Source organism: Helicoverpa zea, chromosome 15 (genome assembly GCF_022581195.2).
Source record: "Helicoverpa zea isolate HzStark_Cry1AcR chromosome 15, ilHelZeax1.1, whole genome shotgun sequence".
Classification (NCBI taxonomy): domain Eukaryota; kingdom Metazoa; phylum Arthropoda; class Insecta; order Lepidoptera; family Noctuidae; genus Helicoverpa; species Helicoverpa zea.
The window spans coordinates 1,788,430-1,860,518 of NC_061466.1; the positions used below are offsets into that span (position 1 = coordinate 1,788,430).

Below are 72,089 nucleotides of genomic sequence, written 5' to 3' on the forward strand. Positions count from 1 at the left end.
ACCTCTGGGACCGACTTCAAAAATATTTGGATTTCGTGTTCAGAGTGCACTATGGAACCTATTTTAACAATTTCCACTTCTGGGCAAATGGCTTGGGCTTCATAAACTGACTGTTCAAGTTGGACATTAGAACCGGGTTTTCTCGGGACCTCTGGGACCGATTTCAAAAATATTTGGATTCCGTCTTAAGAGTGAAGTAAAGAACCTATTCTAACCATTCCCACTACTGGGCAAATGGCTTGGGCTTTATAAAGTGACTGTTCAAGTTTAACATTTGAACCGGTTTTTCTCGGGACCTCTGGGACCGATTTCAAAAATATTTGGATTCCGTCTTAAGAGTGAAGTAAAGAACCTATTCTAACCATTCCCACTACTGGGCAAATGGCTTGGACTTTATAAAGTGACTGATCAAGTTTAACATTTGAACCGGTTTTTCTCGGGACCTCTGGGACCGATTTCAAAAATATTTGGATTTCGTGTTAACAGTGCAGTAAAGAACGAATTTCCACCACTTTCACTACTGGGCAAATGGCTCAGGCTTTGTTAAGTGACTATCTATGGAGACCATTTGAACCGGTTTTTCTCGGGACCTCTGGGACCGATTTCAAAAATATTTGGATTTCGTGTTCAGAGTGCACTATGGAACCAGCTGAAACTACTCCCACTGCTGGGCAAACTTTGAGCCCACACCCTGGCATTGTCCTTTACCAAAATCTATTCCTAAGTCTGATAAATGCTATTTCCGTTGACGGCACCATAATAAACAAATAATAATGGATAAAAACACATATAAACTTGCAAGTTTTAATTGTAAAAATATAAAGCGTTCATTTCATGATGTACGTAAACTATGCTCTGAATCAGATATAATTGCGCTTCAAGAAACATGGCTATCACCAGAGGAGCTGGCATATTTGCACAGTATCAGCGACGACTTCGGGTGCACCGGGACGTCTTCAATGGATACTTCAGCGGGAATCCTGCGGGGCCGTCCGTATGGAGGTCTAGCCATACTATGGAGAAAAAGTGCATTTAACAACGTCTCGGTTATTCAGTGTAATAGTGAGCGCGTGTGTGCGATAAAGATCGTGCTAAATGAAAGGTCTGTCTTAGTGTTTAACGTGTATATGCCCACAGATGTGCCTAGTAATCTGGTGGAGTTCACGGATTGTCTTAGTCTGGTAAGTGCTATCATAGATGACTCTAATATAGAAAACTGTTACATTCTTGGTGACTTTAATGCTCATCCACATGAGCGATTCTTTACGGAACTAACCGGTTTTTGTGATGAATAAGAATGGACCTGTGTAGATACTGAATTGTTAGGAATAAACTCTGACACTTATACTTTTGTGAGTGATGCGCATGGCTCAAGAAGATGGCTAGATCATTGCTTAGTGACTAAAGCAGCCAGAAGTACGGTATTGTCTGCTTCTGTGCTGTATGATACGCTGTGGTCAGACCACTTTCCTCTTGTATTGGAGTGTTTATTTAACCATGTTTGTGTTAAGAAATGTATTTTCAACTTGGATGAAAATAATGTGATATGGGGAGACAGAAGTCCTGAGCAAAAGCAGGCCTACTTTGGATCATGCTATGATAGACTTAAACGTATTGACTTCCCAGTAGATTTCACAACCTGTGCTGATAAAATCTGTAAACATAGCTATCATCGAGCTGTTATTGATAAGTTATACAATGATATTCTGAGTGCTTTAACGGAATCTGCGATTTTGTTTCGTGACCGCAATATTCATAGGAAAAAGCGAGTAGTGCCAGGTTGGAATAGGCATGTCAGTGAAGCATACAGGGATGCTAGGCAGAAGTTTCGCCTGTGGGAAGACTTCGGAAAACCATTAAACGGTTCCATTTATTTTGATATGCGTGAGGCCAGAAGGATCTTTAAATCAAGGTTGAAATGGTGCCAAACCAATGAAGAACAGATTAAAATGGATATTCTGGCCTCGCACCACTCAAATAGTGATTTTCGTTCTTTTTGGAAGCACACGAATAAGTTAAGTTGTAAGCCTGGCTTCCCTGTATCCATCCAGGGTGAGAGTGACCCTGTGCGCATTGTTGACCTCTTTAAGGAACAATTTAGGATAACTTCACCGATGGGCCCCAGCTTGTCCATGCGAGATGCTGATAGCCATAGTGACCTGGGTACCACCTTTACAGTTAATGACATTAAATGTATAATTAGCTCAATGTCTCGAGGAAAGTCACCAGGGCACGATGGCCTCAGCATTGAGCATCTCAGATTTGCGGGTCCACATTTACCGAGAGTTTTAGCAATGCTTTTTAACTTTTGTATAAGTCATGGGTACATTCCTAGTCAAATGACTAAAACAATTGTAGTTCCCATACTTAAAAATAAAACAGGAGATATTGCTGATATTACTAACTACAGGCCTATTTCTCTGGCTACTATAATAGCTAAAGTGCTTGACAGCCTGCTCAATAAACAACTTAATAAGTATGTCCATTTGCACGACAATCAGTTCGGCTTTCGGCCTGGACTTTCAACAGAAAGTGCTATTTTGTGTTTGAAGTGGGCTGTCAGGTACTATGCGGACAGAAAAACTCCAACCTACGCTTGCTTCCTTGATCTATCCAAGGCATTTGATCTGGTCTCTTACAGCATTCTATGGAGAAAATTACAGGAAGCAGGAGTACCACCTGACTTAATTACCATTTTTAAATACTGGTATGGAGGCCAGATCAATCAGGTGCGCTGGGCAGGGGCTCTATCGGAGCCGTATGGGTTGGAGTGCGGTGTTAGGCAGGGGGGGATAAGCTCGACAACGCTCTTCAACTTTTACGTCAACGAGCTGATCGTGGCGCTCAGTAGAGAGCGTGAGGGTTGCTACATTAACGGAGTTAGTTACAATAATATTAGCTATGCCGATGACATGGCTCTACTGAGTGCCTCGGTTTGTGGTCTCAGAAGGTTGCTGGCTATCTGTGAAGGCTATGTTAAAAATCACGGATTAGTCTACAATGAGAAGAAAAGTGTAGTCATGGTCTTTGAAGCTGGTGGTCGATGTTTGAAAACAATACCTCCTGTGAGGTTGAATGGTACGGTTCTGCAGAGGACCTATAATTTTAAATATCTTGGCCATATATTGACCTCCAACTTAAAAGATGATCTAGATATTGAGAGGGAAAGAAGGGCGCTGTCGGTCCGAGCTAACATGATTGCTCGCAGGTTTGCTCGTTGCAACGTAGCTGTCAAGCAAACTTTATTCCGTGCTTATTGTACCTCTTTTTACACGTGCAGCCTGTGGACATCATTTACTCAGAAATCGTACAGCGCCATTCGAGTACAATATAATAACGCGTTCCGGGTCTTAATGGGGCTGCCTCGCTTCTGCAGCGCATCAGGGATGTTTGCTGAAGCTCGCATTGACTGCTTCTACGCAACAATGAGGAAAAGATGCGCGTCCCTGGTGCGCCGTGTGCGGGACAGCCCCAACACCTTACTGCGCTGTATAGCGAGTAGACTCGACTGCCTGTATATGAATCACTGCTGCAGACTTTCCACTTTGGTGATAGACCTGCAGTGGTGATTTGATACAGGCAGTTATCTTAGGTTAGGATGCTTTGTTTTGGAATTTACTAACATAGTAATTAAGTAAAATTGTTACTAACAAAATGAGTCATGGTCACTTGAATAAATGAATTTAATATAATAATATAATATACATACAACGCTGAAAACCGTGGTTCGTCCAAACGTGGGATAATCACTCACAAACGTACATACCTACAGAAACTCAAGTCAAACTGAGAACTTCTTTTTTTGAAGTCGGTTATCATTCGGTAACGACAACAATTAAGACATACATTTTTTCATATGTTTCAAAGATCAAACAAACATACAGAATCGTCATTCTCATTTCAAATCCAGCAACACATCCAATGAGGAAGTTTTACAAGTTACCCGCAGGGCTAAGACATCGATTCGATGTTAGTAGTCCAGTAGAAAAACGCGAATCTATTTTTGATAAGGCAAGCTGTAAGTTATTCATCTCTGCGCCGATTGAGGAATAATTTGTGGGCACTGTGTTACGCCAATGTATGGCGTGCATCCCCTTATTTTATATTCGTTCGCTTTTATGGGGTGTGACAAAAAGTGACGGAGTTTTTTATGGGTTTGTGAATATTGGATTTTGGTACTGCGTATTTTGTGGTACTGGAAATACTTTGTTTAAGTCGCTTGCAGTTACATTTTCATTACAAATTTTAATACAGTTAGTTTTTAGTACGCCTAATTATCAATATTGCACTAATAGTGTCAAGCATTGAGCAAGCGTGGTGATTAATGCTCAATCCTTCTCCATGTGAGAGGAGGCCTGTGCCCAGCAGTGGGACGATAAAAAAAGGCTGTAACAGTGTCAAGCACATGCTAATAATGTTAACCAAAATCATTACGCTTAGAGGCTTGACTATAATAATGTCACATGATGTCTTATGCACAAGTGAACCAGTTTCTTATCAGCAGAAGGATTTCTCGGATTACTAAACTCAGCCGAAGCAGAGTATTCAAAAAATATTATAGACTCATTTGAGTGTTCCCCTCCACGGAAATCTTTAGTAAAAGGCGAAAGATTTATGCGTTTTGAAGGGAAACCAGAGTTAGCAATGTTCGGGTCGCCCGAGCTTATATCTGTCGCGCGGTAACGAAACCATAGCGCGATTCAGAAATGAGCCCAGATTGTACAGCGCCATCTGGTGAGCAAATATCACACCAACATTGTCTTATGATGATACCATATTTAAGCATTAATTTAATGTTCTATCGTTGCAAGGGTTTTAAGATAATATTTGTTTATTTAATTTTAATTTTAAAAAGTAGGGTTAGGTACTGTAAAAATAATATTTTTATCTCTGTATTCAGATATGTTCTGGGTCATAAGATGAGATTTTATCTTATTTCAGTGTATATCAAAAAAAATATACCCTCTTTTATTCTTACACACGTCTGAAATATGTATAACCGACTTCTTATATAATTTCAGGAAATAGCCACAAATAGAGGATCGTAGCTACTTAAATTGAACTAAGTACAATAAGGTTTATCTAAGAACTAATTTAGATAAACCTTATTTGAACTACTCAAATAAGGTACGATCAATTAGGTACGTTGGCCTAAAAAAATTACACTTTAATAACTTTTAACAACTAACCCTGAAAACAATTGGATGTAAACTGAAATAACTTAATTACTGCACGCTTGCTTTTTCCCGGTAAAAGTGTGGAGTTTTAGATAAAGTCATGTATGCGTGCATAGTATTTTCCACCGTAGGTTAAATCTGAGGTAAATGATCTATTTAAACAATAAACCCGTGTATATACTCACTCATTATTTTACTAATAATCGAACAATGCAGATTTCTACGAAAAATAATAACTGTAATTTATTATTTTAATTAAATAAAAAATGTGTCAAATTTTTATTAACGTTATTTTAACATTATTTTTTTTGGGTAAGGTTTAATTTGAACTTTTTTTTTTTTAATTAAAAGATGTAATTCGATTTTCAAAAATATGTTTTATTTTTCAGTGATATTGGCAAATATTGCAACGGCACAATGGCACTGGGCAGATGTTTGGGAGGTAAAAACTTTTGATTCCGTTTTAATTAATGGTTTTTACTATGCAAAATATACGAATATTTTTAATATCTCCTATGCAGCTGGCTGATCTTTCTTATATGAAAAAAGCCGTGTTGAGCAAAATCGGTTTTGGACGCCATTATTATTTAATATTAAATGAACAGTGACAGAATAATATTGAGCCAGATATTTATGCTTATGTATTAAAACTTCATCTTTATGTTACAGCCACATAACGCCGCAATTACTACACATAGATTACCTTTCAACCTCAAGAATCCCCAAGTCTGTAGAAAACCATTGCATCGGAATGACCCGTGTTCGCCGCACGCTCCACCTACACGAAACTTCAGCGCTCCTGGTAGGAGAGTTAGTGAAGTCAGTGAGTACTCCCATCTTTCCTTAAGGGCCACTTGACTAAATTCAGTCGTCTTACGGCCAGTTTCTTCATCAAAAGTTAAAGTTAAAGTAATGTCTAAAGTAAAAGTAACGGTCAAATACGTTTTTTCAAGGCTAAAGTGACAGCAAAACTAATAGAAAAATTGAATTTGACCGTTACTTTTACTTTAGACATTACTTTGACTAATTTTACTTTGGATTTAACTTTTGATGAAGAAACTGGCTGTAAATGATTCAGTCACTAAATTCAGTCAAATGTAATCGCATTTAGGAAGGTAGTTTTCATTAAATCATTTAGAAACCTAATTAGACAAACCTATTTACGGCCAGTTTCTTCATCAAAAGTTAAAGTTAAAGTAATGTCTAAAGTAAAAGTTACGGTCAAATTCGTTTTTTCAAGGCTAAAGTGACAGCAAAACTAATAGAAAAATTGAATTTGACCGTTACTTTTACTTTAGACATTACTTTGACTTTTACTTTGGCTTTAACTTTTGATGAAGAAACTGGCTGTTAGACGACTGAATTTAGTCAAATGTAATAAGCCCTTTACCCCGTTACCCCGTGGTACCTCCTTAGTTTTATGTTGCCTTGGTTACTGGTATCACGTCTAACCGACCCCGAAAAAGGAAGTAAACTTTGTAACGACGCGCACGTCTACGCTACGCAAGCGGTGTGGCCGGTCTCATACATTTCTATACATTACAACTCATGGTACGTGCATGTCTACGCGCACGTCTACGCTTACGTCTACGCATACGCATCCGGTCTGCTCGAGCCATTAGCAGTTGGTAAGCAGATAAATTATAGAAGTTTTTTTTTGTTTTTCAGAATGTTACGAGTACATTTGGCAAATGAAAGTTCGTCATGACAGAGAGGAAAGGTCAACTACGTGTAAGTTAATGTTATTTACTTAGATTTGAAAAGTTTCTTGCATGAATTATTAATAAATTAGTTATTTTAAGAACAACTTATACGCAACTTCTTTACGAACTTTTTGACGTTTTTGTGAGTAACGTAGTGCAATTAAAATGGGACGTGTTTTTTTTATTAAAGTTTATCTATTTAATTTATAAGTCACCGATTTTCTTTTTATAACAGCGATGATTTGATTTTAGGTCGTCGAAAACGACACATTGTTGGTATAACGTACGGCGAACCTACAGAACGTGGAGAATATCCCAATATGGTAAATAGAATCTTTACTTTTTATTGAATCACCAAACTAATTATTTTTATTAAAAAAATGTTTTTTATTTTATTTTATATTTCAACTGTATTAAAACATATTTTATTTATCTACCAGGGCGCCATAGGCTGGAAGTTGTTAACTGGTGAATGGACATTTATGTGCGGCAGTACACTTATCAGTTCAAAATTCGTTCTTACGGCTGCTCACTGCTCTGCAGCATCGAAAAAAGATACTAGGTTTGCTGATGTTGTACCCAAGATTGTCAGATTCGGCACTAGGAATCTTATTAAGACAGTAAGTCTCATTAAGTTTGCTTTCGATGTTTCACAAACTACCCTATACAAAGTATAAGCATTGCCCTCTGCGGGCAATGTTGTCAAGCATTTTGGGCGACTGTTATGGGGAGAATTGTTATCTAAATAGGACTATTTAATTTTTCAGGATACTGTTAATGCATTAGACGTGAATATCAAGAAGATCATAGCCCATCCAAACTACAATGCACCGAGGCAGTACTTCGACATAGCGTTGATGCAACTGGCGAAAAACGTGTATTTCTCAGCAGATGTGCAACCCTCGTGTTTGTGGACCAACCGGGATATTACGTTTAGCAGCAAGCTTCAGATCGCGGGCTGGGGATTTACGCATGAAAGTAAGAAAATAATATTCTCTTACAGCCTTACTTATAAACGTGAATTAAATTATAAGTAATACTTAAGGGCTGTTTAAGAAAATTCTTACTTATAAACGTTGCTTAAGCATGACTTAACTAACAATTAATCATTACTTAAGACTTTAAGTAGTGATTAGTTAAAACGATGCTTAGAAGGTGATTAGAGATTTTTATAAGTAAGGCTGTTAATCTTTTAATGCCATTAGTGGTTGCAGTAATTTTAATACGAATAATTGAATTAGTAAATAAAAAGTCAAGCACTTTTAAAAAAAGGGTTTGTTTGCTTAGTTACTTAGATAGAAATACTTATGGCCAGTTTCACCGGTTACTGACAAAGACTAGCATGAATTATGTACCTGACAAATAGCATTAACTATCAGATAACTAACTGATACTTTTTCCAACCAGTGTAACCAGGCCTTAAATTTATTTCATTTTAAACTATCGTTCCGTTAAAATGTTTTCCAAGCATTTGCTAATTTATTCAAAAAGGTGTGTTTTTTTTGAATGTGCAGAGAGTCGAGAAACGTCTCCTGTCCTTTTAAAAGGAGAAGTAGACATCATAGATTCCATTACATGTAACTATCTGTTGGGGAAAATGTGTAATAGAAACTGGTGCGGCCTGGAGGATCATCAGATATGCGCTGGCAATCTTAGTGGAGGAGTTGACACTTGTCGGGTAAGTTAAACTGCCTTATGTCGTATACAGAAAGTAAGCTGGTAGCCGGGGCCGATCTACTAGCACTTATCGACCCAGGTCCTTTCTGGAACTTCAGTTTTGCTTCGCGTTGCTTTAATCTACCTGCTATGTATCTACCTATTACCCGAATGGACTTCTGTATACGGCCTTATCTAAACTTTGAATGGTCTAGGCGTACCTACTATTCTTAAACCTAAATAAAGATTTAAAATATTTTTAAAGAACTTAAAATGATAATATTTTTACAGGGTGATTCCGGAGGTCCCCTACAAGTACAGCTTGATCTTCCAATCGTGGACCAGGGCAACATAAACTATGTGATAGGTGTCACATCGTTTGGCAAAAGCTGCGGCGCAAAAGACCAGCCAGGAGTCTACACAAGAGTGTTCAACTTTCTTGACTGGATTGAAGATATCGTTTGGCCTAGAAAATAAGCCGATGTCTGATTGTAATTATGATTTATTGTTAAGTGTGTGACATTTTTATAGACTGAATTAAATAAATATAACTATTAGATTATATTAAACACTTTTCATTTTACTCAGACAACTTAGAATTGTCCAACATTCAACCATATTAATTTAAACATAAAACCTTTATCCTTTATGAGCGCCTAGTAAAAAGCCTAGTTCCTAGTTTGAGACAGTATGTTGAATTAAATAAATTTTGAGTAATTTTCCAGACTTTATTTGTATTCATATAGTATGATAGCCTTACTTATAAACGTGAATTAAATATAAGTAATACTTAAGGGCTGTTTAAGAAAATTCTTACTTATAAACGTTGCTTAAGCATGTCTTAACTAACATTTAATCACTACTTAATACGTTAAGTAGTGATTAGTTAAAATGTTGCTTAGAAGGTGATTAGAGATTTTATAAGTAAGGGGGTGACTATATAGAAGACTAGAAATAATCGGATAGAACGTAAAACTATAATTGGAACCAATTATTTTTAATGTTTTGTGATATCATTATGATAACGAGGCACGATTTGAAATCGTGATACTAAGTTTGTTTCGTGATTTACTTCATTCTATGTAAACACTTTACTTGTAAACAATGTGTAGAAAAAATTAACCAATCGCATTGCGAGAAATAGTCCTAGGAATGAAAAAAAAAAACAGTCGATCCTAATTCAAATCAAAACTGACCTACGAAAATAAAAACCTAATGATAAACTAGGGCTAGGCCATTAATAAATTACATATTAATGATTCATCAGTAACAGATACCATAATATGAATAGAATGTAGTACATAATGAATTACAAGTAACTAAAAAAATTACTAGAACGTAACAATGAGCAATGATGGTCAATGTACTTCCCCTCGCGTCTCTACAAGAAGAACTAATAATTATTATGTCAGTCAGGTGCGAATCGGTTATTGAGAAACACATATATACTTCAAATATTATTCATACATAAAGTATATAAAAAATAATTTATTCAAGTTTGTAAACATGAGTGGAACGGTGGCATTATGCTTGTTAGGTAAGGTTGTTTGCTATATATGTTGTATTTGAAGTAAATAAGAGTGGTGTACATAAAATATGTAATTTATTGCAGTGTTATCCATTAATGTTTCTAACGGACATTGGCAGGCTAGAAGTGTGAGACAGGTAAATATTAGTTTTGTTTTATTTGCATGTAAAGTAATAGAGTACTACATAAATTCTACAATACAATTTTGCCGTTAAGAATGTTTGACAAGCTAAACAAACGCAGAATGAAATTAGGTACCCACTGTGGGGCTGTTGTGAAATAAAGCACAACAGAGTTGTAGATGATTGAGATTAAAATAGATTTTTTAACTACCATGCAAACAGTTATTATCATTTACTAAATGTTTCTTTCTTTCAGGCTCCCACACAACCTGAAGATGGGTCGCCTAACATTCCCTCATTATACCCATCTCGTCAAGGAGCTCCTACTGATCCATGTGCACCGTATCATCCACATGTTCCTGACTTCAGCGCTCCTGGTAGACGAATTAGTGAAGTCAGTAAGTGAAAAGGGTTTCATTAAAGGTTTTAAGAATAAAAACAAAAAACAAAGTTTAAATAAATTGATGATTTCCTAAACATTAAAAAAATATTTTATGTGTCTCTGTATCCAAGTTATTTAGTGCTTGCCTTCGTAACGTCGATTTCAGGGAAGTAAGTTCAAGATTTCCAAAAGATTTTTAATTGAATGGAACAGCAAAATAAGAGGCTTGAAGTTCATCTTTATACGCTCCTACGAGTCTAGATTGAATCTCATATTTATTTATGTTCTCAACCGGTTTTTGATTGAACTTGATTTTGGTAGCTATTACATAAGTGTTAAGTTTTTGAGTAACCAAGGCAACGTAGATTAACGAACGCTGTTTGATCACACAGCCGTAACCATGAACATTTTTTTATGCAAATTAAGTATAAGGAAAATCACATATCTATTCAAATACTATGTTAAAGCGAGATTTATAAGATGTACCCACAAGACAGATCTATTTTAGTTTTTGTTATTTTTATTTCTGTCAAAGAATATTGTTCCATAGGTACAAATATTTTTCAATTAAAGGAAAATAAATTGAAGGTTATCGTACAATCCATATTTGCATTGTTGAAAGTCATATCATACAATTCATATTCGTCCGTTAAATGCTTACATTGAGGAAGCCTAGGTAGGTACATCGCATTTTAGGATATTACACGGAACCACTTTCTGAGAAAAACTTGACCGAGGCAGTATGCTAATTCTTTTACGCAATAGGTAATATCAAAACGTCATAATTATGTGGTCCAAATATGACGTTATCTCTATCATTATGAACGAAGTGTTTCCTAGAAATACTTAAGGCCAGATTGGTGCGGCACTGAGACGCACATCAATGTTTCTTCTGTTCTAATCGTTTTAGCCAACAGTTACAAATTGCGTGTGAACATTTATAAAATTGCCGGGAAATTGTAACCTTTGCGCGCGAATGCGCATACACAGCAGCAGCGGGCTCGAGCCGCGTATTGAAACACATTTTTTCGCAATATTCCACGAATATAGCCATAAGTACATTTTCGAAGGTTACAAGTGCGGTGACCTCAAACAGTGGTAACTCCATAGATTTTTAGTAATCGTTTGGAACAAGTCTTTACGCATATTACATAAACGTTAAACATGGTATTGCGATATTTCAGAATGTTACGAGTATATCTGGCAGTTGAAACTTCGAGATGAATTAGACAAAAGATTGGAGAAGTGTAAGTTTTAAGAAGATAACTGGGCAAAGGTATAATTATTTAAATGAGTAGTTTAAAATGTAGTGTGATATTGATTGTTCCAGGTCGCGAGATTATGCCTGTCCCTGGAATAATTGGAGGTCACAGAGCTAAACGCGGTGAATTTCCTAACATGGTAATTTTTGATAAAAAATATACACCAGTTTATATTGAAATATAGAGAAGCTAGTTTTTTGTTAAATCACGCTCGGACAGCGTGCCCCTTAGAAGTTAGTATCAAAGACTCTTTGATGGAATAAGCTTTAGACGAACTACGTGAGCAAGGTCAGGGTCATATTAATTATTATCAATGATTCTCTTGCTGATTCATTATCAAATGTAACTAATCACATGTGTACAGGTGCAAAAATCCATAATTATACCTAAAAAACGCAAAATATTTATCAATCGGTTTCATTCCTTTTGGTTAGTAATATAAAACAACTATGAATGTATATAGTTTTGGACTTCAAATACGTGCATCCAATTATCTATAACTACTAACTGTATATACGTAGGTATGTAAATCATTCTTGGGTACAAAATAAAAGTCTTGCAAATAAAATCAATTACTTAGATTGTTGATTGTTTATGTACCAGGTTGCCATAGGTTGGAAGCTGGCTATTGGAACATGGAAGTTCATGTGCGGCGGTAGTCTGATCAGCCCAAACTTCGTGCTGACGGCAGCCCATTGCTCAAGCGCCTCAGAACGGGACACCACTCTCGAAGATACCGTTCCTAGAATCGTTCGATTGGGCAGCACTAATATTCTTGACAAAGTAAGTTTGCCATTCAACGGAGTTGGTTTACCATAGAACATAATTCATATAAGCTGTTCAGTTACACCAGTTTTAAAGACTGAAGATCAAGCAAAGTGGCGAACCTTGTATGAGGCCTTTGTCCAGCGGTGGACGTCTTTCGGCTGAAACCACGACCAAAAATCAGGCTCTTCTTATCCTTGTCTCACTTTTCTAGGATCGCAACGGTATTCCAGCTTACGACGTGAACATAACCAGGGTGATAGTCCATCCGCAGTACAAGTCTCCGATGCAGTACTTCGACATAGCGTTGATGGAGCTGCAAGTACCAGTGTATTTCTCGGCAGACATACAGCCGGCTTGCTTGTGGACTAAACACGAAGTTGGCAATTACAGTCATAAGGCACAAGTCGCAGGTTGGGGCGTTATACAGTCTGGTAAGATTTTCATTTTATTCAAAATCCTCCTATCCATATCCTTCGTCTATCGTAATTTCGTCATCTCAAAAATGTTATTATTTCTTACGTATCGTCTTTTACACACTACATCCATCGTATTTTTGGTAGCCTCTTTCTTTCTATTTTTTTTTTAAATAAAACTGCATTTAATAATAAATAATTCTTCATAAGTCTTCTTCGTCCGCTAAGGTATGAATATTTTACAAATGCAGGAACTCTGAGGACATCACCAGACCTGCTGTCAGCAGAAGTAGATATCATAGACTCCATTATATGTAACTTGCTGCTGGGGACATCTTGTAACAGGAACTGGTGTGGACTGAAAGAACATCAGATGTGTGCTGGCAAACTGCACGGAGGAGTTGACGCTTGTCAGGTAAACTGAAAGACTATATATCCTCTATGAGTAACCAGACCTTTATGAGACAGGACTTGATTTAGGTATTCTGAGGAACATAATCCTATCCAAATCCCCATAAACAAACTACCGTCCGTTTTTTTTATAGATAATGTTAAAGTCAAAATCGAATCGAAATTTCTATACAGGAATGAATTTTATCCAGTGCGCAAACTTTGTCAACTTATAGTTAAATAAGTTTTATAGATACGTATATTTTCATTTTGTAGTGTTTTAGTACAAAAAAGAAAAGTTATTGATATCGAAAGATGTTTATTTTGTAACCTATTGTACGGTCGCAGTCGTCATAATGTAGTAGGTACGGCGGCAACGCGAAACCGGTTTACTGACGCGAGCGCTGCTCCAAGCGCGTAAGAATAATTGGTATCCATATTTTGCTGATTTTAGGGCGGACAAAAGAATGAAATTTTTTTTTTACTGATGATGCAGATATGTTCTGTTAATGATTCTGGACCACCAGTTTTTTTTTGTGCACTGCTTAAAATTAATTCCTGTATGGGCGTAAACGGCTGCTACTGGTTGAAAAATAAGAATGTTTCTTTGACAACAGTATTGTTTAGGGGAGAGTGGCGTGTTGTGTGAGTTTAGTGTTGAATGGAAGTCGATAAAACTTCTCTTTGTCAAGTTGATCTCTGAATCCTTCCTTATACAATGACATGCAATCAGCCTGTTTGGGAGCAGCAAATTACCATTGCAACTTATCTTTAAGTAAACTGAAACATGTTCTACACCTCCGCTTACAATCGTTGATAGTCTTCCTAGCCATCCACTGTCTCGGAGATTGCCCTCGCATTTTAAGGTAATTTACACTGTTTTGTTCTAGGGTGACTCCGGAGGACCTCTACAAATGAAGATTGACCTTCCCATAAAGACTCAAGGCAACATGAACTATGTGGTCGGCGTGACGTCATTTGGCATCGGCTGCGGGTTGCCAGATCTACCAGGAGTTTATACTAGGGTTGCTAGCTTTCTTGATTGGATTGAGGAAATAGTTTGGCCCAACGGAAAATAAATAATTTAGTCAGAAGAGAAGTTATTAAAAATCATTACGTTAATTTTTCAAATGTAACAGAGAGTAACAATAAATAATTCCTTCATGACATATATTATGTATGAGGTTTGTCTGAGTTAAGTATCTTTTTCGCGAGTATTGTTTTTTGAATGTACATGTTATCATTATTTTTTCAAATGTTTTTGTTATGTTTCAGTGTAAATGCTTACATAATTATTTCTTGTGTTTTTTATTTAGATGACTTTAAATATGTTTTGTGGAGTTTTATTTAAATCGTCGAAATCACCTTTTCCTAAATTCCTTGATCAATAAGTTATTAATCAAGTATATTAAATTACAGTCCAAATCAATCTTATGACACGTCTTTTCCTCGGAACCCACACCCAAACTTCACAGAAATTGTAATAAACTTGTAGAACAGAAAAAAAAATAATAATTGCAAGCATTTACGTTTTTTGGCGTTTCAAACCTTAAATAGGGATCACTTGATGAATGTTTCAACAAGAATCTATATTAAATATTTATCCTTACATACTATGCTTAATGCTATGCATAAAGCAAAAGCACTGGTACTCAGCTGAATCCGGTTAGACTGGGAGCCGACTCCAACATGATTGGGAAAAAGGCTCGGAGGATAATGATGATGATGACATACTATGCATAATTGTTTGTATAAATACCTACCTATATTTTTATAAATTGGAATGCAAAAATGAGTTTGCTTTTTTGTCACGGTTTTACTAAAAAACGTAATCCGTGAATTTAGTTCAAGTTTAGAGTCGATCTGATACCGGTAAATAAGTAAATGATCCTTATGTCGGCCGACTAAAAAGTCTGAAGCGCAGGTACTGCAAAACAGTATTCTTGATTGAGGATAACAATATACAACTGACCCGTGAACCCGTTACTTGCCTTTTTTTGACGTCGATACTGTTATCAAGGACTCTCATTATATGAGAAGGTCACATCCAAAAATAATTAGCATTTTTTATCTTTTTTCAATAGCTGCATGTGAGTAATATCTACGGCGTTCTTGGAAATATCTACGTATTAAAAGGTACGTATATATATAGGTATTCGTTTTCCTGCTTGATCTAAACACCCGTTATTTTGCCAAATCGCCGACTTATTTATACTGATTTTTGGAAGACACCTTATCATTGTGAAAGTGAATCTCATCGCGAGCAGTTTTACAAAACATTCACTCGTACCATATTTGTTGTGGTTCAAAATGTGTGCACTCAAGTTTCAGTTTCTCAGTGCATTATTTTTTGGGGGTACGTCTTAAAATATTTAAAAATTAGCGATTAATTAAGACATCGACTTCTTTCATGCGCTTCAGATAGGTACCTACGTTTTACTTGCGCTTGGACATAAAAATCACATTTGTACCAATACATAGGGAGATATAATAGTTTTAAAGTGGTCTGCATAAATTCCTCAGATTGTTACTCAGAGACTACAGTGAATTTTAATTCACAAATTCTATTTATTTCAGTGTTGTGTGTACACACTTCAATTAGTCAGAGGATCGGATCATTGGAATTTCAGGTTAGTATACTTTATGACATTATCAGATAGATTTCGATTTTAGTGCCAAATCAGAACACAAACTACGAGTACCATCGAAGTGTTTTTAGGCTTCACTTACCGAAATAGAATGATGATTAAAACTTACCTTTACCCCCTTAACCATAGTAAATTATTTTTCTAGCAACCCTTTGACAATCTGGAATATAATGGAAGACCTGATGAGGCAATCGACCTACTGAACATTGTTAATCATTTTCCTAATGATCTACATTATAACAATGTTCCTGATGATCTGTGTGCTCCATACGACCCACCTCTTCCCGACTTCAGGACTCCTGGTAGAAGGATTAGCGAAACTAGTAAGTACTTACTTTACTTTTTGGCACTACACTAATATGCGAGGAAAATATTTATATAACTACCTTAGATATAATATAAGCTGTTCAGCATAATTTTAGGTTTATAGTTTATTAAATGCTTGTTCCTCACAAACGGCACAAATTAGACTGACCAAATAAAGAAAACACAGAATAAAATAAAATCTAAAAATATTGGAACCAGATTAGAACAGTATATATGTTATGGACCATGTGATTAATTCGGGCATTATAAATAATGCCCGAGCATTATGAATAATGTCTAGCTTTATCGGGCCAAGTGATTAATAACTATCTTAACTTCATTATTTATCACATTGCACGGGCATTATTATATTGCTACATGACAGTTGGGCAATTTGATAATAAAGCAAAAAATTGAAGTTAGTGACGAAAACGTATCCCACGTAACGGTTGCCCGGGTAACTGGGTTGAGGAGGTCAGATAGGGCAGTCGCTCCTTGTAAAGCACTGGTACTCAGCTACATCCGGTTAGACTGGAAGCCGACCCCAACATAGTTTGGGAAAAAGGCTCGGAGGATGATGTGACGAAAACGTATCGCTGCAAAACCGACTCCACGTAGTCTTGTCTGTCCTACCCCTAGAGTGCAATTCAAAACCGCGTAAGTGTGGAGGGGCGAGGCGGCCTGCGAGCTGAGGCGCAGGTAGTTTTAACGCTCGCCGACGCGGCTGAGGCTGGCCGGCTGAGCCGGCCAGCAAGCCGAAGCTGCGGCGGTGAGCGTGAAAACCATCTGCGACGATAAGCTCGCATGGGACCGCCGGAGCCCCGCAGCACCGGAGCCGTGACAGAAGCCATGCTTGCTGCATGTTGCTTGCTTACATTTTAAACGTACTGAGTTAAAAAATTAGAAGCTAAATAAATAAATTTTATGATGTCATTTAATAGTATTTTAGAAGTTTACTGTTAGAATGCATGCTACAAATTTAGATGCTAAAAAATAACCATCATGCGGAGTTGTATTTAGAGTGGTTTACTTAGAAGATAACGAGTGGCTGAGATAGTATTATTTAGATGCTCGTTAATTGTGGCTGACTTAGTAATTAAGAAGGCAACATACATTATTCGGGGCGAATAATTATATTAAAAAGGAGCCTGTTTAATAAGCACCCTTTAAATATGACTTTCCTTAACTTTTAAATGCAAAAACTAGTGGATTTTTAAGGCAGAAGTCCTTCATAATTAATCCAAATCATGAGGCTGATTATTTAAGTGGTTTAGTATTTAGTTAATTTTAAATTAAATGGCAATAACAATAAAAAATTGAATATAAATATGTTATTACGTTGCTTGTATTACTTTGCCCAAAAGGTCATGGGCAATATGTATAGTGCCCGGTCAATTTGATTATTTGAATAATTATTATCAAATTGCACTCTCATATTGGGCATTTTTCATAATGACCGGGCATTATGTATACTGCTCAATTTATCACTTGGTCCATAACATATATAATAGATGATTCAAGATCAAAAAACTACTTGCATATGAATTTGCCGATGTAAATAATGGCAAAGACAAAGAATGCCTACAAATTAGCAAAAGCGACTTATTATTTTTTTATATTTCAGAATGTTTCGAGTATCATTGGTTGTTAATAAATGAAGCTGAAAAAGCTTCAAGGCAAAAAACCTGTAAGTTTATGTCACCCAACGCTTATAGATTAAAAAAATGAAATTTCGTGCTAAGCGCCCTATATACTTGGAGAATTTAAAATTTTACAGTCCAAAGCATGATCAAATGTAACCTATATTGACTGGGCAGGTGTTTAATTTGCCTTTTTATATTACAGGCAGGTTAGGACCAATTCCGGAATGGTCAAACAAGATTAGTCGCAGACAAGCGCCTTTATTTGTTGACACAAGATTTCCTGTCAACGTCGATGCAGCTAAACGAGGGGAATTCCCGAATATGGTAAGATTTATTTCCTTTGCACATATCAAACAAGAATCTGATTAACACGAAAATACATAATTCATCTGCTTTATCGTGTCCCATTAATATTTGAAATGATTGGTGAAAAACTGTCTTTTTAAGTTGTATTTTTCTATATTTGGGAATTCTTTCATCCTATTTTCACTAATACGTACATTAATATCTACTAGGGCGCCATAGGTTGGAAGGCGTTGAACGGTACATGGAGATTCATGTGCGGTAGCAGTCTCATAAGCTCCAAATTCGTGCTGACGGCTGCACACTGCTCCGAGGCATCGAAGGCGGATTTGACTTTCCTTGCTGATACTAAACCCAAGATTGTCCGACTGGGCAGAACAATGCTTGACCATGTAAGTAACTGACATGTACAAACTTGTATAACTAAAGAGTGATGAGGTTGTTGACCCTTTTATTAATGTTGTTTTTCAGAACAGTAAGCACAACACACCTTTTGATGCAAAAATCATTAATGTAATAGTCCACCCCAATTACAAGTCTCCAATTCAGTACTTCGATATCGCGTTGATGGAGCTGGCCCAAGAGGTGCTGTTTTCTGAGGAAATACGACCTGCTTGCTTATGGAACAAGAATGATATGGACGCAGTCGTTAATAAAGTTAAAATCACTGGCTGGGATGAGGAACCTGGTAAGGAGACCGAGTCACTATAGCAAGTTAAATACTTTCATTTATAAAGGCATTGTCAAGGGCAAATAAAGTGACGTTAAAGAACCTAAGAACCTTGAATCTTTTCAGTAGCCGGGTCCAAAACCTTTTAAATAGCCTTTCCAATTGCCTCATTGAAATCATACATCTGATACTCGCTTTAAGAAGATAAGTTACAATGTTATAATCGAGGGATTACTTTCAGGTAGTTCAGAGAATTCTGCTAAGCTACTAGTTGCAGATGTGGACATAATAGATTCTACTACATGCAACGGATTGTTGAGCAGTTCTTGTAATAGAAACTGGTGTGGACTAGACGAACATCAAATCCTTAAATCCTTAAATCCTTGATCCTTGAATCCTTAAATAACATTTTAAAATCGCTTTCGTCATACCAAAATATTTTCATTACCGGCGATATCAATATAGATATATCAGCTTCTACCACTGATAACAGAGCCGAAGACTATCTCAATCTCCTCGCCTCACATGGACTCATGCCTGCGCATTATATTCCGACACACTCTCGATCATGCATCGATCATGTTGTGGTTAAAACTAGATTATTGGTCAAATGTCTAGTGTCACACACAACTATTACCGACCACTACACTGTCATCATAAGTCTTTCCCATTTACGATCAACGCATCAGCTGCGTACAAAAACAATTACCCGTACAGACTTCGCAGCCCTGGACAAGATGATGCAGGTATCAGACTTTGATGACATTTACTCATTAACATGTGCTGACGATGCGGTATCTGTTTTTCTAAAAACTCTTAAAACAATGATCAATTGTTGCACCAAAGAAATAACTTTACCAAGACGTAAGCGAATTATTAAACCGTGGATTACTCCAGGCTTACTGCGCTGCATGCGTAACCGCGACAATCTACATCTTAAATGTAAAAAATATCCTGACGATATCAATAATAAAATAATATACTCTCGCTACCGTAACTTTTGCAATAATATCCTAAAAAAAGTTAAACAGCAGTATGATGGGACAGAACTTTCGAAATGTAAAGGCAATACTAAAAAAATGTGGGACACAATTAAAACAATAACATCTACTAAAAAACAGAACACCTCATGCTTAGATTTGATAGACTTGAATAAACCACATCAATCATTAAATAACATTAATCAGTTCTTTGTAAACATAGGTTCTTCATTGGCCGGCTCCACTTTAGGGTTGTCTAACTACAATCAATATCCCATCCTACCTCCTCGTGATTCTTCTTTTGTACTTCTGCCAGTTGATGCCAGTGAGATAAAAACTATTATACTCTCTCTTAAAACCAGCTGTGCTCAGGGACTTAACGATATTCCTAGTGGTATCATTAAGAGATATGCTAACATCTTAGCGCAGCCGATAGCATATATTTGCAACATTTGCTTCTCTACAGGCGTTTTCCCTGCGGAGCTTAAAAAATCCTTGGTTCATCCAATTTACAAGAGTGGCAGCAGGGACTGTGTCAATAACTATCGTCCAATTTCAATTTTGCCAGTTTTATCTAAAATTATAGAAAAAGCTATCAACATACAGCTAATAAAATACTTAGAATCCAAAAATATATTATCTGAAAACCAATACGGTTTTAGGAGAGGTAAATCAACTTCTGATGCAGTTCACCAATTAACTGATACTATTATAACTAAACTTGATGAAAACAAAAAAGTCCTTGCAATATTTTTGGACCTAGCAAAGGCTTTTGACACAGTCTCGGCACCACTCTTGCTCAAGAAACTGGAACACGTAGGCGTACGCGGAATCCAACTGGATTTATTGCAGAGCTATCTTAGTGATAGATATCAGCGCGTAATAGTCGAGGGATGGCAAAGTGATGATTGCAATGTCAATATTGGTGTCCCGCAGGGAAGTATCCTTGGACCAACCCTATTTTTAACGTTCATAAATGACCTGTGCCAATTAAATCTAACTAACGGAAAGATCATCACTTTTGCTGATGATACAGTACTACTCTTTCATGGAGATACATGGGAAGAAGTCTATAGCCATGCTGAAAAGGGGTTTTCTGTGGTCGGAAGCTGGCTAAATAACAACCGTCTCACATTAAATACTACCAAAACAAAGTATATCACATTCACACTAACAAATACCCGCTTCCTATCGAATTCCGCTCTTGGTATAATCGCCCACTCTTGTAATAATCATTCATCAAACAACTGTACATGCCCTAAACTTGAAAAAGTGGACTCTATTAGATACCTTGGTGTTGTTATAGACAGAAATCTAAATTTTCAATTACATATAGACCTATTATCGAAACGATTAAGAAAACTGATATTTATATTTAAAAATCTTCGCCATGTTGCGGATTTAACTGTACTTAAAGCGGTTTATCTTGCACTTTGCCAATCCATATTGTCCTATTGTATCACAGCGTGGGGAGGAGCTGCTAAGATGCATATGATTAAAATTGAACGAGCACAAAGAGTAATATTGAAGGTAGCCCATTCGCTATCATTCTTTTACCCCACTACTGATTTGTACCAGAAATGCGGAGTTCTGTCTGTTCGTCAACTTTTTATCATGCTAACCGTTTTGCGGACGCATTCTCTTCTTCAGTATAACTCAAACCTAAACGCGCATAAGCGTAAGAAAGGTAAGGTATGCTCAACTAAGCTCTACAAAAGTGCACTATCCCACCGCAGCTATTGTTTTCTTAGCTCCTATTTATATAACAAGCTTAATGCTATACTAAATATTTATCCACTTACTAAAGTCAAATGCAAGCGGGTGTTAACCACGTATCTGCTAGATCTAGATTACGTTACAACTGAGAATCTCTTAACTATAGCCATATAAGGTATACACTCACTGACACCCACATCTCACATACATACATACACGCACTCCTCACCCACACATCCACTTACACCCTCTTACACTCTCACTCACATTATACTCCACATACTAACACACAAATCATATTTACTTAACACCAGGAAATATATAAATACATATTAATAAATACACTCAAGCCACAAGTAGTTTTAATCTCTAAAATGTTTTCCAATTATTGTTATTTTTTATTTTTTCCTATTTGATTTTGTTTTACTTGCTACAATTGGTTTTTATGTTATGTACACTTATAATATTGAGTTACACTATGTTCGTGGGGGGGCCTGGTAATCTGCGTGACAGGGTTTCCTAGTGCGGATACCAGTCTCCCACAAAGGACTGGTCTGAAAAATGTTGTGAACTTAATTTTAAGAACCTTTGTGGAAGAGAAATAAAGATTTAATTATTATTAATTATTATTATCAGATGTGTGCTGGTAAACTGACGGGAGGAGTTGACACTTGTCGGGTAATTATACGTCAGAACATTATAATCTGTCTAGCCATAAATCATATATTATCGAATTGATTTTAATTATATTGTAGTTTGAAACTCCTTTTTGGAAGGAGAACCATCTCCTTTTTGGGAAATTGGTTAACAAGTAGACTTTTTTAAAGGCCGCAATCCAATTTCTGATGTAATAGATTACTTTTGAGACGACTGCACCAATTGTAACTTGCTCCTGGTAAAAGACTAGAGGTATATTATGGGGCTACAAGTCAGTAAAGTGAATTTTGTTTTATTTCCACTAGGGTGACTCTGGAGGACCGCTCCAAGTGAAAATTCCACTCCTCTTCACATATCCTGACATGGTGAGGAGCATGAACTACGTAATCGGCGTGACGGCATTCGGCATACGCTGTGGTCTTCCTGGGTTACCGGGAGTGTATACCAGGGTAGATAGTTTCATTGACTGGATTGAGAGCATTGTGTGGCCAGATTATAAATGAATATTGGTATTTTCATGGAAATCGACGAGATAATCGTGATGATTCTTAAGAGAAAATGGGATGATTGGGTCAAGATAATAGAAGTAAACTATAAGCTCCTAGCCAGATTATCGGTGCAGATTTGTTTTTTGCATGTCAGTGATTTCTTATTTAGTTTGTCAGGGAAAGTAGGATTCAAAGTAGCCAATTATTTAACTCGTGATATAAAGACGTAGAAAACCCTTGGTTAACTTAATTTTGTTTTCTATAAAATTGATATTTTTCTAATTGTCTTCATCCAATTACTTTATCGTAATAGTATTATGATTGCAGCTAAGAATGTTTTAATTGATTCAAATATTAAGCTAATTGTAACTATTAAGTTAACTGAGTGATAGTTATTTAATTAAGTTATGTATAGAGACAGTGTTAGAAGTACGCATTTTTTGTTGTTATTTAATGAATTAATGTAAGTTATTAAGATGAAATTGTTTTGTGTTATTGTATTCTGTTTTATTGGTAAGTTTTATTTATTAAAATAAATTGCTATTGCTTGATTTATTGTTTTATTGTTATAAAAAGAACGAGGAGAGATAATGTAATAATGGTCTAATTACAATGCATTGCAGTATCTGCAACTGGGCTTCCAAAAACAGCTCGTGATTCTGGTGTAAGTAGTAAAGTTATTTGTACTTTCCTTTTAAATAATCAATGTCTGATCTGCCTTTTTACTTATTCCGTTTTATTTACAGTCACCTGTTAGGAGTAAACAGAATTCAAGGTCCATATTATCGTTTCTCAACTTTCCTCAATCATCTGAGCCGGATACTATCGATACAAAAACAACTGAACCAATACCCACAACTCCTCAGAACGAAGAAAATCCAACAACTATACCTATATTACTTGGTAATTTAACGATACCTACTGAAGTATCTTCTACAAGTACGCTATCTGTTCCACAAACAGAAACTATCACTATATCTCCGAATGCTGAGATTACAACATCTACTCAATCTTTCTTGGCTGACTCTCCTGTTGCCAAAAAGAAAACAAGTTCGTCACACCATGACAGATCTGGACATAATATTCCTTCATCTCATGAGTTGTCTTCATCACAACATAAGACAAAAGTTCCATTAGTACCATATGATCCCTGCGCACCCTTTGTCCCACCACCTACACCTGACTTCAGTGCGCCTGGTAGACGGATCAGCGAAGTCAGTAAGTGTTACGTTTTTTTGAATACTGACTGATACATAACTATATCAAAAATAATATTTTGTTACGATTTTTTAGAATGTTACGAGTATATTTGGCAGATGAAAGTTCGAAGTGATAAAGCAGGGCAAGACAATGAGTGTGAGTATTGCACTACTGTTAACTGTGTAACTGTTGCATTTGTAATTCTTAATACTATAAGCTACTTTGTTAATAGTGTCTCAACGTGGCGAATATTTTTAAAGGTCAGGAGCACAGGTTAAGAGGAATCTCCTCTTATATTGTTGGAGGTCACTACACTTTTTCTGGAGACTACCCCAATATGGTAAGAATTCAAATTAAGAACTTTTAAAATCTATCTACAATATATGATGCAATCACGTGATCAATTATTTTCAACTACCAGGGCGCGATAGGATGGAAAGCGGTTGTAGGTACATGGAAGTTCATGTGTGGTTGTACGTTGATAAGCTCCAAATTCGTCCTAACTGCTGCCCACTGCTCAAGTGCATCGTCTCGCGATACCACAATAGCTGATACTGTCCCCAAGATTGTGAGACTAGGGGATAAGAATATTCAGGATATTGTAAGTAGAGGGCTTCATGTTCACAGATGATTGGAATTAATATGGCAATAATGTTCTTAAAATTCTTCTAGATCAATGGTACACAAGATGAGACTATTATCAGGATTATAAACCATCCGAAGTATAAATCCCCAAAGCAGTACTTTGACATTTGTCTGATGGAGTTGGGTAGAAAGTTGACGTTCACTACGGATATCCAACCTGCTTGCTTGTGGACTAAGCAAAGTATCACTAAGTACGGTGATGAAGCTCAAGTTACTGGATGGGGCGTAGTGGAGTCAGGTTTGTTTAGTTATTTACATTCTTGGCTTTGCTTGTCGAAAATAAGCAAAATAGACTTTTGATATATAGAGGTACTATAGTTTTTTTGGGATTACAATTAGGTACATGGAAGATCACCATTTATTTCTCTTTAAACTGGTCTATTACAGTATGTAAATAGTCTCTGTAAATTTTCATATAAATATTTAAAAAACAGACAAAAAAATGATTTGTTACCTTGATATTTTATTGTATCACCTTACGTTACAGGTACAGTGAAAACATCTCCAGAACTTCTCGCAGCTACCGTAGACATTATCGACTTTGCCAAATGCAACAGACTGCTGCATATGTCCTGCAATAGGAACTGGTGTGGTCTGCAGCCAGATCAGCTGTGCGCTGGCAAGTTGGGCGGGGGAGTTGATGCTTGTCAGGTAATCAGTGGTACCGTAATTGACTTGTTATCCTTTCAATATTAGTTTATGCCTTTTTCGATAATTCAGATTACCTGACAGAGTCCAAGCTACATTCTGGAGTATGTGTTTTTTTCTTAAAAAGAGTGTTAATAAAATCATCTCTTATGCTCGCTGCGCTCCTGGTGAAATACCCACCGAGTGACGTTAAAAAAATTGTGGTATTGGTAAAACCCTACGATTAATATAATAAAATTAAAATTATGTATCCTGGTAAAAAACAAATAATCTCCATTTCCATGTTATTTGATTTAATAAGATACCTACTAACAGTATTTGTTTAATGCAAAAAAATGTTTATTTTATTATATAATTCTAGGGTGATTCTGGTGGCCCTCTCCAAGTGAAGATCCCACTTCCCATACTGACTGAAGGTACCATGCACTACGTCATCGGCGTGACGTCATTTGGCGTTGGCTGTGCTTTACCAGGTCTACCAGGAGTATATACCAAGGTGTCCAGCTTCATCGACTGGATCGAGAGCGTTGTCTGGCCAGGGCACAATGGAACATCTCCAGCTCACAATGATGGTCCCGATCTGGGCCGCTTCGATCGGTCTGTTAGGTATTAAAGAATTTTATAACTGCTAATTTGTGTAACCAGTTACTTTCTAAGTAACATTCTGTACAAGAAAAGTTTTGACACCCTTTTAAATAGGACTTGCGAATCTAATATTCTTTTTAGGAAACCAGACTATCTTAAATTAAAAAGAGCGTTAAACTACATTATTCTTCTTTCATTTAAGTTAACCTAAGTTCGTTTAAGTTGCCCCTAATAGGTAGCGTGCGACGCATTTCTTTTAGAACTTAGAGACGAGCAAGTTAAGCGTTCGAGCGCTGCATGCAATTTGTCAGTACCAGGGCTTGGTAAAATTTTAAGAAGATATTTTAATGGATGCCAATAGATGGATGGTTACCAATCGCTGGTGAACCAAAAAGAACCACAACGAAAGGTATGCCAGATACTTAGATATAAATGTATAAATTATTTTGCATATTCTTTGACGAAAAAGAAGTAAAGAAAACGTTAGAAATGATTACTCGGTACAAAGCATCAGGCAAAATAAACAGCTATAACAATTTAATAAATACACAAAATATTATAAATAACTTAAAACAACGAACCGCTCCACAAACACAGAAATATTAAAACAAAACACAAACCACAATTTTGAATCAAGAACGCAAGTAAAAATAATTAAAGTTTAAATTCTTAACCCCACCGCGGCCGCTTGCAATTGCATTACATCTGTTCTCAACTGCAGGTTTAATAAAATCCCGTTCTGCACTGCGTGTTGCGGACAGCATCTTGATTTAAGCCCCACTTGGATAAAGAAAACGTACTGGTTTATGGCGGCACTAAAGGGTTGTTTAGTCCTTTACTGTCGATGGTAAAGTGCGGACGGCGAATAAAATCTTTTAAAATTTGCCGGCTTTATTCTGCAATTATTTTATGGGGGACTTTATTGTGCTTTTATGTTGACGGGTTTTAAAAACACTGTTTTGATTCAAGTTTGTTTAATAGTTTCGACAAGAAAGTTGTATGATAGAGTTAATTAAACTTGTCGTTCGTATCATAGAGTTTGAGTCTTGAAAAGGGATGTCATAGAATCATTTAAAAAACACACATTATGTTGAATAAAAAAAACTACTTATTTGGAGAATTTGCCTATGGTTAACCTGTGGTATTCGAAAATAAATAGGTTTCTTTCCCCCACAATTCAAGTAAAACATTACTTATTTATGAACTCAGCACCTACCGTCTAAATGAGAATACAGTAAAGCAACATTACCCAAGTCTCAAGAACTGTTCCCAACATTGTCGCAGCTAAAACAATGTTTGATTGTACTACAGTATTTCTTAAACACTCCACAACTTGGAGTTTGCCTGTAAACTTTATCTTTTATTTAAACTTTTACTTTAAATTGTTAATATGCTGTACCTAAGCGTCGGTCGTTTCATGAATTTTGACGACGGCAGTTTATGATTTAAAAGGCTTCTTGTTTCTAGCTGAAAGTTGCTGCATGAATTTGCAAAAGAAAAGTCATGATATTTCTTTACTTTATAAATATATTTATTTTGCATCTATTTAGATCATTGATGCCGTATACATGCATTATTCACAAAGAAGAACCAAAAATTACGGAAACTCCCACACTAATTACGTCCAATAATAACTTTTGCTTTTGATTAATGTTTCAAGGTAAATTGATGATAAGGTAAAAAGATGAAGCAATTAAAAATAAACGCGAAGCCAAAGTAGGCCATAATAAATATTTTATGGGAAATTAATTTCCTTGTTAAAATACACCTAATTGCCACGCGGAAGCAAGCAAGAGAATTTAAATTAGCAAAAGATACCATACAAAGAAGTAGAAGTTTTTTTTTAATATTTTAAAGTTATTAACGTATGCATAAAAAACAATAGAGGTCATGGAAGCAAGCAAGCAAGAAGAGGAAGGAAGAATTTTAATAAAAAATAATTTGTAAGATTTCATTTTCCAAAGTTAACCAGTTTGAACACCCAAAAAAATACCAGGGCAGAATAGAATAAGAAGAGGTGAATTAAAAATAGCTTTGTATAAAAGAGGGGTATTAGCGACCCTATTATGGATATGTCAGGGTCACGACGTCCCGGAAATTTGGGACACACTGCAGACACGGGATAGATGGGGACGAGTGATTGTCGCCCAACATTATGATATTAATGGAACCGGGGTAATATTGACTGGAAATATTGGTTAATTTGACGTTTCAGTAACTTAATATAATTTGGTGGTTAGCAACAGTGACACTGTAACTTCAAAATCTAGATTTTTACTTTTTGGTCTTGATTAAAATGTCATGTTACAGGATCTTTGTTTAGCAAATTCGTCGTATTCAGCATAAATATATGATCCACCTTATCTGGCTATAAGTAACACGCACACGCATAAACCACAAAATGCTGATACATTTTATGCTAATATTTCAACATCAAGTCAACATGTCAAACCTTTTCTCACACCTCGAGACCATGATGGGAAAAAACCAAAAAGTTCAAACATGGCGACAGTTTCCTTTTACAAATTAACGACTTTTGCCGCCATTATGACGTCACCTGACATGCCTGTCCAATCAGAGGATCCCAATGAAAAATGGCTGCCAGTCTAATACGGAAACTTTTCTTGATAAATGAACGAGTAATAAGAAAGAAATTAGATACGAATTCGTAAAAATGAATGGTTGAGGAACAAATTGATTTTTTATATTCAATTTTATTGGTATTAGTGAGATCAAAGTCCATTTTGTCAAACGGGGATCTAATATGTATTAGGGGGCTGTCAGTCGCAAAGTCTCAGCTATTAGATATTTTAGTTTGAATTTTGTTGGGAGTTTTAGCTCTGAGAAGTGATTTACTTTACGTAGCTCGTCGGCTGCTGCTGATCGCTAGTTTATATGGAAATTAGAGGACTTTAAGGGGTTAAGATAAATATGACTTAAACTTTCTAATTTATTAAGGCAATATATTACCGTAAGCTGCTAGATAAAAATACGCTGCCTTTTTTAACCTTATGCACATCTATAAGCCAAGAAAATTAAACGTACGCGTTCTTAGGTCTAGTCTAGTAGACACTAAAGAGAAAACTTTGATATTTTTAGGTACAAGATTAGTATTTGGTAAAGTTAAAGATTTTCAATAAAACTTAAAAAAATATAATGATTACGTCAACTCAATTGTCGTCAACTCTATAGTCATGTCAAACTGAATAGATTTCAGCTTTGATAAAAACTCACAAAGTCTAACCCTCTTCAGATATTGTCGAGCAACACATTTACGCTTCAGTACTACAGAATAGTCCCTATCTAACACATCGCACGTATATCGACTAAAATAATCTCGTTCTTCCTTCTGAAGACCTTTCGAACAAAACCATCACTAGTCTAAGTGCATTTTATTTCGTCAGACCCTTTGAGAAAGTCCAGTAACAGCGTCCAATTTATCAGACCTCTCTAACCTAGTACTTGACGTAGTTTCGTCATATTTTCTCTATGCGTACAGACGGACGGGAGGTCTACTTACACTGGTTGGTCATAGTATACAGTCGTTCGCGAGAATTGGTTAAAATTCAATTATTCGTCCCATTATTCGCGTACTCAAAGTTTGGAGTAGGGCCGGACCACTTAGGACGTTCCGTTCCGTCGAGTGCCTTGCTCTGATTCGGTTTAATCTAACTTTAATACAGGCTTTTATGTTATAAGTCGTATAATAGAGTGGGAAGGTTAAGTGTTAGGCACTACACATGTGGATAAAAAGTGACAAAAGTATGAATTGGTCTCGACTCTTTGAACTTATTTTTCTACACACTTTCTCTTTGAACTTATATCGTCACTACGACTAGGTACCTAACTTTTGTATTTTAACCGACGTGATTGAACCTGCATTGTTTGTTTATCTATACTTCGGCCGTTCAGAGAATGCGTTCCTGACACCTATCAGTTAGTCACGACTAGTGATGGGCACAACATAACACTGAGTTCGTTACCGTTCCTTCAAAATGAACCGCCGCATTATTTTAAGATTATTTTCGTTTTAAATTGGCGGAATCATTTGTTTTATATTTTAGTTATTTAAGTGGAAACCAAAAAAAGGTAATATTCATATAATAAAATTGTTTTATTTATTCTTTGTTACAAGTACATTGAATTGAATGTGCGAACAGAATATTAATCAGACTCCGATTTGCTTGAGGAGGTGGTGTCTTCATCATCATCTTCGCCTACATGTATAATTATATTATTATCAATAACAGAATCAATCCTGATATCTCGGTCTAACAAAAGCCGGGTAATCAAATAAAAACAGATCGAAAACACTTGAAAAACGTGGTCTATGCGCACGAAACGACAACGGACGACTGTTTTAGCGTCACAAAATGGCGGCCCATAACGCCATTTGGGGTTACCATTTTTAATCTAAGTATAAAAATGCGGTTTGGTCATAGTTTTATTTTTATATTTCATAAACGTTATAATTAAGTCTTATAGTCCATTATTTTCCAATTCTTAAAAAGAAAATCAAAACGTATTATTTTATATTATAACTGTATAAGAACAGATTACGATACTTGCCTGTTATTTTTAGCACAGCACTACAAAATATAAACCGCTGACATAACCTTGTAATAGCGCAGTATAGATTTAGAAAAATATTGTTTACCAAGTTATTTGACACTCAGTTTGGCACAAAATTATAACATTCATTGATTATTGATATAATAATGTTGTTTTAATGCTCCTCAATTGTTAAAACGGTAAACAACCAGCAAAAATATTTTTATCGTAACTGCAACGCCATTGCAAAGTTACGTCGTCAGTTCAATCGCGACGTGTCAGGAACGCATTCTTTGAATGGCCGAACTATAATTCGATGACAATCCAAAAACAAACAAAACAACATTCAAATTTAGAACTCAGATCTTCATTTGTCAGACAGTTCCAAACACAATCCGTCAGCCGTTCTTAGAAGCCATTAATTAAGTCAATTGCACTAGTCATAATTATATAATAATATTCAGTTATTTATATTACGTGAGGGTGTAAGCAGGCGCCAACTAGGCGTCTTGAGGGGCGAACTTACACAAAGACATCAAGTTTCGACTGGAATACCAACTTGGGGTCTTAACGTCTGATGCAGCTGATCTGTAGTTTTGTCGCGACAACTTGCTGTGCTTGGATTTCGAAGAACGTTTCGTCTTTAAGAATAAATGTTAGGTAAGGAGTTTTAAAAGTATTGTTTTGTTTAATTTATTTTAGATGAAAATGATTTGTGAATTGATTACACAAAAGAGTTAGACCGACCGACCTTTGTAAATGCGTTAATAACGGGAAAAAATATTGTCAATTTTCAACATTATCTTAGAGTAAAACTGGACAATGTTGCTACAACTGACAATCATGCGACAGACACACAGGATAGAAAAAAAAATGAAACTGCAAAGTGAAAACGGTAAAACAATACATTGTTTCAAATAACCGGACAAAAAGAAAGAACTATTTGCAAGAAGTATTTTCACCTTCATTTAATTTCCTTAATTGGATCTAGAATGTTCTACACGTACTTAAATATAATCTAACTATGAGAGATCAAGAGGCACACTCGCATAATCATTATTCATCTTGGATATACGGAACCCTCCTATAAGATTAACCCCGAGTCGTGTAATTATTTTCAAAGGGTGACGCACGCCACTGAATCTTCAATGTTTCGCGTGTTACGTACTAATTTTGTGTTTTATAGGATTTTAGGAATAATGGAAATCGGATGTGAGCTAAGAGCATGTTATTTTTTTGCTTAAACATAAGTAGGTAACATAGGTACTTGTAGTTCTGGAATGGTCATTGTCATGTATTGTGAAAGAAAACCATATATTACAACTGTTGTTCCACAATTCTTCTTCTTGTTCAATTAATTCATCAAAAGAATCATAAATAGCAAACCCCAAATAATGAAATGAAAGCTATGAATAGAATTTACCTTTATCATTTTCAGTTCCCGGAAAAATCAACTGTCACCTTCCATTACCTATATTTATTAAGTCGTCAGTAAATAAAAGCCCTCTATGTTTCTTGCAAGTCAGTTACTTCTATAGAATTACGTTGTTATATTCCTCGGAGAGGCTCAAATAGCCTCATTTTGTTGCGAGAGGGAATTAACGAGCTGCCGCCGAGAAAAAAAGAGAATTATGACGTCACTTGACGCCTAGCGATAATCAGGTCTGTACTTTATCGCCCAGTTTGAAGGATTCCCCAGATATTGTTTTTGTTATTACATTTTTCTTAGTGAAATATTCTCGTCCGGCCTCGGCCTAGGCAATATTTTTAAGGTCAGAATTTTTGCCAGATTAGCGCAATTTTAGCCAAGCGTAAATTGCGCTGAATAATTACTCCGACTTAACTTTGGTGTGCGATATTAAAATTTGGGCGCTGCGCCTTAATAACATTGACTTCTAAATGGTCGAGATTTGTTACTCCTTATTCTGTTGCGGAGTTAAAAATTAGACAGCGGGGAGCATCTTTTAGAGTGCCTGCGTAATTTAATTACTAACTTTCTGTTGTGATAATAACTTTTCTGTGACCCTTTGCGCAGTCACGAGTAACATGAAACAAGTGACAATAAACCGTTTTAGAAAGTGTCATCATGCTAGCTAGATTAAGTAATGGTAGGAACGATTATAACACAAATGCGTAATGTCTATTAGGCTAATCAAATTAATTATAACAAACAAAAACTACCTACTTGAACAATTTTCTATTCAATTTAGAATTCAAAACCTAAAAGACACACCACTTCTCTACCAGGATCTCATAACATCAAGGGCTATTCTAATCTTTTTTTGTTTAATAAATTCCCGGCAACCGCAGGCAAATCTAATAATACCGAAGATATAGCCGTTGTAAACGTCCCCAAAACTCAAGTAGGACGTATATTTTTATAAAACTCAGTTCCACTTAATTCTGTCTCAGAACTTTATGCTAAGAACTTGAGCGATAATTTTCAAAAGTTCTTTAGATTTTGGGGTACTTTTACTTTATAAATTGTGTTGCAGTCGTCCCTAAATTGTTTTCGTATGTTTCAAAATGTCGAGTTAATTATATTGAAATTAAACTTTCCGATGGTGAAGTTTAACAATGTTTTGTTTATATTGTTTTGTGTCAGCCGGATGGCTGCGGTGTTTTGTTTTGTCTTTTGTCTTAAGATGTTGTGCTAAGAAAAGATCTTTCGGCCAAATGGCTATTATCAAAATTTTGTTTGCAGCTTCGAATTTTGAATGCTTCTGTATAGGAGAAAATGAAAAATTCATAAATTATTGTTATGGAAGTAAGTACTATGCATTTTAGAAGTGACATATTTGCATACTGAAAGAGAAAAAAATACTCTTTAAAAATATCTTCTATATCGTAGATTTTTCTACGGTTGGTTAAGGAAAATATAGCAAATATGTCTCGCACATAATACATATGACAAAGTTAACATACTGAAACCTGAATAGCTGACCACCGTACCAACAGCATTAAACTTTTGTCCAAAAAGTTCCTTCACCTAATAAAATTTAACAACTAAGTTCTATTAAAGTATAATTCAATTTACCATACACCTGCGTCCTTCTAGCGGCAATAAAGAGAAAAAGTTGCTACCATTAGTGATATTGATAATGTCTATAACGGCATCATAATGGCAGGTTTTGTTCGGGCCCAATGGATTCTGCGTGACTGCTTCCATGTTCGTAATTATGTAATCAGTATTACACAAGTGGTTGTTTTGACGGTTTTCGCATTAATAGCTCATTATAGTGTATTTGTTTTAGTCAGCCAATTAATGTGACCAGTTAAGATGTTATTTGTGGACAATTTGTAGATTGTTTCACATCAATACATGTTTTACGCGGTAATTTACTCGTTACGAAAAGAAAAGGGTAACTTAATATGACTCAGTTATATATTTAGTTATTATATTACTAAAAATCTTATATTCTTTAGTTATGAACTATTTTTTGTGAGCAACATCATGTTAGTATACGCTGGTGCACTACAGAAATAGGTACCAGGAGCGCATAAAACGTAAGGCCCTCCACCCAAACCGCTAGCATCACCGCTTAAGCCCCTCCCTTGAATACCAGCTTCCCAGCGCAGTCGACAAGCGAAATTAACAGCAGCCGGACACGGGTGTCGACCCATGTCAGGGGGCGCAATCCAAACGATATTGCGCTCACCTATTTATTTGTACCGCATACTTATTGTACGTGTGAATCAGTTTTGTTGGCCTGCGTCTTTCTAGATCTTTCAAAAGGAAAATGAAATAATTTGAGTTTCTGGCAATTTTGATTCCGATAATTTCCGATTATCTGTAATATCCGACCTGATTATATTGCAGGTATTAATATGTTCTAAACAAGCTTCCTCCCCTTGTATCACCCACATACCTTGGAACTACTCCGCTTATCAATATACATAGCCATAGCCTTTCCTCGATGACTTAGCTATCCAACTGTGAAAGAATTTTTCCAATCATTGCAGCTGTTCCTGCGACGAGTGCGTTCTAACAAACTTATAATGTTAGTACGATTGTATGTAATTTAGACAATAATATACCTAGATCCTATCAAAATGAAAACACCCATAATATAGAACAAACGCGTAATCAATATACGCTCAATGCAACGAGCATGAATATGTCGGATACAACCGCTCTAATGCGTTATTGCTGCGACTGGCTTCTCTGATAGTTTACAATACCTACATAATATATGTATCTGTCTGTTTGTGTACTACAAATTAGTAGTTTTGATACAGCCGAAATTGCTTGAGAACCAATAAATGTGTAGAACTTACGTCAATATAATATAGTTGGCTGTTAAGCCAAGCTGCACTTTTCTACGACCATATAAAATCTAAGGCAAGCGAGCGAAGTGAACTGCTCATGTAGATATTTGCATGGACTCATAGTATTTGTATCAGTTGTATCCAATGTCTATTAAATTGGTCAGAGTAAAACAAAACTATATAGATTGGGAACAAAAGCTAAAATACAAGTAATACACATGAATCACATAGATTAATCTCTTCACGTATAACTTACATCAAGCCTACATCTACCGACCAATGGAAACCAGCCTAGGCAGACCTCCCATCGTTCTTAATCTTAACAATTTTCGACCAGAGTCACTATGATGAAGTAATTAAAGAGGTCTTAGTTGAATGGTCGTGGGTAGCCGCAGTTTTCTCGATTAGTTCCTAATGGTGTGGAAGGAAAGATTAAACTTTGTGACGAGTCTTGGATAGCAAATTTCTTGGGACATGTGCCTTTGGGATGTTTTGCTATTTCATTGTCATGGTGTGTGTGGTTGTAGAAATATAGCACTTTTTTGTAGTAATCCAGTACCAGTAAACCAAAAATTTATCACATAAGCAGTTGGAATGAGATTTGCACCTAGGTTGTTTTTACTTAGCTAATAATTCTCCTGAAAACAAAAACTTTATTTAGTAACTGTCGAATTAAATCTAAATGTGAAATATTATCATAAAAAATTTGAATAGATGTTCAGTTGAAGACCCAGTTATGAAGAGATAAATCTAAAAGTTGATAACATAAGACGTATTTAAATTCAAATATGCTTCGATAAAAATGAAATATTTTACTTAAAGTCGTAAGAAGAAAATCACTCTTGCCGAGTTGCAAATTATGACAAAATCTATTGTTCAAAAATAAAACTAGGTATTAAGTTTGGATCTTATCTAGATATTGTAATAAATTATTATTTTTGTGGAGCTGCTGGTTCTAATGATGCAAAAGTTTTCTTGTCTACTAAGGACTTTGTAAGTCAAAGTTTTTGCTATCTTGACAGATTCTTTATCATTGTAATGTAGGATCATAATTTCGTCTTTCAGTCGAATATTATAATAGAAGTCATTTGCAAGAAAGGTAAGTAGATTAACATCGATATCGTATTTAACGCATATTTTAAAAATCAAAATTTATTTTCCATCTAATTTTGACCTTATAACATAGCACCAAAATGTAGCTTATATTTGCTGCAACCTCAAAATATAAATTGTCACGCCAACTAAGCTACCAGGAGATAATAAACACATGAGTCATAATTGCCCTGAAGGTATTCATCTGCTAAACAAAGTGAGCTAAGAATCCCATTATGAACGTCGGTCGTGGTGGCGGCCGCACAACTTTCGTATGCAAAGGCTTTTAGCCGATGCTGTATAATGTCTACGAAATATGAGGTTGTACCTTCAAGCATCGTACATACTGCATAGTTTGTTGCTCAGTAAATTCTGTGTCTTTGTACGTCTGAATCGAAAAGCCTAATAGTTGCTGTAAGTTTGAGCACCTTGTAGAAATTCTGCTCACGGCATAACATGTTTGAAATTTTCTTTTGTATTTTGTTCGGTGTTAAGTAAATTACAGGCAGATATTTTTGTACTGCGATTGCAGAATAATACAGGTAGGACTAGCTATAGGCTTTCAATTGTAAGGATGTTCCTGAAACAGACGAATATATTCGTACCACTAGCTGCATGCCTAAAGGTTGTTTGTGCTTCCAAATGTTCCCGTCCGTGTGTCAGCTCAACGAGGCAATATGTCTTGATAAGTGCAGAGAGCAAAGTTTGGGTCGCGCGGTTGCACATCTTTTATGAGTGTTTCGCCCTACCACCTCATATTCTCTGTCGCCCTGGTCATGCAGTCATGTTTATTTACTTGGTAGTGGCTTCTCAGTTTTGGGGTCTAGAAAAACGTGCTTTTAGGTAATATTGAGATTACTGGAGCAGGAATTACGTACCTGAAAAAGAAGACTTCAAAATGTAGATGTGGTTAGTTTTTCTGTCCCAAATTAGAACTTGGGGGTTACGATAATTACTTTAACAATCTTTTCTTGCGTTTGATATCGAGAAGTGTTGTAGACGGCCCTTAGAATAGCATGCAACCAGGCCCGCCGTAAGCGGGCGTGCAAGGCGTGCACCGCACGCGGGCGGCACGTCCTAGGGGGCGGCAAATCGAGTGACTTATCACGTAATATTAAAAAAATACAATATCTTTTTACCAATTATTTGATTTCAATATTTCCGAACACAGCAATAGCCGCCCTCGCTTTGGTCGTCCCCTATCAATTTTGACGAGGTTCACCCTTTGCATCCCCAAAAAAATTCGCGCTCGCTGCGCTCGCGCCTCCATGTCAGATATCGCAGTTAGTAGCGGTAAGGCGCGGTTGGGCGACGGCCCAGGGCGCCGGATATAAGGGGCACCGCAGGCGCCCCCACCAATCCTTGATCAGAATGTTACTCCTATTTTTGTTTTAAATTTCATCAAAGATTGCAACTTACAAGAACTGTATCCAAATGAATGGATAGCATCAGGGCCATCTTAACTTATGGTGCAGCGTATGTGAATAACCCGGGCGCCGCGGGCTCAGGGGCGCCGAAGCGAATTTGTGTTTAATTCCGCGTTAAATTTGAGAAATTCTCGAACAAACACTACTTTTATGTCCCAAAACTCAAAAATTTTCGCGCTCGCTCCGCTCGCGGTTTCCTTACTTTACGCTTCAATTTTTTTATCACATATAGCTACTTTTAATGTCCCAATACTCAAAAAAAATCACGCTCCCTTCGCTCGCGGCTTCTACACTTCACAGTCGTTTTTTATTATATATGTTTAGGACTTTTAGTGATCCAAAACTCAAAAATTTTCGGGCTTGCTTCACTTTACAGTTGTTTTATTTTTCAACAATATTTTAGTCTACCCTAGCAAAAAGGTAGCGTCGTTTTTTAGTTCTTTTATTAATAATAAAGTAACTTATAGTTTACAAATGAACTTTCTTATTTAAGGTACTAAATTAATTCCCAAAAATATAATAAATAGGCGCCAACACCAACAAAGAGTTATGTACGTTTGGGCAAAATTTTAAGTAATTTTTGTTTTGAGTTCTAAAATATAACAAAAAAATTCGCGCTCGCTTCGCTCGCGCAATCATAAGACATGTTCCGGTGTTTTTGCATTCACCAACCAGCAATAACTTATGTACGATTGGGCTACATTTTACGTAATTTTTGCTTCGACTTGTTAACTATAAAAAAAAATATTCGTGCTCGCTTCGCTCGCGCAATCGGTAACTACACACACCTCTGTTTTTCGTATGGGTTTGAATTGCAGTTGAAGGGCGCCGTAGAAATCTCGCCCAGGGCGCTGGTAGAGTTAAAACCGGCACTGATCGCAATTTATCTTTGTTTAATTGTTGAGGCATTCTATTCCGAAAAATCATTTTTCGCGCACGTCCGTTATAGCTTTTTGTTCACTTTGGCTTTTTATGATATGTTTAGTTCATGAAAACTCTAAGGAAAAAATCGCGCTCGCGTCGCGCGCGGCTTCATGTACATTAGCACTTCATTTCTGTGCATATCTTACTTTTTGACTTTGCTTTGTTAATTTACAGTGGTTTTTATTTGTTTTGTGTCCTTACACTAAAAAAATTTCGCGCTCGCTTCGCTCGCGCTTCCTTACATATGAAATATGTCTCATGCGTCGACTTTTTCAACGGGAAACCCACCAAAAACCATTAATAACATATTTTACTGAAATTAAACATTGCTATAGATATTTAATTTCGTTAGTTTAAGTTACCCATAATCTGTTCTAAGCACTTTGATATACATTATGTTGGTACCTACCCATTAATCACAATCTTTCAATACATAGGGGCCACTTGGGTAATGATTGCACTGTATTGATGCCCTAAGCAATTGCTTAGTCTGCTTATGGGCTAACCCAGGACTTCTTAGGTTACTCTAAGACTTAGAGCATTTCAAGTAAATAAAAAGTTATGTGTAATATGTTATGTACTTATTGCAATATTTATGTATCCAAAAGGAAGTGCGTTTTTTGCAATCAGAGCGGTGCATGTACATATTTTTTTCTGTTGGACAAGTAAAATGGATATGAATGGGCGGGGGGGGTCCGGTCCCCCTGGACCCCACCCCTTATATATTTTTTGACAAAACCCAGTATAATATGTAGTCGTAGGGCGGCATAATCGGTTTTGCACGCGGGCGAACAAACAGCTAGCGGCGGGCCTGCATGCAACAACAATGTATTTTTACTGATTTAAAACTAAATTACACCCAAATTTTTAAACGGGATGAGAAAAAACGTCATAAAGTGCAAGTCAACTGGTAAATGGCTGAATGATCACACTTGTTCACAAACGGTTTCAGTAAGCGCGGCTTACACGCCACAAAGGCGCGTGACGCCAGTTGACGCGGCCTTTGACGATCAGCGCACAACGTAGCGAACGTCACCGTGTTTATTGCCTTTGTTACTATATTAAGGTTTTTAACTAATCTAGCAGTTATGCAAAAAACTTTTACGAAGTTTTATTTAACAAGGCAGAATCGGGTTTAAACATAAATTGATGCTTCAATTTTAAGGCGCTCCCAAGACGATCAAATAAATTGAGCAATATTAGGGGAAAGTGGTATAAGATGGGGCCTTTAAGGAAAAGTTGCTGAAACACAAACAAAAAATTATTTTACGAAATAGAAACTTTAATTAAGAAACAAGCAGTGTTAGTTCTCTTATATTCTAATCAACAATAACTCAAAAATTTAAATCTTCATATGAAAATATATTTTTTTTCAAAACTGTGTCTTGCCCCTTCTTGCCCCCGTCAATGGGGCAAGATGGGGTATGATTGTGGGGTACATCAAATCAATCACTGTCGCCACAATTGGGACAAATATGTACCGCCTCATCATCATCGTCTTCAACTCCTGCACATGGACAAAGCACCCATCTTCCACACAACTCACAAGTGATCCATCCTTCAGTAGATTGAGAAAACAAACCCTGACAGTATTAATATTCAGTATCCTCAGTGTCACTTTCAGATTCAACATTTTTTTTTGGCTCTATTTTTAGTTTTTTTGTTATTGGTTTTCTTTTGTCTTCTTATTTTGTGTTTTCGGTTTCTTACTTCTTTGTCTTCTCTTCTAGTTTAGCTTTGTATGGAGATTCCGTAAGTATGGTACCGTGGTACCCCATTATGTCCCAAACGACTATTTACCAAACATTATTTTTTTGAGATTAGAAAACCAAAGCTACTCGATTGAAACATTGCTCATAAATTAGCAAAATATGTTAGGTTTACGAAAAAAATACCTCGACCGTCTTATTGTCATATATTTCACACAGTCACGTAGATCACTTAGTCGAAATATTAGATTAAAAGCGTCAAAATCAATAAATTACTTACGAAATCTCAATGCACGCACTTTCTGTCATGACACTTGCGGCACTGAATAACTTACTCAAAAGGCCATTAGATGACGTTAGTAGTAATTTCAAAGCATGTTTGGAACATTCTTTTTTTCGCAATTCCCATCTTACCCCACGACCCCATCTTATACCACTTTCCCCTACATATGTTTTATCTCAATATTTTATCATAATGAATAATTATTTCCTGTGAAACAATATTTATTTATCTAAACACCTGTTATTGTTTAAGAAAATCTTAATCTACACTTTTATGATTTATTTTTATAATCTATTTCTACAATGTACACACTATACATATATACAAACTTAAACTACTTATCTTTATACAAAACTAAAAATAAAATACTATATACAAAATATATATAAACATAAAATATAAAAGAGCATCGATCAGGCGTCGAAGTATTCCTCCGCATCACTGTCCTCCGGAAACGTGCCCAGAAGACTGGCTGCATTGCCACGTTGAATGGCAATGCTAATTCTTTGTCCGAAGAATAAGCCAGCCCTCTGGTCACGCGAAGCGTCGACAAGCCTTTTCGCGATGTCCTTATAAAGTAACCGCGTACTCGGGCCCCATGGTCCGAGCGTTTCGACCCCAAATGGCTCAAAAGTATAGTTCCCAATAAGGTTACTATACTTGCGCCGCTTGGTGGTCTCTGCAGAAGCAGCAGCCGCACCAGCATGACCTGCCGTGCAGGGAAGATGCGATGGCGCCAGGGTGTCGACGCACGTTGCATCCCACACCAAGGGCCTACCCAACTTCCATGGCAACAACGTCATACCATCTGGCCTCTTTCCATCGTCACGTACCAGTCCATTAGGCTCTAACACGGCTGGCACGCCGGCGGTGGAAAGAGCACGACGGATAATGTCGTTAATGCTGGCATGCCGTGCAATACGACCAGCACTTCTGCAGCACGACAGACCATGGTGCCCGAGGCTGTCGACGGCTTCACCGCAATGGCAGCGATGCGGAGCAACACAGGGAGCGCCTAACCGTAAGCATGTAGCGATGCGGAACGTTGTGTCATCCAGCATAGTGCCTATGCTAGATGACGGGATCGCCTGTAACCAGAGGCCCGACTCCCACTCTCCCACAGCCAACAAACGGGCACGCTCAGCAGCACTATTACACGTATTTAATAGATTATTCCGTATAGTGCTACAGAGCGGCCCGTCCCATTGTCTCTGAGAGCAGCGGTTGCCGGGCAAATCCGTATTGGGAGTAGCCATTTTCCAGGCATCCAGCGCGTCGGTCAAACACGGTACTTCAACATCAACCAGTGCAGAAGACGACAATATCTTTCTGGTTAATGTATCAGTACTGTGAACCGAGGAGAGGAATGCCGGTAAACTAACACTTGAAATTTTGCGGACGCCGAGACCTCCCATGCGTATTGGGAGTGCAGCTTGCTGCCAGGCTCGATCGTCCAAGGCCACATTGAGGATGGAGGTGAGGGTGCTTCTGATAATTTGGTCAACTTTGTCCAAAACTTGTGGGTGCTTCCATATATGTGAGGAGCGAAGAATATAAGTAAATTTTGGTCCAAAACAACAATACCGAATCAAAGTGAAGGCCGAATGTATACTGATTTTGTATAATCTCTCTGAAACATCATTAAAATTTTGAATTTTCTCGTTAATATAACTGGTGAAGGACTCATCGAGAATAGGTGATCCCAGGAGGCGAAGGGAACTTTTTTCTAGTACTGTCAAATTTGGAGCTATGGATTGGAATTTCGAAAAGACTTGTTGGTTGTTATCAGGGATGAAGATTTCACATTTTGATAAATTTAGTTGTAAGCCAATCGAGTCGAATTTTTGTATTAATAATCTAAAGTCGTCAGCTACAGTATCTGCGTCGCCTCCTAGGATCCCATCATCGAGGTACCACACATTAAATTTAGAATTTAGCTGTCGAATGATAGGGTTAATAGCCAAGCTGAAAATGGCAGGCCCCAGAGGATCACCTTGTTGACATCCGACGGCCGAATCTAGAACTTTGTCTTTATAGAGTAATTTAGTTGAATGTCTATAACACTGCCAAAGAAATTTATATAATTTTGGAATTTCATTTTTAACTTCCGTCAACAAGGTATCTCTATTTACGGAGTTAAAGGCGTTCCTAATGTCAACCTTAAGGATGACCTCGCCTTTCCCGCTATTTACATACGTGGAAAGGGCGTGTACCGCAGCCTCACAACCCCCTTTCGAGCCAAAACCTAGTTGTAAGGGCTGAAATTTGGCGGCCAGGGTTTCTTTGTAGTAGGCACAGCCAAACTTGGCTGCGATACGGCGATATGTGCATCCCACGGCAATGGGACGGATGCCGCCATCTTTTTTACGCAGGGCACATAAATTGGCACCATACAAAACGTCGATGACGGCTCCGTTCACATTGCCGGAGAGCATTAGGTTAATAAGGGCTGTCAGCTCCTTCAAAAGCGACTCACCAGCTTCCCCGGCGCTTGAGCACGTCAGATCCTTAAGGTGCTGCGGCGTCAAGCCGTCGAGGCCACCGGCAGAGCCGCTCCGGAAGGAGCCGACAGCAGCGCACAATTGGTTGGCTGTAATTGATAGATTATCTGAGTCTGGGGCAGGAGGGTCGGGGAAGGAGAGGTCATCCGATGCTGCCGGGTGTTTACTCTCCAGAGCTGCAACAGTCTCTGGGGAGCACGGCGCAACCACATCACTACTGAAAAGAATTCTAGCGGCACCCCTTATGTCACCTTCCCCTAATTTTGACTCTACATGATGCAAGAGTCCTTTGTGGGAAAACTGTGCTGTAAATTTTGGGTCAAACGAAGTAGAAGGACTATTACAGTTCTCTTTAACTTGGGCTGTTAGGGTTTTTTTGGAGGCCAAATTTTTTTGGACATGTAGTATCTTATAGGGAAAGGTAAGTAACCGCTCCCAAGCACGTTCAGAGTTCTCTCGGACGACGAGAGAGACGCATCGTGCCAAACACGCTGCCACGGATGGTCTCGCGCCTCGAGGAACTCTTTTTAAAACGGGTATGGAATTTTTCAATTTACATAGCTGTTGCCAAATGGGGGTGGGATCAGGATTAGATGGGGTACTAGGTAAGGATATGGGGGCCGAAGGCACACCGTGAGGTTTATGAACCTTGCCGCAGTGCACCTTCAAACCCCGTTCACCTTTAAAAAAACGTGCTTGTGGGCAGTGGGGGCATCTCACTGATCCTTCCAGCGATGTGGCAGGCTGACTTCCACCATCACTACATGCGTCACTACATAACATGTAAAAAAAACAGTAAACTTACTCGATTAAATTAGAAATAAACATAAATTAATAAAACACAGAAAAACTGAAAGAGTCATTTTTGACACCTGGTGTCACTGGTGACGCATCAGGACGCCACCGGAGGCGCCGCCGCGCTGCGCCGTGCATCGTGGCGCAGCTGTTGAATATTTTTAGAGATCCGTGGATATAAATATGAATAACTGGATGAAATTGAAATTTTTTTATGCAAAATTAATTGCAGATGACAGGAATGACAGGTTGGAGCACTATGCCGTTATTCTTGTAATCACCTTGTTCTTGGTGATTTATTTATTTACATTTCACTTTTGTGTTCTCATTGCTGAGCTTTCCTGCAGCAATTTGCGGCATAAGTCTAGGTTTTGCGGTTCAAATTAATATTTATTTATTATATATATTGATGTCCTTGACAGCTCCTTGACAGCCGTGTAAGTTTATGCGTAATTACATATTGTTTCCAATAGTTAACCGTGTGGAGTTAATATTGAAGATTGCTCAATATTTTCTTTGTAATATGTATGTAATTAATGTTATGTATGTAGGTACATAGTTAAGGCCAAAGCCGAAAAAAATCGTGTAATTTTTTTTTGTCAACAAAATTCAGCAAAACTGCAAATCAAGCTCAAAACAAATGCCAATTCGTAAATACATAAAGTCACGCACACACAAACGCGTGTGTACACACCAAGTCGAGCGTGTGTGCCTCGCATTAGCTGGACAAACAGTGATTGTGTCTTGTCTGTTCGTCGCAAGTGCAAATATTACCATGTCTGCGTATGGGGTAAAAATCAGGGAGTTGAATTCTCCCTTGTTTTGATTTCGTGAATTGAAAGTGTATTTAAGGAATTTTGGGCTCTGTAATTCTTATTTCTTTTTGTTTGATTAGTTTTCTAAAGTAAATATCGAATTCATTGTTTTGGGCATAAAAAAAATAAGATTTGGTTATGCTAAATTATGTTTCTATGTTTATCATGCCTAATTGTATCTGCGAAACCAATTTATTACTTATTTTTTGCTATCGAGTTTGATTTCTTCTGCCTTCCTGATCGTAGTAAATTAATCTACTAATTAATTTCTAGTAGTTCTTCTACAAAAGAAACACAAAATACCGTTCTTATGAATTTAACCGTATAATTGATAAGTCTCCGAGGAACATTATCATAGCGAGATCTCAAAGGAAACGAACGGAAATATGTTTCCTACCAATTTCCTGCTACCAGGCGAGCATAAAGGGATGAAGATTTTTTGTGTCTAATAAAGATATCGTCTGAAAATCTTTAATTATTATAATGAGGGAAGGTTTTCTTTTCTGAAGGGTTTCGCGCACAATAAAATGTTTAAATGGGTATGTTTGAAGTTATGCATTCATACTTTCTTTTGACTGGATCTCGTTAAAAAAATACATTTTTTTCTCTCTTGAAAGTGCCTACGTCGCCTCGTGTCATGCGGAGTTGACGATAAGGCTTTTTTGAAAGAGTAATACATTTACAATATGTGTATTTTTATTGTCTAAAATAGATTGGTTCTGAACCTGTATCAGGCTTGACTATTTTAATTGCTAATTGCTATATTTCAGGTGACCCAAAAAAATTTCTTTGCAACTTTAATCTGTTTAAACCTCCTTGCTTATTATAGCCAGCCAGTAACCAAAAACGGTACTATTAACATACCCAATGCAAGTTATGTAAACTATTTGCATTGAAGATCGAACATTTAAAGGTAGATTCCACCAGCTTCAGGAATGTAATCTCCATTGGATTAGCACATGAAAGGGGTGCCCGTTTCATTCCCCATCAATCTAGAATAATCTAGATGTTATTAAGATTTCCAGTTAAAAATGTTTTTGTACTGACAATAGTTTATTGAAATTCAAATAAGTTTTCTGGCAACAAGCAGTTTTGTGAAGAGAGCTTAGAAAATTAAAAAGTATATTATCTTTGCTTAATGCGTTACTAATTATACCAGCTTTTCCCTGTGGTTCCACTCGCTTTTTACACGCTTTTTATTAGCTTCACCTGTATGTTTGTATGTTTGTAGGTTTGTAACCGACTTCTTTGGGCGCGATTTTGACCCACTTTAAACGGCCAGATTTCGTTCAAACTTTGTAGATTTATTGAGGACCGATGACAATACACTAATTTGATAAAGTTATTCCATTTTTAACCGACTTCCCAAAAAGGAGGAGGTTACACATACACATCGATTACTCCGAGGTTTATAGACCGATTTACGTGATTCTTTTTTGTTCGACTCGGAATAGCTGCCAGTTGGTCCCATAGTCATCAGGTCAGGATCTGATGATGGAAACCCTGAGAAATCGAGGGCAACCTTCGAAAGTTGTAGGCATACATAGGGTAAAAACTTGACACTCAGGTGTACGCCTAAAAGCACTATTCAACTGTGAAGATTTGGAGCTGACCTGATGATGGAGACCAGAGAGGGTCCAGGGAACTCGACAACTGAATGTGTAAACTACCTCATGTTTGGGCTTAAATTATTTGTATTGACAAGACCTTTGCAACAGTGAAGGTTTGGAGCTGACCTGATGATGGAGACCAGAGAAAGTCGAGGGAACTCGACAACTGAATATGTAAACTACCTCGTGTTTGGGCTTAAATTATTTGTATTGACAAGACCTATGCAACAGTGAAGGTTGGGAGCTGACCTGATGATGGAGACCAGAGAAAGTCGAGGGAACTCGACAACTGAATATGTAACGATTGCACTAAAATTATTTTGTATAATTTATTAATACATTTTTAGCTCAATTTGGATTGTATAACATTCTCAGGACTAGATAGAAAACTGTATGTTTGTAATTATTTTTATTTTCTTTTAAAAAGAGTGTCCATGGAGTTTCTTGCCGGTTCTTCTCCATGAGACCAACTCTTTGGAACCGTGCACCTAACTTTGACGTTTCGAAAGAGCCTTCATAGGCCTATTTGAAATAAAAAAAATTGAGTTTGAGTTTGAGTAAAATACCTCGTTTGGACTTATATTCTTTGTATTGATGAGAACTTCCCACTTGTATGGATAGTGACAACTATTCGTAATATCACCCGTGTCGTCACGTTACGCACCAAATCCTCAACCATCAAGAGACCAACATCCAAAATATGTATTTTACTCGTAGTTGAATAAGATTTATGTTTTACGCATGTTATTTTAGAAGAAATTTACACTTTACATATGTTTAAAATCAAGTATACAACAAATATTTACTACTTTACTTTTAGATCAAATGTACAAAATCACAATATTGTTAAATTGTCTTTCCATATCTATGTTAATTATTTTAAGATAATATTGTTATACATATTTAAACTTTGTTAGTATAAGGTCAAATTGTTATATTTATTATGTATATATTCATTGTATGTGAGTGAAAAAAGCGTGGGGTGCTTTTTAAGGTCATATCGAAATGAAAATCACTCTACTCATATCTATTCATATAATAAATCTGTAAAATCTGTCAATAAAATATTTATAACTATTGACACCATGCACCCCACGCTTTTTTTTTAATATTTTTTTTTGTATTCACACTATTATTAATTTATATTCATTGAAATTTTGAACACTATTTTCTTAATTTAAATTCATTAAAATTTATTTGCTATTTTTTAGTTCGGTTTTCTATAAAAAGCGTGTTTTTTAGTTTTTTTTAAAACTATTATTTATTGATAGAACATCTTCCTGCACCCGGATAAAATTGCAGCTTCTATCATTTGATTAACGAGTGGTAATAAAGTACCTAAAGTTTTCACATCACCTTAATAAATTCATGAGCGTACATAATCGTCATTATAAATTTAATACTGAAATAAGTACGTATGAAATACCTAGAAGCAATAAACGCCAGTGCGTAACGTCAGTCTGTGATGTTATTGCGTTATTATGTGATTTACGAGCATTTGTCAGATTAAAGTTAACGTTAACGCGCGCGTTAAGTTATGAATATAGGTATGTTAAGTTACTTTTCAAAGGGTTTTTATATTATCTATTTTTTTTTGTGATAGTTTTGTATTGAATACACATTTAAAGAAGTGGGTATGCTGTGAGAAATAAAATTTTAATTATTTGGTAATTAAAAATACATGTTTTTTACCTATTTCAAGTTTAAAATTGTCGTATCAAACATTATATATATTTACTTTTCTATTTATTAATGTCAAGTTTAACACATCAGAAAGAGATATATCTTCTTCTAACACAATAAAACCATCAAGAAAAAGGAAACTCCGAAAATATTTATTATCCTATATATTTATTTGTTACGAAAATAAAGCTAGCAATAAAGGGAACGACACGTCGCCGGACAACCGCACTCTTCCATTTGGACGGCAAATTGCGGTGTTACGTGACCTACGACAAACTGAACGCGTGATGTACGCGCATTCGCGTAGTGAATGGGGGGTTTTATAACCGTAAATATGTACTGGCTAGCCGGTGATGTATGTTGCCAAAATGTTGCTAGTGGAAGCTTTATTTATGTACCAGGCGGACATCATGTGGAGTGGGTGGGTAATGCTTTTTTGTCCTGTTATGTCGTGACATCAGTCATCAATGGTAGACTACGTAAAACCAAACCTGAGTAGGTACTTTGAAGGGTGTTCTTGAAGTTCAATACTACTTATCTTAAATTCCTTGAAAAAACTGCCTGTTGTATTTACTTAGGTACTGATTGATGTATTACGATCTTCTCAATTTACTATTCAGTTTTCCATATCGTATTTTCCATCTTTTGGCTTATATTTTGCATTTTCAAAACGGAATATTCGCTGACCGGGCAAGACTAAAAATTCATGCAGCGATACCAGCCATGTATACAAATTGCAATAAACTTAATATTATAACCCTAGGAGCATGTTTTCTCACGTACTTGAAATAAAGTCCACGTCCAGTGTACCAGCAAATAGCGACGTTCGCAGTTGACACTCTGAACAAGTTCCAACTTGTCGAGACCATGCTATCAAGTATTTAACAAGTTTCCCTGAAAGAATAGCCAACAGGTGCCCTCGGGGACCGGCTAGTAGGAAATATTAACAATCGTTGCTGCTACCACTTTGTTGTTATGCGCGCCTGGTAGCTACAGCTTGAATGGTACAGTATTTAAAATAATAGAGTTATTGTAGACCGAGTTCCCAAAACGAGGTGGTTCTCATTTCGGATTTTAACATTATTTAAAACGTAATTTCTAAAGCTCTTGCTCTTGCTCTTGATATAGAGCCTGGGGCAGATAGTCATCCATTATTTGTATTGACTGTAATATCTAAAACAGTAGTTACTTCTAGTAATTATTCTATCATGGTCTTATCTAGTGAGAAGAATGCATTTTTGGTGTGTTTTTCATGTCAAAACTCATGTCATGTCATGTTTAAAGAAATGTCTAGGTATTCCCATTTGAAATCGTATTACAAGAAACAGTATCAAACTAAGCCATACATCAGAACAGTCGTAAGTCTAATACCGTACCTCACAAGTTTATACGAGAGATTTTAGTGTCGGCGTATATATATAATAAAGCCTTGAACACATTCAAAAAGTTTCCTCGCAGCACTTACCTTAACTTTGAACGCATGATACGCGTTAAGTAGTAAGTAACTCATTGGCTTGTACGCCTGGATGTCTGTCACACCGACGAGAAAAATGAGGACTAAATATTCGTACAAATGCATACTGAAAGGTTGTTACCATTTTGTCGAAATTAGTATCATGGAGAATTCATTCCGCTCTTCATTGGAAATTATATTCGGGGGCAAGATTATAAGATAATTCATCAATCTCTCTTCTCATTTCAGTGCAACATCTGTGTAAGACAAAATGAATTAATGTATAAGCATTTTCTTAGATCGAAGAACCTTTAAAGTCTTTTGAGTATCATGGTAGTAAGACAGCAAAGTAGTGGTTGGGCTGGCTGCCTTTTTTTAACGACGCCAAAGATCATCAAATGACCCCTCCCGCTGTGGGTTTATAGCAGCGGTGAGGGATTGTCAGACTTTTTTGTACCAAGGCCGCGGTAACTTTTTCGAACAATCCCGCCGCCTCATCTCCAATATGACCTTACAGTTTGGTGTGACACGCGCCCGCATTTGCTCAACCCGTACAGTGCGCGAGCCGTGACGCCGCATACATTAGCGCCCCCCGACGGCAGTTGTGCGCAACTCGGATTAAATATTAACCCCCGCTTAACTTTAATAAGCCGACGAACAACATGGATACCGTTTGATAATTCGCCCCAGTTATAATTATAAGCTTTTTGTATGTGTGTTTGTTTTATTGTAAGCTAGTGAATAGAATCCCATTAGAATTTCTCAATACCAAGAATACTCTCTTACGGCCAGTTTCTTCATCAAAAGTAAAAATCAAAGTAATGTCTAAAGTAAAAGTAACGGTCAAATTCGTTTTTTCAAGGCTAAAGTGACAGCAAAACTAATAGAAAAAAATAATTTGACCGTTACTTTTACTTTAGACATTACTTTGACTTTTACTTTGGCTTTTGCTTTTGATGAAAAAACTTTAACCTGCCGGGTGCAGATAGTCAAAGATCTATCAATGACATTCGGAATCAACGGCCTAACATATACATATATTGTTATCAGTAGGTTGACTCATGCGGTTAATAAATATAGACTTATTATGCGTACCTACCATTATGTAAATAATCAGTGAGCAAGGTAATTTACCTTGTATAAGTATATCGTCAATGAGCGTCATGGCTGCACTGCACTCATTCAATTGTTTTAATGCAATGATATTGACTCATTGTGTCATTTAATTGACACAAATTGTAAAACCAATCTTGACGACAGGATCGCTACTTTGTATTTTAGGTAGAGCATTTTTCTTTTATAATCCGATATACTTTTTGAATAAACTAACATTTGAAATGTTTGCATGAGATTTTTTTATGTAGATATACTTACGTACCAAATAATATAAGTTTACTCTTGTAAGTTGTAATTTTAGATAGTAATATCAAGCTGGATCAAAACGTATACCTACATAGGTTTGGGTAATTGTTATCAATTGTTATATGATATACCTATCATCTACAGCGCCGATCTCAAACAGTTCAGGATAAAAAGCTGGCAACAAAATAAAACACTGATCACAAAGAATCATGTATGAATTCTGTTTCAAAGTGGCCAAGCTTCCTTCAAAGCAGTAATTCCAGTAGAAAGGTTCTCAGTACTCACTTTATAAGCCTTTCAAAAATACGTTAGCCGTCCAAGTTGTGGCCATTGGCGATCGGTCCGGCACACGCCGGTCCGTTTTCTGTAATCCGTTTTAAAGTTTATCCATTTTTAAAAGGAACTTTTAACGTAAACTATTGTGTGTGTATTACTTTGGACTTACTCTTAAGAACCGGACTTCCACCTTTGACGGTTTGTGGAAGCAGTGAAGTGCGTTTAAGCTGGGTGTTTGGTACTAGAACGGATTAGAAGCTGGGGTACCAAGCTACTAAATATTTTGCGAACTTATGTTTTATTATTTGAGAAATACATAGGCCATCTTCTGTAATTATAGACAACTGAGTCTAAACATAATTTACAAACGTGTTTTTTAGCTGTTTCTCTAAAGCACATGTGGCATAGTTTTCAAAGACATTTGCCAGATAGATATACAACTGAAGACACGAGACCCTTTAGCTCCATTTTTAAGCATCCAATTCCGGCTACCCTGACAAAGTCAAAGACAGTACCTAACCAACAATATTGACTAGTCTCTTTCTATCAATTTCCAAGCGTCCCATCCCGCGACTTCCTAGTACATAGTGGTGCCACTAGCAATCTCACAAAACGTCAACACACGTCTTTTTCTCGCTACAATAAAGGACTTTCCTGTTGTTATTGTGTTTGGGAGTTGACAGCCAATCAATGGTCCTCCCACGAAATATGGCTGACTCGAGATGAAAAAAATATTTTGTTTTATGTCTGTGGTGAGACCACAGCAAAATTAAAGCAGAAGGTAACTCCTCTTTTAGAAAACTGAGATAGTTAATACATATATGAATGTATACTTGTATATTTCAACCGTCATCACGGTTTCTTCAGCATATTTTTTTTGGTACATTTGTTTTGTTAATCTTTTTCAGTATTTTTTTTGCATATCGCGTACCTATAAACAGATGGACTCTTGCTTTCTTTACCAATATGTGGCAACTTATTCTGCTTTAACACGGAAAATAAATAAAACATTATTCCAAAGACGTATCCATATTAAATTACTGTTTATCTGTAATGTGTATCTATCTGTGGCTTCGATGTTTCCGCTTGCAGCGATCAGTGAACGTAAATAAAAATAAGAAAAGGTATGGCCTCTTCTTGTATTGTGACTTATGAATACGTGGATAAAGTTCGGCCAGAACGGGAAGATACAAGGGTAATAACAAACTTTGTTGAGCCATGAATATTCTGAATATAATGATGGAAATTATCTACATGTTTGTTTGCTTGAATGTGTTAATCTCAGGAATGGTTAGCCTGGTTTCAAAAATTATTTCAGTTTTAAGCCATCGAGGAAGGCTTTGTATATAATCGTGGTGAGTAGTTCCACGAGATGCGAGTGAAGTTGATGGCGGATGCTAGTGTGAATATAATGCTTGATTTTTTTGTAGTGTATGAAAAATTAACACGTAGAAAGTTTATATACTGAAAGTATTTTAAAAATAGATATCCCAGTTGCTGAATGTAGAATTTAAAACCCAAATAATGGGCAATTAGCTAAAACGATCAGCAACATACAAAACCATCAACACTCATAAAACTGACATGCCAAATTAAAAATATCACCAATAAGGCTAGGCCTTTCCAATAACGTTACAATTGTAACATGGCGTTTTAAAACCCTAATCGGAACTTACTAAAGCCATTTATTACTTTTACTTTAATCGAAGAGGACTCTTTTACGGACCTCGTTACACAGTCTTTATTGCTCGAGGTGGCACATAAAAGAGCCTAGCCAAAGCCATCTGAAATTAAACTTTATAACCCTCGGATTAAAGTTGAGAATTCATTTTATAGTTATCAAGGTGTTCAAGTTACTAAATTCGACATTTATTATGTAAGACGTCTTGATTAGATCCTCCGTGGATTGTTATTTTGTTGGATATTTAATTAATTGACATGTGAAGGTGAAGGGTATAAAGTGACCCCTATTACAATAAAGGGTTTATTTCTAAATGCAGTATTAAAGTAAATTGCGTCTCCTTTTATTGTTAGGTCGATGGTTTGACTTTAAGATAAGAGCCTATAAAAGGTTACTGTTTGATGTTACTTGATAATTTGTCGACGAAGATATAGTTAAAGATTAGAATTAGAAATACAATGACTTGGAAATAAGACAATATCTTTGTCTATCTTTGATATAAAAAATATATGCTTCCTATACTCTTTACTAGTAAAATGAGAAGTAAACTTGTAGTTTCTTAATTACATTATTGTTTAAAAACTAAGCTTACCTAGATATAGTCTACAGACTTGTCAAACGTAATCATGAAACTGGCCCATCATAATATCTAGGTTAACAATCTCGAAGCGAAAAACCCAGCGAGTCGCCCTTTAATAACTTAACCGAACTTAATCTAAGTTAGCAACTTTGATCAATTTATTCTCTATGAGACGGCGTAATGAGAAATAAATGTGTATTTGACAGAGCGTGTTATGAAGCTTCAATGTTTTGCATTGGGGTTCATCAGTTGCCTTTATTTATTGAGAGTATATACACCATCAAAATAAATAATAATACGCTATTTATTATAACTTTTCTTTCTTTTCTTAAGCATATCACCATATTACCCTTAATAGCATTCTTCTTTTTCTTAAACGTATAATAGTCATTCTGTTAAAAACTGTTAAAAGTCATCTTTCGGTTCTTATCATTCTAACGCCTTGTTAATTCTGATATCCCAGTCCCCACACATGCCTCTGACTAGCTACACTAAACTAAATCCCAAAATATATCTCACATGAGAATTTGTTTTCGCTACAAAGAAGCAAGTACAGTCAAACGCATCAAAAATAATAATATTTAAAAGCACCCTTCCCAAAAATCCTTTCAGTACACACACTTAAAATGCGGTGACCCTTCTTACATGAATTAACATGTACTCTAAGGTAAAAAAAATGTTCAGCAGAAAGTTAGCGGGTACCATGTGTAATAGCAATGTTTATACCCCGGCTTCGCTCGCCCCCTGTAATTTACGAGTCGCCATAAAAGCGAGTTTCAGGACGCCTTACTCGCTATGATTTGCATTTTTTCTTTCGAACATGTGTTGATGGTAACATATGCATATTAGAAGATTTTTTTTGTTTTATTTTAAAGGTAATTTTTTGGTTTCTATAATTTTATGACGGTGCATTTGTTTTTTATGTATGTTTTCTGCAATTGAGATTAGAAAAAAAAGCTCATAATTATGTTCCCAAAAAAGATGTTCTAAGGTAATTAATGATTTTGGAATTTTCAAAAGTAATCGCTTCTGACGTAGTTTATAATAGATCCTGAGTGTATATATTTTTTTAAATATTATGTGCCTCACGAAACACATAATATGTAAGGAATAAGCAAGGATCTTCAAGTCACGTCTTAGTATGTAAGTCAGTTTGTACGTGTCGTCATCGAAATTCAGAGTAAGAGGCACAAAGACATGTACCTACCGATTAGTGGGCAAATCTTGCATATCTAATGGGTAGCGTGCTTTATTGCCGCTAGTAAATATTTTAATATGAAGATATTGTTTGTTATCTAATAATTGAGTAAGGATAACTCGAAGTATATTAAATCACTATAAAATTAAACCACTTCTAACCAAATCCCCATCAAAAATTCCCATTACACAGCCAAAGATAGATTTCATTACAAATGTCCAATTTGTACCTGTTTCCTTTGACCAGCAAACAACTTAATTACATTAGTCGATAGGACCTCCATAAACTACCGAACCGTACGGACATAGGACTGTCCAATAAACTGGCGGTTGACTGGCAACCCTAACTGTGACGTCACGTTAAGGGTGGCTTCTCATTTATTATTCTTTTTTTTATGACGCATAAATTCCACGGTGCTGTAATCGGACCTTGTCTTTTACAGATCTGCATATTTATGCGGTTCCCATTGGTTTAGGTGTGTTATGAGGAAAATCGTGCAAAACTTCTAAAAGAAGGGGACTTTTGGTTTGTGCGAATAATGTCGGGTGACCCTAGCTGTGATTGTTTTTTTTAATGTATCAATTCAAATTCAAATCCATTTATTTTGGAAAACTGCGACTTGACTTTTGTTTTTTGAATAAAACCTTGGAAATGATTTAAGACACCCCTTAGAATTGCATATATCCGGAAATTGACTACTCAGGAATTATTGAGACGGAGACATCAGACATGATCTATTGTAACCATAATATATCTTACACTCCCATCATCCCCACGATTTATTACACATCAATATCCTTTTATTCGATTATCAAATAGCGTTGGAGCTCTGCAGAGCTGTGCAGTGCAGAGTCGATCGCATCGTGCAGACTGTAATGTCTGGGCTGTGAGAAACTACCGCTGCTGTACGTCTAGTAGACAAATCGCTCCCTCAAATGGAAGATTATTGTAAAGCCGGGATGATGTTACACCGAATTGTACCTATTTTATTTTGGCTGCAGAAAAGAAAACATAGTTTTGAAACAAAGTAATCTAATTTACGACGGACAATTTATATATCAGCAAATATTTTTTGTCGCCCTGTAGGACACAGACCTCTTCTTATTCAGAGAAGAACCGAGCGTTAATCACCACGCTTCCTTAGGGCGAATTGGCGATTTTAGACTCGAAAGTCTAGATTTCTTCAAGATGTTTGCCAACACCCTTTTTCAATAGGTGTCCAAGGTACTCTTAAAAAGTACATAAAATGTAAGAAAGTTTCATTGGTAGGTACTTTCCTGAAATCGAACCCATGCGTACTTGAGAAGAGCACCAGGCTCTAAATCAGTAGGATATAATTACGAAAATCGAATGCCGATGCTCATTTAATAGTACCGACTAATCAAAGTGTAGATTTTTCTAGTACATTACTATACTGGAATGAATTTTATCCAGTGCACAAACTTTGTCAACTTATAGTTAAATAAGTTTTATAGATAGGTACGAATAGTTTTATTTTGTTGTGTTTTAGTACAAAAAAGAAAAGTTATTGATATCGTAAGATGTTTATTTTGTAACCGATTGTACGGTCACAGTCGTCATAGTAGGCACGGCGGCAACGCGAAACCGGTTCACTCACGCGAGCGCTGCTCCAAGCGCGTAAGAATAATTGGTATCCATATTTTGCTGATTTTAGGGCGGACAAAAGAATGAAAAACATTTTTTTACTGATGATGCAGATATGTTCTGTTAATGATTCTGAACCACCAGTTTTTTTTTGTGCACTGCTTAAAATTCATTCCTGTATATGGCTAAATATACAACATGTAACTTAATTAACGCACATCCTGAAATTAGTTTGTTCAGAATCGTTTACTGAATCGATTTTTATCATTTTTAATATAGGTAATTTTTTATCCCAAAAATAATTAAAACTACGGAAATTATTGTCATATAAACCCTGTACAGTCAAAACAAATTCAAATAGACCGTAACTCAAAGTAATAAGACTTCGTGTAGGTATTGTCGGCTTTTTCCGTAGTTTCGTTATGTTGTGTCGAGTCGAGCGGCGCGCGGCGCGATATTTGCGTGCGTAGTAGTATGACCAAAAAGTTCTCCAAGAATTGGTATAATTAATTTAGTAAATAACAATGCATATACATACATGTTAAATTAAAAATTCAGTGTGTGTATTATGATTATAACATAATATTCTAATTAGGGTGTTTGAGGGTGTGCGTTAATTACCATACATGTTGTATATTCCGAGGGAAACTAAAATATAATATTTTTTTTATAACTCGTTTATCTTTTCATCTCACGGTGTAACAGACAGCCACGGTAAGCCTACGTCCTTAGATATCCTACCGCGCGGAGTGAGGCTAGTTTTATTGTTTGTAGTGCTCGTTTTATGAGCAATTCATGAGCAATTTACTTCCCAATGCTGGGTGAGGTGCCGAATTGTTAATAGATGAAGCACTTTTAGGATTTTTAAGTCGTTAATGATTAAGCTTTTTAAGACTTCGATTGTTTTATGAATGGATGTCTGGATCGAAGTTTATTACTTTAGGAAAGAAGCTTAGGAATTAAATCAATGTTTTAGGAAGCTATGGTTTTACAAGAGCTCCTTTACCTGATTGTCATTTCTTTCCAGTTCATGGCATGAGTACATATCAAGAAATACGTTTAATATGTCGGAAAGGGGGTTTTTGGTACCTATCGTTCAAACACGAGTTATTCTTGCGGTACCTACTTCCTTCATTATTCTTAATACAAAAAAGTCCCTTTACCTACAGAAATTTTCCACCTTCTGCCTGGTTTTCTTGTCCCTTGGAGTCATTGTGTCACATTGATGGCATAATATTTTTAAACGAGTTCAGTATATTACATACCTATCTGCTTATATTATAATTACTTTATTCGACTTCTTTATCTATCCTTCTTCACAGTAGTCACGTATTAATGTACTCGAGTAAAACATGACGCAATGTCACCGTAAGAAAACACGAGGTATCAAGGATAACTCTTGGGCATATTTACCACTCAGAATATTGGCAATACTGTCACTGTAACTTAATACCAGCAGAAGTACCACGTTTGAGGTTGTAAAACATTGATGATAGTGGCGTCCAACCAGTTTTCAGATCAACCAGCTGTGTAGGACATATTACAGTGCACAAGTCCATATTTTAGCAAATGCTCTCTTATGGTCAATAGGAATTGGAGCTGCAGTTATAAACAACTGGAGAGAGGTCGAGTGCAGGACCGACACTTATCTGTCATGCACCCGACTGATTTGAGACAGAGCCCAGACTGTTTTGTGAACGTTTTTTTAGAATCCATAAAGACTTTGGCATCTGTCTCTGTAACATCTATGATTCGAATATTAAAGAAATGAAAATTATTTCAATTTCTTTTTGCTCTTGTTGTAATCTTTTATGAACTGCTTTGAATTGACCTTCTGTCTCTCTCCTACATTACCGGTTTCTCTCACGGGACTGGATCAACCTTATTTGCGGTGTAGTTATCTCGCGATATGTCTCATTTCACACCTTAATGTCTACCTTTGCTTTTCGTAAGTAATTTTTTATGGGTCCATAAATTCCGAGTAGGGGCAACTTGGGAAACTTTTTTTGGGGAAAAATGGGTGTTTATTTGTGTACATAGATCATGGCGATTTGCGCTTACCGTCCTATTGTTCCGTGTTGCTGCTTCAGGATTTTTCATTTTGAAATTATGAGTTTTTAAGGTTGGGGTTTATGATTGGTAATTTTTCTCTCCTCTCTTCCTAGGTAGGAGATTAAATTGTGAAGTGTGTTTTCCAAATAAGTATCAACAGCAATAGAAGCTCTGAAATTGCAAGTATGATTTTCATTGCTTCACGAAAAAAATTACCTACAATACAAAAACAATTTCCATTACCAAATAAAATCTGCTCCTCTTCTCATGTTGAAGTACATTACATAGGTATCGATATATTTAGTTTTTCAAAGTAAATTTAAAAAATAAAACAGAAAAATACGAACCCAGTTTGAAATCCAAGAAACAGATCACAGAGACGGTATGCAAGCCATTTGTTGAGTATTGCAATGGGCGATACAAATTGCCCCATCGAAGGCAGATTAGCACAAATCCCCTTCACGGTAAATGGAATACCGCTCCCGACAAGGCTAGCCGAAGTTTCCCGATGCTACCCGAAGTGCGACGAAGTTTCCCGAAGGGCACCAAACCGTCACGATCCACTTTGCCGATGTCCTCGGTTTTTTTTATTATTTAGCTATTTATTGGTTTTAAGCTTTTTCGCATCGTGAGTGTGAGGAGAAATGAGGAGTTTATATTGTTTCGGAAAACGGTTTTTTAATCGTTTTTTTTAAGCTTCTGATGTATGAAGTACATAAATTGTTTTAAGTAAATGCTTTGTGGTGCAGTCTTTTTCATAAGGCGCTTTTTAGCGTGATTTTTGAGTTTGCATGTTGGACTGCACGTTGCTACTATTTCTATCGTTGTTAAAAACGTAGGTTCGTCAGACGCACGTGCCTAGAGTAGTACACTAAATGTCACTTTCAAACCTAACGTTTTTGCTCAACCCGTGGCCGTATACAGACACGAATACCTTGTTCCCCTCCCTAAATGGTCGAATAATTCCATCCATCTACCTCTATTCATAAGCCTAAATTGATTGTCGCTGTATTTTAACAAAATAATATCACTATCCGTGATAAACGTCACAGCAAAACATCACATAATAGATCCACTTCGGCCGGGTAAGCTGGGCAATTTGTCCGCGTAGCGAGTGAACATTTGTTCGATATCCTATCAAGTCCCCGGTTATATACGGATATAGCCGTAACAAAGGGAGATTACTGACAATTTCTAGTAAGACCTGGTAATGTCACGTGATTAAATTGTTCCATTTTTGTCGCGAGGTGCTCTCTTTTTTGGTTATTTTAGTCTTCATTTGATTTAAAGTTCATCTATTCGCTGCTTGTAACAATACACTGATACATTGTAGAACTTTCAGCCATATTAGATCAGACTCTGGAACAGACAATGAATATCAATAGCTTCAAAAAAGTAGAAAAAAACATCAATACAACAATAGATGAAAGTACTAGGAGCATATAACAGCAGAGCAGGTGTGTTCACTTATGGAAAACACTTGTTGCGCGCCCATGAAACTGAGTGGACCGAGTTAAGTGTGGAACTTGGCTTGTAAAGCCTTCATAATGCAGGCAATGTTCCGGAGTTAGTTCTTTGAGAAGCTGACGCCCTGGTACGTACTTTAATCAATGCATTAGAAACGTTAGGAATCTAAGTTGCAAAGTCATCAAAATTTGAATCTACCTGCTTTTCAACGTGGAAGGCTTTTTAATTAATTTTATAATTCATTTTTGCTGCTTTCATACGCTTACACAATGGGTTCGTGAGATTATGTAACAAAATGGCAGAGTAACGTGCACACAGTTGACCTCATAAGGTACTATTTTAAAGTTAATATAATAAAAATCATAGATCGAAATAGAAATGAGGTCTTAAAACACTCCTTGCCATACACAGGCCATCCTTTTAAGCCCCAATTACCAGAAAAATAAGAACTGCACAATATTCTACAACAAGAACATAACGAGAATAAAACATCCAACAATCGTAGATTTCAATAAAACTGTTCAGCACAAACAACAAATAATATTCGAACAGGATAAAAATCAACAAAGTGCATATAAGTAATGAGCTCTCCAATTATGACCAATCAGTTATTGGAAACTCGTCGAAACGGCATTTCGTGCGGCCACGGGGATTCAGTCGCCGCGGGATTTTAAATCCCCCGGGATAATCCCACGGCAACTGGACGGGGAAACCCATTCCACTTATTTCACATCGCTTTGTCCTCCAGTTTTGCTCGCTGTTTATTTAGCGATATCAGAAGACTTGAAAACCAATGATTGGAGTGATTTTTAGTTTTTGCAGAAATTTATTGGCGTATTCATGTAATATGTTCTAGTAGTCAGTAATTCTGCTAGATATTCGTCTAATTCTCTTCAGTTTGTATTACTAAGTTTCAGGGTAAGTCGTGTTTTAAACCTGGATTCCTAGTCTTGAAGTTTGGAATTTAACTTTCACTGAATATAGGCTTGATCTTAAATTCAACTGAATAGGCATGATGACAAATTTTTAAATTCCTTTGTATGATGTAGGTATACGTCTATTTTATACGGAAAATCATTAATTTTAAAAAAATGCGAAGTTTTTTTGTCAAATAATTTCATTTTTCTCTGTCCACTTTGAATCCGGCGCGAAAACGCTTGTCAGTGTCATGCCGTCACTTGTGACGTCACGCCTTTTTTTTTTTTTTTTTTTTCCGACGTCAAAAATCATCAAATGACCCCTCCCGCTGTGGGTTAGCAGCGGTGAGGGAGTGTCAGACTCTTACTGACTAAAACCGTCGTGTTCCTTCATAGGCCTTTTATGTACCAGGGCCGCGGTATCTCTTTCGAACAACCCGCAGCCCCGGCAGGCCTTGGCCCTGCTGGGCCCCGCTGGGGTTGCTGACATCTCTTTGAGGAGCGCGTGGAACAACGCGCGCCGTCGACACGGGTCTGTCGTCTAAGCAGACAGAGGGACGATGAGCCACCCGAACTCACCGCCCACAGACCCACGCCTACGGTGGCCGGGAGTCATCTCGCGACACCCGGCGCCCATGGTGTCTACCTGGTCCAGCGCGGCGGCCGGGATGAGAGGTGCGAACTCTCTGGCGTTCCGCCTCCTCCTTCTCGAGCATGACCGCTTCGCAGAAGGAGGCGACGGCATCCCACTCCCTCTCGCCCCGGACCATGGCCTGAACCAGGGCCGGACGCGAGAGGTCGCCGCCGCCCAAAGCCTCGACGAGGACCCGGCGGTGCCCCTCCCATGCGGGGCACACCTGGACTGTGTGGTCCACCGTGTCCTCGGGGCTGTCCGCACAATGGTGACACCCGGGCGCCTCCTCACGACCGATGCGGTGCAGGTACCTCCCGAAACAACCGTGTCCAGTGAGGACCTGCGTCATGCGGTACGTGAGGGCGCCGTGACTCCTCCCGAGCCACTCTTCAAAGAGGGGACTTACCGCCACGATGGTGGCGTGCCCTGCACTGGGTTGCGACAGTCGCTCCCTCCAGGCCACCATGAGATCGCGCCGGAGCTCCGCCCGGTGACGTCACGCCTTGGGTTGACAAGATGCAAGTAAACAACGCTCGTTCAATAATTAAGTTTTTGTATTATTAAATATGAATTCGAAAGTGTATAAGTGGTGTGGGGTCCCCCAGTGTAAGAACACATACATAACAACTCATTTTAAGTTATTTGTGTACGTTTCTCTGGTTTCTCACATTAAAAAATACGAAAAAAGTGGCTTAAACTTGCAAGGCGAGATTCAAAACCAATATTGCCCAGTATTTTTTACCCACACCATTATTTTTGTGAAGATCACTTTGATGTAAGTTTTTACATAGTTTTCTAGATTCTAGTATAATATGGGTTTTGTACGAGGTCTAAATGGTAAAAAACCGGCCAAGTGCGACTCGGACTTACCCACGAAGGGTTCCGTACCATAAAAAAAATCACGTTTGTTGTATGGGAGCCACCCAAATTATTTTATTTTATTCAAATTTTCAGTATTTGTTGTTATAACGGCAACAGAAATATATCATCTGTGAAAAATCCAACATGGACGGACGGACGGACGGACGGATGGACGGACGGATGGACGGACGGACAGAGGAGCGAAAACAATAGGGTCCCGTTTTACCTTTTGGGTACGGAACCCTAAAAAGGTGCACAACTGTCTGTTACTTTTAGTTTACACATAGACATAATACATCTTTTTTGCATCCTAAAGATATCTTTATTTGATGCCAAAAACTCTCCTAGCATATATCGATTCTAGGCAAATTAGCGTTGTTTGCCTAATCAATCCTTGCTTCATGATTCGTGTTATTTTATATTCGATTTTAATAACATTTACATTTAAATAGTACTCGTTATAAACAATTAATTAATGAAAACACAGAGATTCGCAGAGGAAGTTTACAATACGAAATGTGACGTTTGTGCGAGTTTTTAATGCGTCGACCAAAAGGTGACGTCACGCGCTCTGATTGGTGTTCAAGATATCATGGCGGATTGCCTTATTTCGTAGTTTTATTTTATAAAAATAAATATTAATCAAATTATTAAAAAAGAAAACAATGCGCGTTTTATATTCCAAGCTTCAACTTTAATTTAATAAGTATAATATTTTAATGATTTTTAATTACTGTCATCATGCCTATTGTAGCATTAAGGAAGAGAGGTGGTTTCTTTATGATTGTAGTTGAAGGTCCAGGACGAAATGAAAGATATCTCACAGAATTCCTTTAGATGAGACATAACAGACTTAACAGTTTTTCATGCTCAAATTATATCTACCGGGGCTACGGAATCTTTGGAAACAGTTACCGACGGAAAACGACGGTTTTTAGTCAGTAAGAGTCTGACACTCCATCACCTCTGCTGACATCTGATCATGATCTGACATCGTCAAAAAAATAATACTATATGTGGATGAATAGGCTTGGTTATATATTAGAAATACACAAGTGGTTGATCAACTTTGTATGTAGTACTTCTATTCTTATATTAAAAAATATTTTCTTTATGGGTGAGATTCAGCACTTGAAGCTTATACCCAGCGGTGAGAGAGCAGAAACGAGCGATAATTTAATAATTTATAAAAATAATATTATTCCGTATCCATCCATCTTGTCATCTATCTTCGGCTAGCAGTTGATAGGGAGATATATTTTGATGGTCTTATTTTTAACTTTCTGTTTGTGTTTATTTAAGCAAAACAGATATGTCACTTTAAATGCATTGATTGTTACTTCAATTTATAGAAAGTTATACTGAACTTTTAACACCATGTATTCATAGGTAAATGTAGATCTATCCGATTAAAATGAATCGCGATTCGTTATGAATCGGTTTTCTGAAATGTCAATTGTGTTGAAAACGTAGCATTTATTCCCTTTTTATGTCATTTGCATAGTTATGTGATGGTGCGATTTAATATTACTGAAATTTTCACGGATTAAATTTAATAAGCTTGCCGGAATTCGGGTTTAACGTGAAATATGGTGTTATTTTAAACCTATAGGTTCAATACGTTTATTGTTTAATAAATCAAATTATTTGTTAACGAATTTACAATCAGGAGTAATGTATCCTGATCCTGAATGTAATAAATATGATCATGTATGTTTTTTTTTAAAGGAGAAAATACGTATTATATATACTTAACATTATATTATATAGCAAATGCTTTTTTATGAGTATGAAAACAGAAAATTGGCAAGCGACATATGCTTTTCCTTTTCCAAGCCAAATCTCTATTCATCTTCAAAAGTGGTCTCCTCAGCCTACCCTTAAAATACGAGTATACCAACCTAATTCCAACCAATAAAACTCTTTGCTAAAACAATTGATACAGCCCTATAAGACCTTATAATGAGTGTTAATTTTCTCTCAGTTGGCACAACTGTCGCGTATAAGCCCGCGGCGTTTGTTCAGCACTCGATAGAAACAAGTGCAATGTGTACGGAACTTGGCGAAAGTTGAAATTACCTGGAATTCTAGCTATTGTGAATCCGAAAGTGCTCGTTTGTTACATATTTGGTTCTTGGTATTTGGTGTGGAGATAAATTGAAAAGCTTGTATGAATTTTCATGTGAATTTTACTTTTTGTCTTTTATTTTATTAAAGGAATTCTTTGGTATTATACCTACGAATCACTTATTAATATCGAGTAACTACGTAATTGCTAGAATTTTTTCACACCCAAAGTAGAATCAGTTTTGGGGCTACCTTCATAATATAAGAAATACTTACCTGCGTACTATCACTTGTAGTAATTAGGTAGATTGAAGTAGACAATAAACCACAAAATACCCGAAAAGTCGAGATTCAAACTCTCATACCAAACACGAAATTCCCGCAAATTGTTTGTACAGTTGTTTATGCACGCAACATTCTGTTACATTAGAATTCTGGACATCATGTCCATTCGTGTTCGGCGGTTATTGCCAATAGCTGATTCGGCCATTGTTGATAAATACAATGATCACGGATTCCGAACGATATTAACGTACCAAATACGTTGTAATTTTGCAATTAAGAATGGTAATTTTTGGCGTGTGTTTTGATTTTGTTGGTTGTTTTGTTATGTTTCTTTGTGTTGTTATTTGTTTGCCTTCCTGGATAATCGACTAGTAAGAGTAGTAAGTGAATCGTTTATTTCTATTTCAGTTTTTTTCATACGGAGTTTATTTAATTTCTAGAATGATTGTACAGCGTCGTGGTAGGTTATTTTTGGAGTTATCAGTATTTCTGTGGATCAGACACACAAATAAAGTATAAAACTGATATTGTCCTTTATATACATTTAAAGTTGATTTTAAATTAGGTACTCTAAGTAGTTTGAAGGATAACACTCAAAATCTAGACTAAAGTAAACCTTTATTTCGAAGAGAAATTTGTAATTTGACGTCTTAGAAACTTTAAGTAGTTCATCTAATTCTGCCGCCAATTAAATACAAATAAAACTTAATCTAAATTCGGAATATCACAAATGTTTTCAATGTGTACATTTTGGAGACAACATCTTCCAAATAATATATCTCAAATACGCGTTACACCATAAGCCGCTTGTGTTTTATTGCCATAAACCCCAAACAAACCATGACAAAACAATTTAGGGCCCACCAAAACATTTACCTCGTAATTAACATGAAACTTATCACTCGCAAAGGGCGCAGATAAACCATTATCACAAAGTCAACACGAGATTCGCGAAGAAAAAAGGCCATCCAAAATTGATATCCCGAATAAAAAGCGAGGTAATCTACAGAAATGGCATTGTGGGCTCTCCGTGGAAAGCAAAGAAAACGAATTTATAACCAACACAAAGGACGTAGATAAGCCGCAAGCGAAAACAATTCGAGATGTAGGGAAGATAACGCGGCTACGGTTTTTGTTGAGATTTTCAAGTTTCGCGCAAAATGGAAATCTCTATAATCGCCTCGGATTGTGACGGCCGACGACGAACGAATGCAACTACGCTGATGGATTTTTGCTTTTATTGTGATTATTTTGGTAAAGTCATGGAGGCTGTTATGGAAACCGATATGCAAGTGAGGGGGTTTATTTAGACGGATCGAGGTTTCGCTGCTTCTGTTTCGTTGCTAGTTTCGATTCGATGGATATTTTGCTTTGGATTTGTTTGGTTCTTCATTTGCTATCTACGTTTTTGATCGCTAATTTTAAACCAATACAGGTATGTAGTTTTACTTATTTCATTAATAAAAAGATACCATGATCTTTTCATGACTTTGTCAAGTTAAATTTTAATAACATTCTACAGTTTTAGTTAATTTTTTATCAAAACTTCTTTACTTAAAGTGTATTTATAAAATCTCCATTAACATTTTTTCACAGTTACCAGGCTATCATGATAAGGTGGAGGTCCTGTTAAAAGTCCACTCTAGCTGTCGTCGGGCCTTAACAAGAAAACTTTCGAGTTCAGTGGACTTGCGAAGATATAACGAACAACAAGTAAGTTCATAATATAATATGTATTCAGATGTAAACATACGCTAACAACTAAGCATTTACTAACTATAAAGGAGTCTGGTACTGCTAGATAAACATTCGTTTTGTTTTTATCACTATTTATGTGAAAGTTGCATAATGTATCTTATTTTTACTACTTTCTCCTCTTTGCCTCTTTTAACATCAGTTGTGTTTTATAATTTTGGGACGTATCCTGATTTCGGGCTCATAATATTGAGTTCCTGGTAAAGTGGTTGAGATTTTGCACTCACTTTTCTCAGAAGACCCTACTTACTAAAAGTATAACCATCATTATCAACCAGTGTTTAAACACTATGTTTAGATTTTCCCCTGTTGGTATAACATACTTAACACAATAACACATCCTCATATTTTTTGAAGGTTACAAATAAAAAATCATAAAGCAAGTTCCCGCCATTTGTCAGGCCGGGGAAGTTTGAAGCCCTGTTCACACGGAGTAAGTTCCAAACATTTTTGATGTCAACTTATTTGCATATGCTATTGAGGTGGGCAAGTTCTAAGTGCAAGTGTAAGAGGAACTTAGATCGTAAGTTGAGATGTTTGTAAGAGAGAGGTGTATAGAACAGGTATGGCTCTTGACCGACTTAAAAAAAGAGGTTCTTTGTTTGCTCTGTACGTATGAATGTTTGTTAAACATATGAAAATGTGTAGCATAAGCCTAGAATAAAGCTACAGGTTAAACAAAGAATAAAGCTTCATGATAATCTACTGAGTTGAGGAGGTCAGATAGGCTTCTTGTAAAGCGCTGGTACTCAGCTGGATCCGGTTAAACTGGAAGCTGACCCCAACACGGTTGGGAAAAAGGCTCGGAGGATGATGATGATAAACGAATCTACTGAGTGTTTTAAATATAAAGATCTTTATATTTTTATTTAGATCTTTAGTTGTAGGTTATAATTGTAAGTTTCTAAATATCGTTTAGATAGTTTTAATTTTTAATGTAAATCATGTATTATAGTTTCATAGATACCTTTGAAAATTATTATAATATTTGGAATAAAAGATAAAATTAATGTAAAGTTTCTCTTCCTCATAATATTAGTATGGACAGTTATAGTAAATACATGTTAAGAGCCTGTAGCAAAACTTGTGAGGGTGTGAGCATCAATCTCGAGCAGTTGTTAGGCTCACCAGCGTCCGGCCTTACGTGCCAAACTTTGCAAGTCGTTAAGGCGTTGTTCTCCACTAAAATCACTCTAAGTAATCGTTGGATTAGGTAACACAGAAGATCCACTTTATGTCGTCTTGGATTTTCCAAGAATGTCCACACTGTTTTGGTCCATAATGGTTCACAATTTTATTATTAACCAGCTACCCAAAAGGAGAATGTTCTCATTTCGTTTGTTTGTATTTTTTAGTTTAGCAAAGTCCAATTCTTAAACGTTCTTTTAAGATAGATGACACCAAAAGTACAAAATTATACATATCCATTGTTTTATCGACAGTGCAATAACTACGAAGGTCAGACTTGACTATGTAGGTAGGTAAGTTGAGGACTACAATAACTTACACCAAGAAGATAATGTTCTAATAACTTCTGTTTGACATAATAGTAATTTAGATTCTTACAAGCCTTCTGTTACTTACCTATACTATGACGCAGAGAGCTTAATTGACGATACTATTAGTGAGAATACCAGTCACCACTATTGTTAAGTTAACGAATTAATCTTGGATCTGAAATGCTTTTGTGTTGTTTGACAGTTAAGTTGCAATTAAGTAGTAATGCTTTATCTGATTTTCCTGTAGGGCTGGTTTCAAATGGGCGAAGGAAAATCGAGAGTAATTTAAGTTGTTGTTACGTAAGACTATTGAAACCCAAAATTAGAAGTATACCAAAACGTGTCATTAATACATTAGTAAGAGAGCGGGGGACTGGTTGTAACAGAGCTAAGTAGTAACAGGACTTTAAAGTCAAAATGGCGATTGGGCAATATTGTCTTCATGAAGTAAAGCTAGTGTCCACTATAATTATATTTACATGGTCACAAATGACAATGATGATCATCACCAAATTAAGGGATTTATTTCAAAGAAAGTAAGCATTGTAATATTATTTAGTCCCCAGGCCGGCGAATAAATTTTTTTTTGATACATATACATTTAAGACTTTGTGAGTGCCTTCCTTACGATGAGTCCGACAAACTTTTCGAATGCGCAAATTTTGGTGCCGCTGCGTTTTTTAATGCTTGACTCCTGAAATTGTCGATATGACGTCACTATGGCTCTTCGTACATACACGTTTCATTTTTTGAGATTCGTTTAATAAAGTTAACTAGAAAATGGTGGTCAACTTGTCCGATAAAGATCGTGCTGCGTTTGGAGTGTCCACCATCCTGAAAATGTCGATATGACGCCACTATGACTCTTCGTACATACCTGTTTCATTTTTTGAGATTCGTTTAATAAAGTTAACTAGAAAATGGTGGTCAACTTGTCCGATAAAGATCGTGCTGCGTTTGGAGTGTCCACCATCCTGAAAATGTCGGTATGACGTCACTACGACTCTTCGTACATACCTGTTTCATTTTTTGAGATTTGTTAAATAAAGTTAACTAGAAAATTGTGGTAAGCTTGTCCGACAAAGATCATGCTGCATATGGAGTGTCCACCGTCCGGAAAATATAGATATGTTACCGGCCGAACCCGATTTTAGGACAAACCAGTTTTGCCTAGGCTCAACTAGTTCTTCCTATAGGCGTTAGGATTAACTAGTAGAGCCTAGTCCAAACTAATTTGTCCTAAGCCCGATAGGACGGACCAGTTTAGGCTAGGCAAAACTAGTTGATCCTGATATAAGTAGCTATACTAGTTAATCCTAACGCCTATAGGAAGAACTAGTTGAGCCTAGGCAAAACTGGTTTGTCCTAAAATCGGGTTCGGCCGGTAACAGATATATTTTAAGATTTGGTATAAAGTACTGACAATTGGTGTGAAGTATGTTAATAGTAAATGTTGCATTTAGAAAGTCGTTTCGAATGATATATGTGTCATTACTACAGGAGAGATTTATTAACTCGAAAACACCTATCGATAAAATAATCTTATATAAGCTCTAGCTTCTGAAATACTAACAATTCGCCGAAGTTTTTTTAATATGAAATGTTGCATTTTAAAACGTCTTTTGAATTATGTATAACTCATTACTAGAGATGGGATTTATTTAATTGAAAACATCTATCAATAATTATAATTTTAAATAAGCTCTAGCTTCTAAACTACTAACAATTTGTCAGAAGTATGTTAACACGAAATGTTTCATTTGGAAAGGTTTTTCAAATAATATATAATTTGTTACTAAAGAAGTAATGGATAAGCTTGACAGAACCTACCGATAATATAGTCTTAGAAAAGCTGTAGCTTTTAAAGTACTGACAATTTGTCGGAGTTATGCTAATACAACCTTGCGCTTAAAAAGATCTTTTGATTGAAATATGGCTCATAACTTCAAGTGAGATGTCATTCCTTAACACAATGTAAAGTATCAATAATATGCCTTAGGTCAGTTATGTCTTCCAAAATACTAAGAATCGGTAAGTGGTATGTTAAGACGGAATATAGAAAAAAGATCTTTCGATTGACATATGGTTCATACCTAGAGGTGGGACATTATTCCCTAACATATTAAAACCTATCGATAATACGCCTTATTTGGGCTATATCTTCTAAAATACTAAGAATTGATAAGTGGTATGTTGAGACAAAATGTTGCACTTAAAAAGACCTTTTGATTGATATATAGTCCATTAATAGATGTGGGATATTATTCCTTAACATAATATAAACTATCAACAATACGTCTTAGTCAGGCTACTTTTTCTAAAATAGTAATTAAAATTGGTAAGTAGTATGCCAATTTAATATACTTAAATAATGCACGTGAATATTTAAGTCAGAAATTGACAAAAAGAATAAACTTCTTCCAGTTGTAATATTTTTTTCTCATTTTCTTGTCGAACTGACTATTTGACTCACTACATTTGTCGGACAAGTCGATATTTGCAATAAGAATAGTATTAACTATCATTGTTGTATTTGTCCGACATGTATGTATGGGGAGACACAGTGACGTCATATCGACATGTTTCGGATGGTGGACACTCCAAATGCAGCATGATCTTTATCGGACAAGTTGACCACAATTTTCTAGTTAACTTTATTAAACAAACCTCAAAAAATGAAACGTGTATGTAAGAAGAGTCGGAGTGACGTCATACCGACATTTTCAGGATGGTGGACACTCCAAATGCAGCACGATCTTTATCGGACAAGTTGACCACCATTCTCTAGTTAACTTTATTAAACGAATCTCAAAAAATGAAACGTGTATGTACGAAGAGCCATAGTGACGTCATATCGACAATTTCAGGAGTCAAGCATTAAAAAACGCAGCGGCACCAAAATTTGCGCATTCGAAAAGTTTGTCGGACTCATCGTAAGGAAGGCACTCACAAAGTCTTAAATGTATACGTATCAAAAAAAAATTTGTTCGCCGGCCTGGGGACTAATTGTCGTTAGTTTTATTTTGCCACACTTTCATATATTACTCACAAACCTGTCCAAATGACACATCTCTACCAGAATTCTAAGAATTTTCACATGAACTATCTACATCTACAACAACATACACACTATCCAAACATGCTTACAAAACAAGTCTTCAATAAGTTTACCCGTCTCTAAACTAATAGGGCGATTACTATAACCTATGACGTCACTAACATTCGATGCGTCATACAAAGCGTGCCCGGACAAATCCTGCTATCAATTTTATGAGCTCCTATCAGCTCCTAGTCAGGTTCGGTACCTACTATGGAACCATGTTTGAAAATTTAATAGTTTGCAGAAAGTTTGAACTTATTAAGGCTGTAATTTTAAAGAAGGATAAATAAGTAACTTGAGTGATGAGTTATAATAATCATAGGTATAGTTAAACTTGCAGGAACTTTGCATTTGTTTAATATCGATATGCAAAATAACACGACCAATCCATTAAATAAAATAGGCAGGAATATGCAAAAAATATGTATTTTTTTTTAATTATGAATTAAATTCGAATATAACTTCTTTTCTTTAATAATTTGGCCATTGAATCATGAGTACTAGGATACCAGAGCACATAAAGAGGTATTGTTATACCAGGACCAATTATCTTGCTCAAAATGAAAAACTGATTCGATATCACGACGTTTATTGCTTGGGCTCGAGAGGTGAAGTGACACACTTCAATATAAAAACTTATTCTATGGAACAAATCGAATACATTTGAAATGATTGCCCGGTCAGTATCAAAAATATCTAACGAATAAAACCTTACAAATGAAAGAGTTTCTAACTACGTTACACGAGCTACGCCCTTAGGATAAAGTGGAAACTTTATCACAAAAGCGCAACTATAGGCGGACAATCATACAAATGTTACCTACCTACATCTAACCGAAAACTGACCTATGCGTGGAAATTAAAACACGTCCCTCACAACGGGATAGTTTACAATAACATGTCAGTTATTTACTTAAGTGTGCCAAACTGCACTGTAAGAAAACATGTTATCGTGAACTTTTTCGCGGCAAAACCACGCAAAAAGCCTCGAAACGTGCTTCTAATAGCAAAGGATATTCAAAGTGAACACCCGTCCTGAAGGGATTACTTTTCAAGCGAAGAAAAGCTCTGTATTGACAACTTACAACTTCGCCGGACGCTAACGTGTCAGATGAAGGGATAAGTCACCGTTATCAAAGTTTCTCACCTAACGTGATACAACTAAACATCTTACCCAATAATTATTTTTTTTACAATTTTGGAATATTAAATAATAAATAAATCAAATATAGGGATCATAAATCTTCGGCAGAAACCATTGTGTCAAGCAAACACTCTTCGCGAGGCTATGCCCCTTATTGCGAAGTTGATCTCAACCTCAATTCACCATCCAAATATTTTTTTTTCAAAACCAAATCAGATAATAATTTTGGGATCAGATTTACAGAGCAATGTAAAAAAAAACTTATAAAAATAACACAGGCTTGACCACATTGGTTATCTTCATCTTCCTTCATATTGAAGATGAAGTAGCTCTGCCGTGGACATCATCTTCTCACGAAGATGAAGTAGCTCACCTTCAATCCCTTCACCGGCAATGCTCGTACCACTCGTTCCAGGTAACATGTAATTATAAAATACGTATTATAAAAACTATAAGTCAATCACAATGTTTCCTATATTTATATTTATTTACATTTTGTTTATTTAGAAACCCTAAATTATTGTTCATATTACGCAGTTGTATCTGTTTTTTGTGCTGCGTGTCTATCCTCCCCCCTGAAGGATAAAAATGATGATATTCATTG

General features: G+C 36.5%; 4 protein-coding genes and 1 non-coding gene across 5 annotated transcripts in view; 3 read left to right on the forward strand and 2 right to left on the reverse strand.

Moving 5' to 3' along the window:
• Positions 1 to 4,524: 4,524 nt before the first annotated feature.
• LOC124637241 lies at positions 4,525 to 4,641 on the reverse strand. Its single transcript, XR_006985205.1, has one exon. It is a non-coding gene; the product is annotated as a U5 spliceosomal RNA (small nuclear RNA).
• An 802-nt stretch (positions 4,642 to 5,443) lies between these two features.
• LOC124637037 (serine protease snake-like) lies at positions 5,444 to 9,058 on the forward strand. The gene is made up of 9 exons (XM_047173354.1): positions 5,444 to 5,489; positions 5,567 to 5,619; positions 5,847 to 6,000; positions 6,846 to 6,908; positions 7,133 to 7,203; positions 7,321 to 7,500; positions 7,648 to 7,858; positions 8,395 to 8,558; positions 8,828 to 9,058. The coding sequence occupies exons 1-9, from the start codon at positions 5,444 to 5,446 to the stop codon at positions 9,011 to 9,013; spliced, it is 1,128 nt and encodes a 375-aa protein (XP_047029310.1). The 3' UTR covers positions 9,014 to 9,058.
• Positions 9,059 to 9,943: 885 nt separating this feature from the next.
• Positions 9,944 to 14,835, forward strand: LOC124637062 (serine protease snake-like). Its single transcript, XM_047173383.1, has 9 exons — positions 9,944 to 10,073; positions 10,149 to 10,201; positions 10,443 to 10,584; positions 11,753 to 11,815; positions 11,899 to 11,969; positions 12,434 to 12,613; positions 12,810 to 13,029; positions 13,263 to 13,426; positions 14,292 to 14,835. Exons 1-9 carry the CDS (start codon positions 10,043 to 10,045, stop codon positions 14,478 to 14,480), a joined length of 1,113 nt encoding a protein of 370 aa, XP_047029339.1. The 5' UTR covers positions 9,944 to 10,042; the 3' UTR covers positions 14,481 to 14,835.
• An 876-nt stretch (positions 14,836 to 15,711) lies between these two features.
• Positions 15,712 to 26,062, forward strand: LOC124637198 (serine protease snake-like). Its single transcript, XM_047173557.1, has 13 exons — positions 15,712 to 15,757; positions 15,979 to 16,031; positions 16,195 to 16,372; positions 18,201 to 18,322; positions 18,514 to 18,693; positions 18,773 to 18,989; positions 23,776 to 24,030; positions 24,106 to 24,177; positions 24,273 to 24,352; positions 24,434 to 24,613; positions 24,685 to 24,895; positions 25,145 to 25,308; positions 25,667 to 26,062. The coding sequence occupies exons 1-13, from the start codon at positions 15,712 to 15,714 to the stop codon at positions 25,916 to 25,918; spliced, it is 2,010 nt and encodes a 669-aa protein (XP_047029513.1). The 3' UTR covers positions 25,919 to 26,062.
• Positions 26,063 to 39,598: 13,536 nt separating this feature from the next.
• Positions 39,599 to 72,089, reverse strand: part of LOC124637199 — a 33,286-nt gene continuing 795 nt past the window's right edge. The window contains exons 2-3 of the mRNA XM_047173558.1: positions 41,554 to 42,834; positions 39,599 to 39,660 (exon numbers count right to left, since the gene is read on the reverse strand). Coding sequence (XP_047029514.1) covers positions 39,599 to 39,660; positions 41,554 to 42,834 — 1,343 coding nt within the window. The remainder of the gene's footprint in view (positions 39,661 to 41,553; positions 42,835 to 72,089) is intronic.

Coding starts and splice junctions, on each gene's coding strand:
- LOC124637062 (XM_047173383.1), top strand. CDS start 10,043: ATGAGTGGAACGGTGGCATTATGCTTGTTAG. Junction 11,816..11,898: donor AGACAAAAGATTGGAGAAGT/GTAAGTTTTAAG, acceptor TGATTGTTCCAG/GTCGCGAGATTATGCCTGTC. Junction 12,614..12,809: donor GCACTAATATTCTTGACAAA/GTAAGTTTGCCA, acceptor TCACTTTTCTAG/GATCGCAACGGTATTCCAGC.
- LOC124637198 (XM_047173557.1), top strand. CDS start 15,712: ATGTGTGCACTCAAGTTTCAGTTTCTCAGTGCATTATTTTTTGGGG. Junction 18,323..18,513: donor GAGGGGAATTCCCGAATATG/GTAAGATTTATT, acceptor AATATCTACTAG/GGCGCCATAGGTTGGAAGGC. Junction 24,178..24,272: donor AGACAATGAGTGTGAGTATT/GCACTACTGTTA, acceptor ATATTTTTAAAG/GTCAGGAGCACAGGTTAAGA.
- LOC124637037 (XM_047173354.1), top strand. CDS start 5,444: ATGTGTCAAATTTTTATTAACGTTATTTTAACATTATTTTTTTTGG. Junction 5,620..5,846: donor ACTGGGCAGATGTTTGGGAG/GTAAAAACTTTT, acceptor TTTATGTTACAG/CCACATAACGCCGCAATTAC. Junction 7,501..7,647: donor CTAGGAATCTTATTAAGACA/GTAAGTCTCATT, acceptor TTAATTTTTCAG/GATACTGTTAATGCATTAGA.